The sequence below is a fragment of the Crinia signifera genome, chromosome 2 (genome assembly GCF_055691185.1).
Source record: "Crinia signifera chromosome 2, ASM5569118v1, whole genome shotgun sequence".
In the NCBI taxonomy this organism is placed as follows: Eukaryota; Metazoa; Chordata; class Amphibia; order Anura; family Myobatrachidae; genus Crinia; species Crinia signifera.
The window spans coordinates 76,816,414-76,888,502 of NC_139218.1; the positions used below are offsets into that span (position 1 = coordinate 76,816,414).

Below are 72,089 nucleotides of genomic sequence, written 5' to 3' on the forward strand. Positions count from 1 at the left end.
CTGAAGTGGAAACAGGCAGGGTTCCTGTCCCCCCACAGACGGAAACTGGGACGCATGTGCTCGTGGGACGCTCGCGTGTCCCAGTCAGATGTAGCGCCGCTCGCCAGTGGGGGTGGTCTGGCGAGCCCCTGCGCTACATGTGTATCTAGACACAATTAACCCTTTAATTCAGAATCACAGGGTACAGGGGCTTCTGAGATGACCAGTGATTTACTAGTACACTTACATTATATAATAAGCATTTTTATGTCACATTCTTACATTTGCAGTTATTGCGCAATCAATTGTATTAAATATTGATTGTTGGCCTGCATGGGTGTAACAAGCAATGGTCAGGAAACGCAAATCATTTTATGTAATTACTGTCTAATATCAAATGACAAATGGCTAGAAAAACATAGCATTTGCAGATCACTTGGCTCAAAAACAACAGATTAATAATTAAGCCCTTTTTCCAAGCAAAGTTTTTAAGACTGCTTCTCTGTGACTGAGAGTTCTTTTTTCTGAGGGATTTTCACTCTACGAGGATGCTGGGAAAAACCTTATTTCTTATTTTACCTCTGCTCTGCATTGCATACTCAGACTTCTGCAAACCAGGTAATATGCATAATATTCATGTGATTTAATGCAAAATTGGAAGGTGGATGAGAATTGTTAATCCCATTTAAGATGCTATAAGGTGCTGTTTTTGCTAATAAGTTTACAGAATATAAAATAATATAGCGATATCAGTATGAACTTACAGTATGTAGCAGAATTAATACCGTACATACTACTATACTGTGTACTTCGATACTTTTTTATTTGTAATGTATACACAGGGCTTAAAGTGGTCATGCAGAGGTGGGGGAACTCATTTCTCTATGCCACCTATTTACCCCCACTCCCCTGCCCCCATTAGGCAGAGACAGGGCCAGTGGTAGGGGTTTTGGCATCCCCCTGAAAACTACAGTAGAATGCTATTCTGTGAGAATTACTGTGCAGGGCCAATGTGGAGGTTAAAATGTTCCACCTCACCATTAGAGGTGGTGGAACTCAGTTCCACCCCGTTCCCCCTCACTTTAACCCCTGTGTATAAAGTACATGCTGTAAAGATGTACACTAATTTGCATTTAAATATATATATATATATATATATATATATATATATATATATATATATATAGTGTTTGTGAACTCCTAGGCGTTAGCCCCACCTTTATGCTTACTTAACTCACCAATGGGAGTGTTCATCTTTTTATTTTGTTTTTACAATATTCTTATCTTTGCATATTTATTCACTTCAGTGTGAAGCACAGCATTTTAAAAGCTGTCTATAATTTTTTATTCTCTAATAAGAAGTGTTTTGTAAAAGGTAAACAGCATCCTTAAAATGATTACTTAATAACATGGTACAAACAAGACAAACAGCCAGGCTAACGGACAATCTGATTGGTTGCTATGGATTACAGTTCATAAGAGCTATTTGTACCATGATAATAATCCATTAAATCTGTTCTGCTCTGGCTGGACTGACATCAAAAGTAAGTGCCAGTTGTGTTTGTTGTGGCAGAAGGGGGTGGTAAATTGCAAATCTTCACTTTTATTTGTGTTTTATTTTTCCAAATCCAGTATACTTATGTAATAACTAAAAAAAAATGGCTGCAAAATGAAGTTCAGATTCAATACATTATTACTGATATTCAAAAACAATGTTTCATTTACAGGTGCACCAGGAGCCTTCAAAGTTAGACTGAGTATAAAAAAAGCTCTTGGGGACAAGGCAGTAAGTAAATGCTTGATATCTAAAATGACAACTAATGGCACATGTATTAAGTTGCAGTAAGTACTGTAAGTGCAGTAGCACGGCCAATGTCAGACTCTACTAAAGTAGCGGTAAAACAATTTGCAGGATTTTAAGATCAGCTATTTCCATGCAGTAGCAAATGTTGAGTTGTTCCGTCACTCGGTGGGCGCATTAAAAACTTAACTCTTTGAGTGGCAACATCTCTGTGAGAGATGTGCAAAATATACACTAATTTCCAGCGTCGCTCAAACTTGTTATATAATTTCAAGTAAAAAATATATTTCCTATATAAGGTAAACATTACAGGTCATTATGATGACTAAAAATGTTTGCTTGCCAATTTTCATACCTATTTTGAAAAAATCGCTTGGCACTCAAAGGGTTAAGTTTTTAATGCGCTCTCCGAGTGACGCAGCAACTCAACATTTGCTTCTGCAAGGAAATAGCTGTATGAGAAGAGAGTGGTTGACAGTGTCAAAGGCAGGGGGATAGAGTCTTTTGCATTCCAGTGAGACTCTATTCCCCAGTGCCAAATTGCCCAACTTGCGCTTCTGGCACATAGGGGATGCAAAACTGTTTTTCAGACCAATTCATGTTTAAAATAAACTGCCACAATTAAAGACAATAAACAGTATTTAAAATATTTTACCTAAATAACAGAGGTAATACATTGTTTATTGAACTTACTGTAGCATTCAGTAAAGAGTTGTACATTAGAAGACACAGAGGTGCACAATTCTATTAAGGGCAAACAAAAGGGATTTACCCTGATTTTTTGGCCCAAGTTTTTTTTCTTGGTCACGTTTCTTATTCAGGTCAAGTCACAACTTTTCCACATTTGAATATCTCAATTTCAACTTTTTCACTCTGCCCTAGAGCACAACTGGGACAGTAATATACCTACCCCACCTCCTTTACTGTTACAAGGCCTGGAGGTGTGTGTGAAGTGGAAACCACCATGTGATAGTGCTGCAGGGGAAGCCGTGTCTGATTGCAAGAGCCAAGACTCTGTAATAGCCAGCAGGTTGAAGTTGCCAGAGATGAAGAGGTCGTGGACTGATGTTAGTTTATTGCAAACAGAGCGTGCATTTAGTCACTTGGAGGGTGATGGGATACATTTATGAGGTTGGATAGATTTCTATATTGTTTTGACTCAGCTGAATGTGAGTGTGAGTGTGGCAGGTGATTAGAGCCTGGATTTGTGGATATATCACCAGCTAATAAAAGCAGCAGAGATAAATAAATGTTAGTGGAGGTTTGTGAATATTTGGTGTAGTGGCAAGTTTTGGATGTTAAAGTGTATGTAGAGAAGTAAGTAAAAAGCTCATGAGTGTTAAGAAGAGGGGAGTGAATAATGGAAGCAGAGATGTGCACAGAGGGGATAGTTGTAGGGGTAGTGTAGGATAAGTCGATTTTGAAAAGAATTCCATGACATGATATGAAAAAGAGTAGTTTGGCGAGCATGCTGTCAGTTATAAGGCTAAAGTTAATATCGGAAGGCAAAAGTATTCTAAGTTCTTTACCTTTCCTTAATGTTGTCTACAGCAAGATGGCCTCCGGGTATTATGTGCAATGAAAGGTTTGTACTAACAGCAGAACAAATACCAACAATTGCAGCAAATTTGGGAATGGTGATGGATCAGATCTAGTGCTGAGGATCCAGTGTGTACAACCCAGGGAGATGCACAGTCCCATTTGTCGCCATCGCCGGCTAAGATCGTTAGCACATGCAGGCAAAATCTAGTTAGATCGCTTAGAAGGGGCATACAAAACACTGGTTGGCACAGATCGCTCAGCATCAGGGCCGTCAACAGAAATCTTGGGGCCCTGTACACTGATTTCTGGGGCCCCTGCGACACGGCTTGGCAGCTGTTGTTTGTAATTTAGCCACGGCTTCCATTCTGTAGTCCCGTGTGCGGCGGCGTGCAGTGGGAGGTATGTTTGGGTGGGGTCCCTGCATCTGGTCTACTTCTTCAGCTGCTTGTAGTAGCAGGACTACAGACCGGAAACCGCCGCTGAAGTACAAACAACTGCCGAGCTGTGCCACAGCCAGGTTCCCGTAGGGACAGTTAGGTTTTCCACCACTCCAGAGGAGTGTAAACCAATTTAACTTTTTTACAGGTGCACACTATTACTGATCACATAATACCCATAGTGCTCCTTATATTATTTTAAGCTAGTTTAACCCATTGGAGTTGATAAAAAAACAATTGAGAGCACGGTACACTAATTTATAAGTATATGACAATAATGATCAGTCACTGTCACTGCAGAGCTGAGCTCCTATGCCGGACCTTACCTAAACTTTCATGGTTCCAGGGCCCTGCTTTCAGTTGGACACCTGACTTCTCCCATTCTCCGTCCATCTTGTAGGCTGCTGCTATTTACGAGCAGGCAGCCGAGATCGCGGAACACTCGTCCCGGGTGCTGAGCATGGACAGAATCATGCCGAAACTGGAGAGTCCACAGCGGCAGTGCAGAGGCCAGCAGGTGCACTGCTCAGCACAGACAAGAGACAGCTGACTCTGTCTCCGAGCGTTGAGCGGCTGCGGGCCGGGCGCACACACAGACAGCACAGAATGAGACTTAGCCACACACGGGCGGACGGAACAGGTCCCATTGTAATAACAAAGTGTATCACTGATGCTAATACAGGCATACTGGCAGGAAAGCCCTGGGGCCCTTCAGATCGCCGGGGCCCGTCACACTTGTCCCCCTTGACCCCCCCAGTCAACGGGCCTGCTTAGCATACATGTGTGTATGGGCGATCTAGACACCAGGAAGTTCAAGGGAAATTGCTCAGACTAGATTGCTTAGCACACATCGATAAGCACACATCTCAACGTGTGTATGCCCCTTTAGACATTCATTGGAACATCCAGCTCTGGGGTTCTCCGATCAGCTTAGTCAGCGACAAGTCGTACATATGAGTGAGTATTTCCAAGGTAGTAGAAAGGCATGCATGTGAGGAAACCACACTGTGTGAATTACTGAGAACTCTGTGTAGTCGTTACTATTTCAAGTTGTCTGTTCTGTAATCATTATATGCATTAACTTTTTGACCTCTTGGAAGTTATAGAAGAAGTGATGAAGCCTAGCCTAGTGCCACGTAGAGGTGAGATCTATCAGTGCATTCTGCTGGCTGGACATATGAGCAGTCATCTATGAAGCAGAAATGGGGAAGGGGGGTGGGGGGGTTCATTTCAAAACTATTTTACTTTACAATGAATATGTCAAACATTTACTGTGATGAGAAACTGGGGACTAAAAATATGTGTGAGGAAGTGATATAATAACTGAACCACAGACCAAAAGTGAGCACTCTGCTTTGTAACATAATATAGAACAGGGTGGCTTGTACTTTGCTTGGTTGATAGAGTTCAATAGATTGGTAGAGAGAGCAGAGGGACAGTGACAGGGAGAGAGGAGGGACAGCGATGGGGAGTGAGAGCAGAGGGACAGTGATGAGGAGAGATAGAGACAGCAAGGGATAGAGACAGTCAGACATAATTGTGCAATACTATAAAAATGAAGACATAAATAAGATATCTAGCCCTTCTTTAAGCTCTTATGTGCCCCCTGAATGGGCTGGTACTGCAGGGATGAAAATTAGTTTGCCACAGGGATGAAAACGGCAGGGATTTGGGGATGCAATTCTACAATATCAAGGCAGCAGTAGCATGGATGGGACACCAGCGCTCAATGTCCACTGATTGCAGGTCCTGCTGAGCACTGGAGTCCCGTCTGTGCTGCTGCCCTGACAGGCTTCCTCACCTTCCCAGCCCCATTCCTCTCACCTGTCAGTCTCCCCAGAGCTGGCTCCTCTTGGCGCTTCGCCGCCATATCATCTTTCTTGCAATACACCCCCTCCCCCCACTCCTCCAGTGCTCACTGCTCACCTTTCTGCCGCCGCCACCGATCAGTCTCCATGCTGCACAAGGAGAGCGGGCTTGACTCCCTATCCTTGACAGACCCCTCCACGGTATGCTCCTGTTTTTCACGGTTACGCTGCCTGCTACTCTGGTGTGACTGGTTGCAGTGGGAGCAGCGGGCCCTTGGGACAGTTCGGGCCCCATAGCAGCCGCACCCCCTGCACCCTCAGTAGTTATGCCACTGTTAATCACCATCAGTTAAATTTAGTGTCAGACTTTTGTGCCAATATTTACCTGTGACAATTGCCGGTATGTAATGATGCCCAAGCTTAGCGGCCATGCTGGGTGCCAGCTGAAAATTTTGAAATGGGAAATCCCTTACAAGGCAAACCATGCCATGTAAATAATTGCCCCTTACAAAAAAACATCCGAGTTCAGCCAGCATCCCTCATGTTTCTAGAATTATCTTGTTACACTTATACAAATGGAGTATACTTTATAAAAAATGCTCGGGAACAGAAGCATTTCAAATAACGGATCATTCTGTATTTCTAAATATTTGTATATTGTGCAGCATGTATGGTGTAATGGTTAGCATTACTGCCTCACAGCACTGAGGTCATGTGCTCGATTTCCACTGCACCACTCCAGGAACTTATGTGGCTCTGAGAGCACTGGTTGATTGGGTCCTTGGAGTGCAAGGACCCAAAATATAGGTTAATATAAAACATATATAAAATATTAATGGAGGCCACCCTCCTAAATAAATATGTAAAACACACAATGTATATATATATATATATATATATATATATTATATATATATAAGCCTCTAGTAGTAGATTGATCAAGTCCTCGTTACTTATATTTAAGCCGTAATGTGTATTGAACTGTGGTGCTCTTTACCTGTACTCTATTTTTGTTATTTATTCAACGTAATGCTAAGTTTTGTCTCCCTGTACTGTTGCATTGTACGGCCACTTGTGGTGCCCTATAAATAAAATGATAATAAGGTACTGCTTTCCTAGCACGGCGCCCACGATCTAGATTGTATGTGTGGGGCTGATATCTCAAGCATCTCATGCATCTTATGTGTTTGTGCGGCATAAGATGCATGAAATGATGCGATCGACGAGATTAGCATCTCATGCATCTTATGTGTTTGTGCGGCATAGGATGCATGAGATGATGCAATCGACGCGATCAACGAGATTTTTACATTGGAATCAATGTAAAAAGCCCCCAAAACCCCAATTTTAATTGCTAACCCCCCCCTCATGGGTTAAATGACCCCCCCATTGTTAACGCCACCCCACTATTGACGCCAACCCGAAGCGTGGCGAGAGCAGCGAGCCGGCGAGGGGCGGCGGTACGGGTCCTCCGACCTTTTCATGCCCCCACTATCCACGTCGGCGTGGAGTTGATTCTATATAGTGTGGCGAGCGCAGCGAGCCACCGAGCCCGAAGCGTGGCGAGCGCAGCGCGCCCCGCAAGGGGACGCGGAATACATGTAAAGAAGTCCGCGTCCCCTCGCGGGACTCGCTGTGCTCGCCACGCTTCAGGTTCGGTGGCTCGCTGCGCTCGCCACACTATATAAAATCAACTCCACGCCGACGTGGATAGTGGGGGCATGAAAAGGTCGGAGGACGCGTACATAAGATCCATGAGATTAAAAAATCTGGTCCATCGCGTTGATTGTATGCCTTAAGTACCTTAAACTTAAGGCATACAATCAATGAGACGGGCGCCGTGCTAGGAAAGCAGTACCGATAATAATGATAATACTGTATACTGTATTAATCATGCTTAATTTAACAGCTGCATCTGCAATTGAAGGCTTCCACTCCTGCTGCATAATAATGCACTGCATCCACACATTGCAGTCGACTGGCCGCGGCTCTGGTGGAGGAGGTGCAGTAGCTGAAACCTTCACTGATTGTGCAGCCCACCGTTTCGCTGGAGGAGGTGTTCCCTTTCATCCTCTCCTGTACATACTGTACCAAGGCAGGGAGCTATCTGCCAGCAGCACCTCCTCCTCAATCATCCAGAGGTCGGAGGTGCGCTTAACACATAGGCGTGGGGCTACGTCGGTAAGGCGATGTAGGGAGTGAGCAGCCGGGACTCACTGTCTGCATGCTCTTCCTGGCTGTCACTCTACGTGTGACGGTGCCGCCCAGCACAAGACACAGCAGGGGGCCATTTGCAAGGTGCCGCCGGAGCCCTACAAGCTACCGGCTTCCGTAGCATGAGCTCCACCGGCACCACCCTCGCTACGCCTCTGTACTGGGGCAGTTACTGATGTGAATGGACAAATATTTTCTGTAAAGTGCTGCAGAATATGTGTGTGCTACTGTATATAAAGAACTGGTAATAAATAAATAAATAAAATATATATTTCAATGAGGTATCTTGAGGACAGGACCCATGTGTGAACACAAAATGCATTTATGTTGTATAAACACATCAAACACATGAAATTCACATAAATATATTTGATTTGTGCATGGAACAAGGTTTGTCAGTCACTGAATTTGAATGCTAAGCAATCATTTTCTTGCACATATACAGATGCAGCCTGGCTGGCGATGCCAAGTACAGATGTCCTTAGAATGACATACACAACTATGAAAATGGACAGGACAGATGTTAGCAGATTACACATGTCAGTAACAGCAGTCCAGGTGTGGGGAAAACTGGGGGGACCGCAATGATTTGCAGGACATTAGCAGAATGGTTACCGCTGAAGATGATACTGTGCACATGGGGCCTGACTGAACATCCGTCGTCCCACAGCGAATTCACTGCGGGGACCAATGGTGCAACACTGCGCATGCTTACCGCGAATATACGCACTGTGCGAATGCCTAAGACAACTATCACAGCTGCCGAGGCATTTGTACAGAGGGGAGCGGACAGGGGGCTGGTGCACGGGGCCATCCAGAGTTTACTGGGCATGCTCACAAAATGGTGGATGCACCTGGAAAAATGCTGGGCATCCCCCTGTGAAAGCAGGCGGGTTGAAGCCTGCACAGGGCAGACGGCGGACGTCACATGATGTCAGTGCCCACACCATTCTCGGACATTTCCGAGCCGAATAAAAGTCAGTTTAGACTGACTTATTTGCGAATGGAGAAAAAAAATCATTTGAGGGTCGGTGGCTATAGAATGATTTTCCCCCCATACGCTCGCATGCGAATGAATGTATCAGTGTACACATCCATTTGTTTAGTTCCGAAGGGATTCGCAGGGCAGCGGGGGGGGGAGGGGCGGACTAAGCAGCGTACAACCTCTGCTTAGTGAGCGGTACTGAATCAGGCCCATACTTTGAGGTAAGGACAGATCAGCCAACAAATCATTAGTAATTTAATGCCACTTTGGATTTACCCATCCCAATAACTACCAAAACTAAAGCAAATGAAAAAATGAGCAATAATAAAAATTAACAGTAATGCTTTACCCACTGAATATAAAATAGGCACCTGTGTGGATAAAAATGAATGTGATAAATTCTGCACCAAGACACTAAATCCTACATTGTAGTCAGTTTTACTCAATATTCGGTACTTGTGTAGTATCACGGCTCCCATCGCATCTCAGACCATAAGGCATGTGATGGTATGCGATGCGATATCGCGCGATGTTCCCCAATGTCATACAATTTTAAATTGTATGGCATTGTATATGGCATACAATGCCATACAATGCGATGGGATGCAATTAAACTTTTTTAAGCACCCTAACGGGTGCTTACAATGTTAAATGCACCCCCACGCCACCCCCCAGAATAAACGTGGCGAGCGCAGCGAGCCCGCGAGGGGCGGCGGTACGCGTCCTCCGATCTTTTCATACCCCCACTATCCACGTCGGCGTGGAGTTGATTTTATAAAGTGTGGCGAGCGCAGCGAGCCACCGATCCCAAAGCGTGGCGAGCGCAGCGAGCCCCGCGAAGGGACGCGCATAACTTCACAGGTATACACGTCCCCTCGCAGGCCTTGCTGCGCTCGCCACGCTTCGGGCTCGGTGGCTCACTGCGCTCGCCACACTTTATACAATAAACTCCACGCCGACATGGATAGTGGGGGTATGAAAAGGTCGAAGGACGCGTAATCGCCGCCCCTTGCCACACTTTGGGTTCACGTTTATACTGGGGGGGTGGCGTGGGGGTGCATTTAATATTGTAAGCACCCATTAGGGTGCTTATACAATTTATTATCGCATAGGGGGCTAAAATCGCATCAGGTATGGCATGCAATGAAAAACTCGCGATCACATATCGGGGGCGCTGTGATAATACACAAGTACCCAATATTCTTACTTCCAAATACAGAATGTTGTTGGTTTTCTATACATGATATCTTCTTCTCTTCAGATGAAACTGACCCAATATTCTATTGTAACATAAATAATATCTACAGCAACACTTTTAGGACAAAATCTTAATACTTTTTAATGTTGTTCACATCGATATAAAAGCAGCGTATCACCAAACACACCTGGATTGCTCTCCTACCAGAAGTAACACATACATGAGCTATGAGCTGAAGAGCAAGTTAGCAAGGGTTAGCCCGGGGCTCCACCTGGCCACTGTGCCGATAACAAATATTCTGAAAGGTTCCAGTGCCTGGAGGCAAGTTGGTTTTTGGCACCCTACCCTTAAAAAATAAAGGGTCCCAGCAATGGGTGAGGGTCAGACTCGTGAACATTCAGGATAATCATTCATGGGTGCATCCTATCTCACAGTCCAGCAGCAGATGCAGGTACTCCGTCGCTTGCTGCAGCACAGGCTGAGTGGTATCAGGGAAGAGTCATTAGAAGGGCTCCTGGGATAGAGCCAATTATGCGGGAGCGCCTCGGAGTTGGAAAAGCAGTGGTCATATTTGGATACCACTGTGAACCACAGAGGTGCTTCTATACATGCAGGTGCCCTTTCAGGGCTTGGAGACAAGAGGCTGGTGCCTCCATTGCCTCTGGGAGTTACACCCCTGCCAGGCTCCCTCTGCATGTAGATGTGTTTCCATAAAAGCATATTTTTCAGTCACTTGCTAGGGCATGGCACAGTATGCGCACTTGTATTTTTGTCACTATGACTTACTTTTTTGTTTTGTACTGTAAGGGAAGAGAGTAATGGTCAGTAAATTGGGGTGGTGCTGTTGATGCTGCTGTGGCAGTCAGGAGGCTCCCTCATGAAGGGGACAAGGAGATAATGGGGGGGGGGGGGGCATAATATTGTGCCTAGAGGCAGCCTAAATTCTCCCCTGCCTGCACCTCCTGTTGTTCTGTAGTACCCTTACATCCCTCACTGCCCTGTGAAGCGCACATATATTCCTATATAAACATTGCAGGTCATTATGATGAATACAAATGTTTGCTTGGCCATTTTCACATCTATTTTTGCCAAATTCACTTGCTACTCAAAGGGTTAACGCTTAGTCCATCTCTCCCACAGTCCCAGCTTTCACGGGTTGGAAATTGTCCCTCAATGTTTTTGTCAATTGTAATATCCCTATGTATGACCTACAGCACAATAAAATTATTATTTTTGGGCATGTTAAATGCAAATGTCATCATCTATACTCATTATGTGGCCTTTAGAAGTTAACACGTAATAAGTATTTAAAATGCACTTTTTGATATTTGTATATTTTTAACTATAAATAATGTGTGCAAAACATTAAAATCATTATCTTTTTTAGCCACTGTATATATATTTTGATATAATTAGAAATACGGACACTCATTATATACCAGTCACAGTTAGAAGTATAGGGCTACCAGTGAAATTGTTTTATATGGGTGGAAGATACTAGTGAGAAACAAACATCACAAACCACCCACCGGGAAGCAACAAAAGGGGCAGAGCACAGCACTAACCCCTAAATTAAATTCACATAGGTAACAAGGCACTCATATCAAATAATGAGTTTGTCTTGAATTTTGAGCCTGGACTTCTAAAACTGGGCTAAATATGCATACAAACAAGCATACAAATCCCATCCGAGCATCAATCTCTCTGGGCAGGTATACAATACATGTACATTTCAACAGTAAAAAAAAACAGATGCAAAAACATAATGAAATAATGAAAAGAAGTGAGAAACAGCGCTCTCTAGTGTAATAGTTTCATATGACAGTGATAATGATTTGCATTGTGCATACAGTTAGGTTGTGCTTTAGTGCTCATCATAGGTGTGCGCACATTGAGTGTTAGGGGTGCACAGGCACCCCCTAATGCTGTGCCCACCCTTATAACACCTCTGCCGCTAGCAATACCAGCAAAAGACTTTTGCTTTTTAGAACTGTATTCCATTAAAAGAAGCGCCTATCAATCAATAATGTGTGTTTGCATTGTTGATTGTGCTAGACCATTGTCGTCATATCACTAAATACTTGCGTCATCCATATATGTTTATGACTTTATTTGCATGTACTGTTAAACAGAGTAATTAGAAGATTAAAACTGAAATAGGCAGATTATGGTGTGGCTGAGATATATTGTAGATATATTGTAGCCCAGTGGCGTAACTCCCGTAGGCAATGGAGTCATTGGCCGCCGGGCGTTAGCCACTAGGGGGGGGGGCACTGAGGAGCCTCCGGGCACCTGGTATGAACTTACGCCACTGCTGTAGCCAGTGCCAATTGATGATGGTAGACATGCCTAATTGGCGGTGTTAGACACACCCAATAGATGCACACCCCTTATATGGTGCACCCCCTAATAAAATGTGCTGCGCACGCCTATGGTGCTCATCAGAGGTGGTCTTTTGAGGAATCTCTCTCTCACAAAGGTGGGTTACCAGAAAATACCCGTCTCTCAGTGGAGTGTGATAATGCGCACATATAAAAGGTATGAACTTCGAAATATATTAAAACAAAATGGAATTGAATAAATAATTCAGTGCTTCATATCTAATTAAATGATAATCCATCAGAGAGGACCCGACAAATGTCTCTCCAGGAGAATCAACAGCTGCCACCTGTCATACTGGAAGTGTCATTTGGATGAACTATCTATACAATTGATTTCCACTAAGGAAGTGACAATTAGTGACTTCCACTAATATATATATATATAATCTTACAGGAACGCACAATTTATAGTGAGCAATATTATTTATCCAACAATGGGGCCATTTCATATCCTTCATTTACCCCCATAGGGGTCAGAAGGTTCATAGTCAGAGTCTAATAGGTTTCTCTTTTAATAGGAGTCGTTCTCTATCACCCCCCTCTTTGCTTGGTAGTGACTGCTGGCCATACCCCACTGTGCATTAAGGGCCTGATCCAGACCTGATCGCTGGACTGCAAATCTTCGGAGCCCAGCGATCATGTAAATGCCTAAACATCAACAGTTTTGTAACTCCAGATGGCGCCAGTGAGTCAATGTGATCTTATAATAACAGTGAATAACACAATGGGCCTTATTTTGGTTCATTCTTTCTGACAAAATCCTTCTTAGATGGGCAAAACCATGTGCACTGCAGGTGGGGCCGGTGTTACTTGTGCAGAGAGAATTAGATTTGGGTGGGGTTTTACTTCAAAGTGAGATCTATATTGCAGTGTAAAAATAAAGCAGTCAGTATTTTCCCTGCACAGAAACAAAATTACTCACCCAAATCTAATTCTCTCTGCACATGTTACATCTGCCCCCCCTGCAGTGCACATGGTTTTGTCCATCTAAGAAGGATTTTGTCAGAAAGAATGAACCAAAATAAGGCCCTATGAGGGAAAATGCAAAAGTATACTTCCTTTTTGCACGGTGATCACATCCCATATGCGGAGTATCCCTGTCGGGTGGTGTACTCCAGTATATGCAAAAGAGGAAAAGGCTTAAAATAGTAAAGCCAATTTTTTTAATATACATATACATACATGGACATAAAGATAAAAATACAAAATACAATAATGAATCCAGCAATACAAAGTCCAGCAGTCAAGGTACACAGGTGCAATTACCAAATAGAGTATCAGAACTGGGTGTTAATCAGTTCATGCGCATGGTATAATAGTCACCAGTCTGGTACCGGGTAGCAGTCCTGGGTGTAGAATACCAAAAGGTAAGGTCCTGGTGCTTCCTTGGGCTGGTCAAAATAGCTGCCACTTCACTCCTGCCAACGCATTTCGACCCTGCAAACAATGAGTGATGCAGGGTCGAAACGCGTTGGCAGAGGCCATATGGCATACCCAAAGCAAAGCAGGCAGTGGTAAAAAAAGAGGTGGAGGAGATGCTATGCCAAGGGGTCATAGAAGAATCAGCCAGCCAGTGAAATAATACCATTGTCTTAGTACCTAAGCCTTCGGGTGCTTTAAGATTCTACAATAACTTCTATAAGTCTATGCCCCAGGTTGATGAACGGGGGGGGGGGAGAATTTAGCCAAGAGTCAGTATCTTACCATTCTTTTTTTTTTTTTTTAATTGAGCAATTTTTATTGCATTTTTCAAAGCAAACAATAAGCCCCAACGAAGACAATATGAGCGGCAACGTGTAAAATCAAACAGTAATTTGGTTGTACATAAGGTATTGAATATATACAGAATAAATAAGACTGTATCGTCTCTCTTTGGCAGTATAAGTGGAACACCATTGTCCGGAGGCGCCATCCGGACATACGTACTAAAACAGGATAAAAAAGAGCACAGCAATATCACTTAGAAATATACTACAACCCCAATAGGAGGCGGTGAATAATGAATTGTCATCTGTCAGTTAACTATATACTTAAACGATTGGTTTGATACCATCATCTTCATCATTATTAATGCACAATTTTTGGTTACAATCATTCATGTGCCTCACACGTAGGGATTTATTTACTAAGAAGGGAGTCCTGTTTCAGATGGGATGTTGCTACTTATTATTAATTTATTTATTAACAGTTTCTTATATAGTGCACACATATTCCGCAGCGCTGTACAGACTATACAGTAGTTGAACATTTACATCAGTTCTGCCCCCCAGTGGAGCTTACAATCTATAAATATCCCATCTGAAATAGAAATCCAATCTTAGTAAATAAACCCCAATTGTGATCATTGTAAGACCTCATCTATTTTGAGAAAATGTGAGCATATGTATGATTTTTAGCTAAGGTAAGGACCTTATAAGATTAAGGGCGAGATGTATAAAATGGAAAATGCGGTAAAACCCCGGTTTTACCGCATTTTTCAATGTATCAAAAATGATACCGCAGTGTAGGGTATCGCCACCTTTGGGTGGCGATACCCTATAGAAGCCTATGGGCTTCTTTTCGCCGCCCGCCGACGCAAACCCGCCGCCTCGCCGACCTGAAGGGTCCTCCTGGACCCCGGAAGGTAAGCCCTGCCTCCCCCTAGTAAAGCAGCAGGACATCCTTCCGGCTGCAGGGGGGGGGTGGGGAGGAGGCGCCGGGGACAGCATGCATAGCTGTCCCCGGCGTAAGGGGAGAGCGTGGCGGCAGGGAGGTGACGGAGACCCCCCGCACACCACAGTACAGGAATCGCGGGGGGCCTCCGTCACCGCACCGCGATGTCAGCCGCATATTTTAGTACATATGCGGCAGCATCGCGGCGGGGGTGCGGCGAAGGGCGGCAATGTATTTTAATACATCCCGCCCAAAATGACAAACTCTCGGACCTTTCTATAATGAAGTGTGACTATTAAACTTTTGTCATGTTAAAATGTTACGCCACTTTTGTTCCACTCAAACACACATGAACATGACATACAATCATACCTCCCAACATTGAACAGTAGGGAAGAGGAAGCTTTGCGCGCTGGAGGCAAAATTTTGGGGGTGGGTTGCCCCTGTTTTTGCCGCTGTGGGCGCATGGCTACTAGCTCTGGGTACTGTATGTTTTTTTTTTTTTATTATTTTTTTTTTTTTTGCTTGCTTGCTAAGTACAGCTTCTTTATTTCAAGCCACACCTATTATCTGTGGTGCTCTGTATAATATCACATTAGGAGCTAACAGATAGTTGTTTATCTTGTAAGAAAGAAATTAAATGATCAACTAGAACATTATTGCCTAAGTGATTGCTCTTTATTGAATATTGGTTTTGCCTTGATGGCGATTGTAAATGTATCCCAGCGCTCAGGCACTGAGATCGATGCAGCTGCTTTCATTAAGATAACTACAGGGATATGGGTATTTAGTGATTCAGGATATTCGCATCAATTCACTCACAGAAAGGCAAACGCTTCAGTAGATTAAAAGCCTTTGTACTGTAAATAAACTGTAGAAATATACCCACAGTATGCCTATAATGCTCACTCATAAATTACAAGGCTACAGAAAAAGCAAAAACTACCTAGAGACTGTAAAGACCCGCACACATCACACATGTGCTGAGCTGGGTTTTGCCTGTTTTTTATAGGAAAAAACCCAGCGGGAAACGGTCATTAGGTTGACACAACTGAGGTCGACACGCATTGGGTTAATCACTGAAGGTCTTAGGTCGACACAGACAAAAGGTCGACATGACTATGGTCCATAGGGCCGATACGGTGCTCATGTCGACTGTGTCAAAATTCGGGACAATTTTTTTTTGAAAAACCCAAGTCGACATTTTGACTGTCGACCTTTCCAATGTTATCCTAATACATGTGTTGACCTTATGACCCTGTCGACCTTAGGCAGGTCAACCTTTTGTCTGTAACGACCCAATGCCCGTCAACCTTTAGTGGTCGACGCAATGTATGTCGACCTTAGTTTGGTAGACATAATGACCCAAACCCGCAATCTAGCAGGATAGACAATGCATGCACTGTCCATCTCTGCGGGCGATAGTGATTGGTGGGACCACGCATCACCATTGCCCAGGGCCATACACACAGAGCGGTCCATGCTTCATTTCTAAGCGATCTAGTCAGCACTGGTTACAAGACACAATAGAGTTTACTTACTAAGATGGGAGTTCTGCTGAAGATGGGATGTTGCTGTGGGCAACTAATCAATGATATCTATTATTTTTTTTAAGGTGCTAAATAAATTAGATGTAGATTCTGATTGGTTGCTATGGGCAACATCCCATCACCAATTTAACTCCCATCTTAGTAAATGTACCCCTTAGTACCCCTTAGGCCAGATTGACGCTTCAAAAAGGGGAGAGTGATAACCAGCCAATCAGCTCCTACCTGTCATTCTTTAAACCCAGCTTGTAACATGACAGATAGGAGCTGATTGGCTGGTTGTTTATCACTCTCCATTTTATCACTTTTTGAAGCTTGATACATCTGTCCCTTAGGCCCTATTGGCAAGAGATATCCATGACATCTTGGGCCTGATAGAGAGGTATACCATATTTATCATATCCACATTAAAACAGTGAATTGTGATAATAGGGTACTTACTGTAGCTGTGTTTAACAGGTACAGGGTATAAGTGCCCACAGTCAGAAAGGTTTCTGCCAATGTCGTTTTGCCAGTTTGTAATAATAACCTTTTGCAGAATTGGGAAGTAAAATGACGGACATAATTATGATGCTATTCCTCCTGGTTAATTATTGTTTTATAATGACATTACAAGGGCCCATACTTACTCCTGTGTCCTCTGTTACAGTACACATGGAACACAGATGAAGAATTTCTCTTTAAGGCGGTGATGGCCTTTGTCATGCGAGCTCATGTAAATAATACAATTGAGTAAGTTCCAAATACAGTGTTTTATATGCATCCATGAGGCCGACTACATTTAAGACATTGGACAGGTGTTACTTGTGCAGAGAGAATTAGATTTGGGTGGGATTTTACTTCAAAGTGAGATCTATATTCCAGTGTAAAAATAAAGCAGCCAGTATTTACTCTGCACAGAAACAAAATTACTCACCTAAATCTCTGCACAAGTTACATCTACCCCACCTGCAGTGCACGTGGTTTTGTCCATTTGAGAAGGAATTTGCCTTTGCAAGTGAACCAGAATAAGATGTACTAAGACTGGGGGGAGATAAAGTGGAGAAAGAGAAAGAACCAGCCAAATAGCTGCCAGGTTGTAAAAGGATTGCTATCGACCTGATTGGTTGGTAATTTGGGCCGATTCAGACCTAATCGCAAGGCTGTGAATTTGCACGGTGAACAATTATCGATAGACTGCGCATGCACGTGCATGAACCTGGCCAGCTATTAAGTCCAGCTACTTTTTATGTTCATAAGCCATTAGCAAGGTGATTGACAGGAAGTGTCTGCGGGTGGTAACCGGCCATTTCATAGGAGTGCCAAGAAAAACACCAGGCGCGCCAGGGCCAGCGCCACCACTAGGCCGCTCTACCTACCTCCCCTTCCCCCCGTGCCGCAGTATTGTCTGCGTTGCGGGCAGCGGGGGGATTGCCTGGGGCATAGAAAGGCTTTGCACCAGCCTCACCAGAATATAATGCTGGGAGTGTCAGGGAAGCCGCAGGCATGCCCAAGAGTTTTTGGGGAGGGTGTGTGACTCTCCCTCAGCTCAAGGACAGATATTGTTTTCATCGCAGCCGCTGAGTAAAGGTGGGCATACATCGAGACGATTTGGTCCGATTTCGGCCGATTGCGATCAATCGGCCTGTTAAATCGGACCAAATAATTTCTTCATGACATGGCGTCGGGTCCGATGCGCGGTCCCGTGCGTATCGGACCCGGCCCCAGGGGTCGGACCAGCGGGACATAAGATCCGTCGCAATCAGTGGGGCGGGCGCAGTGCTGGGGCGGGCGGCGGTGAGTGACCTGATCAGTGTGCACTGTCCAGCGCCGTAGCGAGAGGGCGGGCAGCAGCCGCGGCAATTACAACTTAAACTAGCATGTCAAATGACTGCCCGGCTAATGATTGGCTGAGATAGAGCACTCTCAGCCAATCAGTGGCCTCCCTCTGCGGAGAGTCATTTGACACATTATTTTGAAGATGTAATAGCCGCCGCTGCCCGCCCGCTACAGCGCTGGACACAGTGAGTCTGATTAACGCTGCTATGCTGCCCCACTCCTTCCTCCCCAGCCGGCCACTCCTTTGAGAGCCGCCGCTGCCCGACCCCACTGCTCCTCGCCGCCCTGCAGCTCCCTGTTGTTATTTTTTTTTTTTTACATGTGATAAATCGCATGCGATTTATCACATGTAAAATATGGCACCTCAAGTCCTAATCATATGTGAGCCTTCATGGGAGCTGCTGGGCAGCTCGGAGGAGAATTGGGTCCGACTCTATGGCCCTTATTCTGATCTGTGCGGCCGGAGCCGCATACGTTGCTCCGGCCGCACAAACCAATCCCCGCCTACAAGACGGATCGCCACGGCCGTCCGTACGCGGACGGCTGGCGATCCGCATGAAAATGGTGGGGCGTACGCCTCCACCATGGTGGGAGCTGCCCCCTGCATTCGATGGTCGACGACCATCGAAGGCAGGGCCGCACGCTCCACCCGCTCACGCAAGCTTAGACCACACGGACAATTGTCCGTGTGAAAGCTTGTATGGGGGTGGAGAGCTGACATCCGGCGATGTCAGCTTTCCGCCCCCATCACTGGCGTCATAGCCTCATTAACATGCATACGCCCCGCGTTTGCATGGGAACGCCCATGAAACGCGGGGCGTATGCATAGGGAAATGAGGCTATTAAGCCCCTCACGCCCCTATACGCCCCCTTTGCGGCGTATAAAATTTGTGTGCGGCGATTTCGCCTGCACATGCGCAGAGTGACCTCTGCGCATGTGCAGAGTGAAAACATCGGCGGTACGGCCGCACGCGGGCCGTACCGCCGAGATCAGAATAAGGGCCTATGTATGGGGGCCTTTAGTCTCTGGCTACTCTGAGCCTGTGATGACTGGTGCCCATTGGAAAAATCATTCGATGTTGAGCCACTAACGAAGGATTTTGGTCATTTTCGCTCAGCTGCAAAGTCTTTGCTAGGCGTAGACATCTACTCGCACACATTCATTCAAGGCGGGATTTCACTAAAGCAGGGCAGCGTCTACCGGGTCTGAATTACCCTTTTCATCTTTCTCCACTTTTCTATCCAAAAGACTTTGTACATCTGTCTCATTGAGCAAAACAGTCATATTGTTTATTGCTTATCCAAGAATGTGCAAAATGTGTTACCCAGCATGCTACACACCACACCGCACAAGGTCCCCACAACGTGACTGTGTAAACAGATTCCGGTCCCCACAATGTGATAAATACCAGAACACACAAACTATATATATATATATATATATATATATATATATATATATATATATATATATATATATATATATATATACACAGTTGTGGGATGGAAGCGTCACTCCAGGTCTTTAGTGCAAAACAATTCATCAGGACATGTATGTCCTGATGACGAGCTGAGGCTCGAAACGCCGTAGACACAAATAAAGAATTGTTTTGCACTAAAGACCTGGAGTGACGCTTCCATCCCACAACTGTATACATAGGGTTAACTTAACCCAGGAGCTGGCACCCAGGCAAGAAAAGGACCCAGTAAGTCGGCAGAGTGACGGCCTTCTCCACAAATGAATATATATATACACACATATATACATTGTAGGTGTGTGTGCATACCTCTCAACATGACCCATTCCAGGATGCACACAATGTTCTACTCCTGGACATTCCTCTCTATTTATGATTGCCATCACCTATTTATAAACAGGTTAATTGATAAGAAAGATGTTTCACTACAGGTGATGGTAATCCTAAATGAAGTGGAAAGTCCAGGAATGGAACATTGCGTCCCTCTTGGAGAGGAGCATTTTATGGTGAATGCTATACCGCAGCAGGAGCGTAAGATACTTAGTTCCTGCAACTGCTGGGATCAGGAGGTACTGTTTAATATTTGTTGGGCAAGCCTCCTGATCCGGTAGAATCCCATACACACTGAGCTATTGCAGCACTGAATTTACATGTGTAGCAGGAGGATGAGCGCAGGATAAGCAAGGGCAATACTGCTCTGCTGGTCCGGAGCGTGAATGATCAGCACAGTGACTGAATATGTGTGTGCCCAGCAGAAGTACATCTGCTCCTTTTTGACCTGACTTCAAAATAGGCGGGCATCTAATCGCACAGTACAAAAAGTGTGTACTGCACATACTTTTAGTACTGGCCGCGGATTGCATCGCACGCAAAATGCATGCGTTGCGATTCGATCCAGCCCATAACTCATCGCAACGCACGCTGCTATCGCGGTGTGTATGGGCCCCTTAATTCTATCCACAATTGTTCAATTGTAATTGTTTGTAATTTGTTAAGTTGATTCAAATGTTTTTGTTTTTCTAGCAGTGAACCTAGTTAAAGTACAATTTAAAATGTTAGCTATAATAATAACAATGTATCATAATATTCATAGTATTGAATCCAACCTACACTACCCACTAATAATACAAATAATGGCACCATACAGTATTTCACAATTGTACATCTGAGCCCAGCAGTTATAAAGCTTTATATACAGTATTGCTAGTTAATGCATTTACCCTTGTTGTACTTTTTCTTCTTTGCACAAAGGATTTCCAATATTTTGCTCTGCAACGTGACGCAGAGAGTCTCATTCTGGTTTGTGGTTACATCTCCTTCAAATAGCTCGGAACCTGTTGTAAGCTCAGAGGTGGAGAATGCAATAAGGTACATGCTGAATGCATTGCAGGTGAATGCTCTATGCCAGCTTTGTGATGTATTTGAGCTATAGAAATATTTTACTAAATATATTTACAAATCTTTAATGGGGGTGCATCTATACATCATCCAGTCAACGGAGTCATATACAGGTTGAGTATCCCTTATCCGAAATGCTTGGGACCACGAGCATTTTGGATAAAGGATTTTTTCCCATTTGGAAATACTTTTCCCCCCATAATTACCTGGTCCCCTGGTGGTGCCCCAATGGTGCCACGATGTCCATGGTGTCCCCCGGCATCCACGGCGGCTTTCAGGATCCTCTTCAGCAGCATCTCTGGCCCCAGGGGTGCATTACACGAGTGCGCGGTCGCGCCGGCGACATCACTCAGGCAATGCACCCCTGGTACCGGAGATGCCACTTAAGAGGATCCCGGAGGCAGCCATGGACATCGGGGGATGAGGTAAGTATGAAAACAGGGGTGTGTGTGTGGGGGGGGGGGGGGGGGGGGGGTGGGACCCGAAATATTCTGAAAAACCATGGTTTTTGGAATATTTCAGGTTTTGGAATACACGGATAAGGGAGACCCGACTTGTATAAACAATAATAAGAATTAAAAATTCTGAAATATTTATTTGTCAGAATACAATTTATCGGTTATTTATTAATTTAAAAACCGGTTATAAAAAATAAAGAATGGTGCCAAATAAAGGACAAGAATCAGTACAGGCCTACATTGTACTAAACAACTAACAACATGCATTGCAGGCAGATACTGTACACAACACAAAATTAGTAAACGGTTTCAATACAATCTCCTAACATGACTACTCGCGCAGCAGGGTGATGATAAGTAGTGAATTCCCCATTAGGCACATAAGGCATGAGCCTAGGGGTGGCATCTGAACACATGTTTTATTAGTCATTCAGAAATGCACCTACAAAATATTTCCACTGGACTGTACCATATGCAATCCTTTGGGGGGTATGGACAAGTAGCACAAGTGCAGACTGCCTCTGAAAGCTGTCCTAATGACATATAATAAAAAATAAAATAAATGTCATAGCTCGTGGTCTACGTTATTATAATATTATATTAACCCCTTCCCGACATTTGACGTACATTTACGTCATGGTCGGGAAGCACTTCCCGACACATGGCGTAAATGTACGTCATGGATTTAAACTGTCACCGCGTCTATAGACGCGGTGACAGTTTCAACATGTCTGCTGTCCCTGACAGCAGACATGTCCGTGCATGCCCAGGGGGGGCTGCGATGCCGCCCCCCCGTCGGCGATCGCTGTGATTGGCTGTTCAGTGTGAACAGCCAATTACAGCGTTTTCCTGTGTCACCGGCGAATAACGTTCGCCGGTGACACGGGATCGGAGGTGATTGGTGCTGTAAAGTACAGCACCAATCACCGTGGGGTGTAAGGGTGACACTGGTGTCACCCCACCTCACCCCGCCCGCCCCCAAAGGCCGTGATTGGTCCGTCGGAGCGACGGACCAATCACAGCCATGGAGGGGGGTTTAAACTAACGGTGACTGCACTGCAGACGCCATTCCGGTCTGGAATAGCGTGCAGTGCGGTCACCGTGCCCACCTGCCGCCATATACTGACCAGAACCTTGCTCCATACTTACCTGATCACTGCTTCATCACTGCTTGATCACTGCTTGATCTGTGCTTGTAGTGTGCTGGATGCTTCCTGGATCCTGTTGCTACTTGTGCCTTCCTGTGCTGTGAAATTGTGCTGCTGCAGTGTAATAGCTAGATAGAGAGATAGATAGAGAGAGATAGAGAGATAGAGAGAGATAGAGAGAGATAGAGAGAGAGATAGTGTCAGAGAGTGCTATATTTTGTGCTGCTGCAGTGTGATATAGTTATAGATAGAGAGAGAGAGATAGAGAGATAGAGAGAGATAGAGAGAGAGAGATAGATAGAGAGGCCTAGTGACAGAGTGCTATATTTTGTGCTGCTGCAGTGTGATAGTTATAGAGAGATAGAGAGAGATAGAGAGATAGAGAGAGATAGTGACAGATTGTGCTATATATTTTTTATATAACTGACTGCTGCCCCCTCCTTTTGTGCTGATCAGTATAAATTAACTGATCAGCAACTTTTTGGGGGCGCAGGTTTTTTTTTATATATAGATATACCTGTCAGTGCTGCTGCTGTAGTGTCATAGAGTGATAGATAGTGATAGATAGTGATAGATAGTGAGAGATAGAGAGAGATAGTGACAGAGAGTGATAGAGAGTGTATATTTTGTGTCTGCTACCCCCCCTTTTTGGGGGTGCAGGTTTTTTAGTGTCCTAGAGTGATAGATAGTGATAGATAGTGAGAGATAGTGAGAGATAGTGAGAGATAGTGAGAGATAGTGACAGAGAGTGACAGAGAGTGATAGAGAGTGACAGAGAGTGCTAAATTTTGTGTCTGCTGCCCCCGCCTTTTGTGCTGATCACTATATCTGAGGTGATCAGCAACTTTTTTGGGGGTGCAGAGGTTTTTTTTTTTATATATATACCTGTCAGTTGCACTGTCAGTTGCACCAAAGGTTGTGCACCTGCTGCACCTCACTGGTAATCAGTGTCGCATCACTGATCACCTTTTTTTTTTTTTGTGAGTGCTGTGGGGTCTTTTTTTAATTTTTTTTTTACACACACTGTGATTTTGTGGGTGTCCTGTGGCCACTGTGCGCTGATCAGTGACGTACATCACTGATCAGCTTTTTCGGCACAGGGTTGATCTATTTTTTTTTTTTTTTTTGATCAAATTCCTGTTGCCTTTGAGCGCTGTTCAGTGACAGACGTTACTGACCAACATCTGTGCTCAATTTTTGGCGCAGGACCTTTTTTTTTTTTTTTTTTAACCCCTTCAATTTTTTATTTTTAACCCCTTCATTTTTTTTTTTTTTTATTGGTATAAAGTATTTTTTTTTTTTTTCTGCACTACATACACACTACATACCCCCCGGGTTGAAATAAAGTTTGTACCCCCCCTACACTATACACGTGTTGAAACATTTCACTACCAGTAACACAAAAATAAAAATGGCATCCCAAATGTCCTCCCAAATGTCATCCCAGTCATCCAGAAGAATGTATTCAGCGGAGGAGGCATATGCCCTGCTTGCTTCTGACTCTGACACAGCCAGTGATGCAAGCGGGGAATTTGAAGGATTCGCCTTAAGCTCCTCTTCCTCCTCCTCTGATGAGGGACCCCCTCAAAGACGCCCCCGTAGAGCAGCTGAGACCCCCCCCCCCAACAATTGATCTCGTATGGACCCCACCACCAGACAATTTTGAGCCCCAGGTTCCTGAGTTTTTGGCCATGCCAGGAATCCAATTTGATTCCACAGGTCTCAGAGAAATTGACTTTTTCAAATTATTTTTCTCTGATGATTTTATAAATTTAATGGTGGACCAAACTAATTTATATGCCCAGCAGTTTATTGCTCAAAACCCCACGTCATCATTTGCTAGGTGGACCCCTGTAGATGCAGTAGAGATGATGACGTTTTGGGGTCTGGTGTTTCATATGGGCATAGTAAAAAAGCCAGAAATTAGGCAATATTGGAGTACAGATGTTCTGTACAGTACTCCATTTTACCGTATGGCCATGACCCGGACTCGATTTGAGACAATTCTTAAATTTATACATTACACCGATAATGCACAGTGCCCACCCAGAGATGATCCCACCTTTGACCGGCTATTCAAAGTCAGGCCGGTCATTGATCATTTCAGTGCCAAATTTGAAGAGGTGTACATCCCTGAAAAATTTATTTGTATCGACGAGTCCCTTATACATTTTAAAGGAAGGGTTAAATTCCGCCAGTACCTTCCCAGTAAGAGGGCAAGGTATGGCATAAAAATGTATAAACTGTGTGAAAGCACCTCAGGGTACACCCACAGGTTTAGGGTTTATGAAGGGAAGGATTCAAGAATTGAACCGCCAGAATGCCCCCCCTCCCTCGTAGGTGTTAGTGGGAAAATTGTCTGGGATTTAGTGCACCCCTTCCTGGATAAAGGTTATCACCTCTATGTGGATAACTTTTACACTAGCATCCCCCTGTTTAAGGCCCTTGGTTCAAGAGGTACAGCAGCTTGCGGTACTGTGCGCAAGAACCAAAGAGGCCTCCCAAAAACGCACATTGCCCAAGTAATGAGAAGGGGTGAAAGCAGGGGAATATGCAACGAAAATATGTTGTTGGTCAAATATAAGGACAAGAGGGATGTCCTTATACTGACAACAATTCACGGAGACAGTACCACCTCCGTCCCTGTACGAGGTACCAGTACCCACACCTCAAAACCTAATTGTATCCTGGATTACAATAGGTACATGGGCGGAGTGGATCTTTCAGATCAGGTACTGAAGCCGTACAGTGCCCTGCGGAAAACAAAAATCTGGTACAAGAAGGTGGCCGTGTATATCATCCAGATGGCACTGTATAACGCTTACGTGCTATTCCGTTCTACCGGCCAGAGGGGGACATTTATGCACTTTCAAGAGGAAGTCATAAAGGGCCTAATATTTGGGAACCAGCAGGCAGAGGGCCCCAGTACTTCTAGTACTGGCCCCCGTATTGTACCAGGGCAGCATTTTCCTGATGAAATCCCCTCCACTGGAAAAAAGGGCAGGACACAAAAAAGGTGCAAAGTTTGCTATAAAAAGGGAATAAGAAAGCAAACTATTTTCCAGTGTGACACTTGCCCCGACAAACCCGGCCTATGTATAAAGGAGTGTTTTAAAATATACCACACATCTATGGAATATTAGGTTCATAATTTCACCGTGCTTCGGGGGTCTTGCTAATGCCACATAGCACCCACCATTCATTCCACCAGAATCTGAGCCGCAAAATCCAAAAATCACTCCTTCCCTTCTGAGTCCTGCCATGCACCCAACTGGTATTTTTTGGTCACATGTGAGGCATTGCCGTACTTGGGAGATATTGGGGCACAGATTTTGGGGTGCTTTTTCTCCTTCATTCCTTGTGAAAATGAAAAATTTTGAGCCAGAACTGCATTTTTGTGTAAAAAAATGTAATTTTTCATGTTCACTGCCCAGTTTTATCAAAATTGGTGAAACCCCTGGGGGTTTGAAATGTACACTATACCCCTAGATGAATTCCCTGAGGGGTGTAGTTTGCAAAATGGGGTCACTTGTGGGGGTGTTCCACTGTATTGGTGCTTTGGGGGTCTTGCTAATACGACATAGCACCCACCATCATTCCACCAGAATTTGTGCTGCAAACTGCAAATATCACTCCTTCCCTTCTGAGTCCTGCCACTTTTTGGTCACACATGAGGCATTGCCGTACTCGGGAGAAATTGGGGCACAGATTTTGGGGTGCTTTGTCTCCTTCATTCCTTCTGAAAATGAAAAATTTTGAGCCAGAACTGCATTTTTGTGTAAAAAAATGTAATTTTTCATTTTCACTGCCCACTTGTATCAAAATTGGTGAAACCCCTGGGGGTTTGAAATGTACACTATACCCCTAGATGAATTCCCTGAGGGGTGTACTTCGCAAAATGGGGTGACTTGTGGGGGGGTTCCACTGTATTGGTGCAACATAGCACCCACCATTCATTCCACCAAAATCTGTGCTGCAAAATCCAAAAATCACTCCTTCCCTTCTGAGTCCTGCCATGCACCCAACTGGTATTTTTTGTTCACATGTGAGGCATTGCCGTACTCGGGAGAAATTGGGGCACAGATTTTGGGGTGCTTTTTCTCCTTCATACCTTCTGAAAATGAAAAATTTTGAGCCAGAACTGCATTTTTGTGTAAAAAAATGTAATTTTTCATGTTCACTGCCCACTTGTATCAAAATTGGTGAAACCCCTGGGGGTTTGAAATGTACACTATACCCCTAGATGAATTCCCTGAGGGGTGTAGTTTGCAAAATGGGGTCAGTTGTGGGGGGGTTCCACTGTATTGGTGCTTTGGGGGTCTTGCTAATGCGACATAGCACCCACCAAAATTCCACCAGAATCTGAGCTGCAAAATCCAAAAATCACTCCTTCCCTTCTGAGTCCTGCCATGCACCCAACTGGTATTTTTTGGTCACATGTGAGGCATTGCCGTACTCGGGAGAAATTGGGGCACAGATTTTGGGGTGCTTTTTCTCCTTCATACCTTCTGAAAATGAAAAATTTTGAGCCAGAACTGCATTTTTGTGTAAAAAAAATGTAATTTTTCATGTTCACTGCCCACTTGTATCAAAATTGGTGAAACCCCTGGGGGTTTGAAATGTACACTATACCCCTAGATGAATTCCCTGAGGGGTGTAGTTTGCAAAATGGGGTCACTTGTGGGGGGGTTCCACTGTATTGGTGCTTTGGGGGTCTTGCTAATGCGACATAGCACCCACCAAAATTCCACCAGAATCTGAGCTGCAAAATTCAAAAATCACTCCTTCCCTTCTGAGTCCTGCCATGCACCCAACTGGTATTTTTTGGTCACATGTGAGGCATTGCCGTACTCGGGAGAAATTGGGGCACAGATTTTGGGGTGCTTTTTCTCCTTCATACCTTCTGAAAATGAAAAATTTTGAGCCAGAACTGCATTTTTGTGTAAAAAAATGTAATTTTTCATGTTCACTGCCCACTTGGATCAAAATTGGTGAAACCCCTGGGGGTTTGAAATGTACACTATACCCCTAGATGAATTCCCTGAGGGGTGTAGTTTGCAAAATGGGGTCACTTGTGGGGGGGTTCCACTGTATTGGTGCTTGGGGGGTCTTGCTAATGCGACATAGCACCCACCAAAATTCCACCAGAATCTGAGCTGCAAAATCCAAAAATCACTCCTTCCCTTTTGAGTCCTGCCATGCACCCAACTGGTATTTTTTGGTCACATGTGAGGCATTGCCGTACTCGGGAGAAATTGGGGCACAGATTTTGGGGTGCTTTTTCTCCTTCATACCTTCTGAAAATGAAAAATTTTGAGCCAGAACTGCATTTTTGTGTAAAAAAATGTAATTTTTCATGTTCACTGCCCACTTGTATCAAAATTGGTGAAACCCCTGGGGGTTTGAAATGTACACTATACCCCTAGATGAATTCCCTGAGGGGTGTAGTTTGCAAAATGGGGTGACTTGTGGGGGGGTTCCATTGTATTGGTGCAACATAGCACCCACCATTCATTCCACCAAAATCTGTGCTGCAAAATCCAAAAATCACTCCTTCCCTTCTGAGTCCTGCCATGCACCCAACTGGTATTTTTTGTTCACATGTGAGGCATTGCCGTACTCGGGAGAAATTGGGGCACAGATTTTGGGGTGCTTTTTCTCCTTCATACCTTCTGAAAATGAAAAATTTTGAGCCAGAACTGCATTTTTGTGTAAAAAAATGTAATTTTTCATGTTCACTGCCCACTTGTATCAAAATTGGTGAAACCCCTGGGGGTTTGAAATGTACACTATACCCCTAGATGAATTCCCTGAGGGGTGTAGTTTGCAAAATGGGGTCACTTGTGGGGGGGTTCCACTGTATTGGTGCTTTGGGGGTCTTGCTAATGCGACATAGCACCCACCAAAATTCCACCAGAATCTGAGCTGCAAAATCCAAAAATCACTCCTTCCCTTCTGAGTCCTGCCATGCACCCAACTGGTATTTTTTGGTCACATGTGAGGCATTGCCGTACTCGGGAGAAATTGGGGCACAGATTTTGGGGTGCTTTTTCTCCTTCATACCTTCTGAAAATGAAAAATTTTGAGCCAGAATTGCATTTTTGTGTAAAAAAATGTAATTTTTCATGTTCACTGCCCACTTGTATCAAAATTGGTGAAACCCCTGGGGGTTTGAAATGTACACTATACCCCTAGATGAATTCCCTGAGGGGTGTAGTTTGCAAAATGGGGTGACTTGTGGGGGGGTTCCACTGTATTGGTGCAACATAGCACCCACCATTCATTCCACCAAAATCTGTGCTGCAAAATCCAAAAATCACTCCTTCCCTTCTGAGTCCTGCCATGCACCCAACTGGTATTTTTTGTTCACATGTGAGGCATTGCCGTACTCGGGAGAAATTGGGGCACAGATTTTGGGGTGCTTTTTCTCCTTCATACCTTCTGAAAATGAAAAATTTTGAGCCAGAACTGCATTTTTGTGTAAAAAAATGTAATTTTTCATTTTCACTGCCCACTTGTATCAAAATTGGTGAAACCCCTGGGGGTTTGAAATGTACACTATACCCCTAGATGAATTCCCTGAGGGGTGTAGTTTGCAAAATGGGGTCACTTGTGGGGGGGTTCCACTGTATTGGTGCTTGGGGGGTCTTGCTAATGCGACATAGCACCCACCAAAATTCCACCAGAATCTGAGCTGCAAAATCCAAAAATCACTCCTTCCCTTCTGAGTCCTGCCATGCACCCAACTGGTATTTTTTGGTCACATGTGAGGCATTGCGGTACTCGGGAGAAATTGTGGCACAGATTTTGGGGTGCTTTGTCTCCTTCATTCCTTGTGAAAATGAAAAATTTTGAGCCAGAACTGCATTTTTGTGTAAAAAATGTAATTTTTCATTTTCACTGCCCAGTTGTACCACAATTGGTGAAACCCCTGGGGGTTTGAAATGTACACTATACCCCTAGATGAATTCCCTGAGGGGTGTAGTTTGCAAAATGGGGTAACTTGTGGGGGGGTTCCTAAATTTTAGCATCTTATGGTGCCTAGAAACCTACATGGTGCCTAAAAAATAATCTCATAAAAAGGAGGCTCCAAAATCAAGTAGGTGCTCCTTCTATTATGAAGCCTGTGGTTTGGTCAACGTGCACACTAGGGCCACATATAGGATATTTTTGAAAACAAAAGAATTGGGGGAATCAATTTTTAGTCACATTTCTCTAGTAAAATGTACTGTGTTCCTTAGAAAAATGTATTAAAATTGCAAATCTGCAAAAAAAATGAAATTTTGAAATTTCACCTACACTTTGTTTTAATTCCTGTGAAACACCTAAAGGGTTAACAAACTTCCAAAATGCTGTTTTGAATACTGTGAGGGGTGCAGTTTTTGAAATGGCATCATTTATGGGGGTGTCTCACATACAAGTCCCTCAAAGTCACATCAGAACTGAACTGGTCCCTAAAAAAATCAGTGTTTGAAATTTTCTTGAAAATTTGAGAATTTGCTATTCATATTGTAAGCCTCCTAGTGTCCCAAAAAATTAAAAGGAAGTTGAAATAATGATGGAAACATAAAGTAGACATATGGTCTATGTTAGTTATTAACTATTTTGAGTGGTATGATTATTTGTCTCACAAGCAGAAAATTTAACATTTTGCAAATCGCTAAATTTTCCATTTTTTCACGACATTTTGGTATTTTTCACAAAAAAACACAGACTGTATCGACCCAAATTTACCACTAATTTGAAGTACAATGTGTCACGAAAAAACAATCTCAAAATCACTGGGATAAGTAAAAGCAAAAAAAAGTTATCCCCACTTAAGTGAGACATGTCAGATTTGAAAAAAATGGCTCTGTCAGGAACGCAAAAACTAGCTCTGTCAGGAAGGGGTTAAACTGACAACAGTGGCGTAACTATAGCTCCGCAGCCCCCGCGGTGGCGGGGGGGCGCAGAGAAATTGGGGGCGCCGATGGGGGGGCTGCGGGCTATAGTTACCCGTGGTCTGCGTCTCGCCCGGCTCTCTGCTGGGACCTGCCTGACGTCACGGTCCCGGCCGGCTCCTGCTGCAATGAAAACTGACAATTAGAAAATGGCTGCCCCCATACTGCAGACAGTTTTCTGGGGCAGCCATTTTCTAAGAGTCAGTTTTCATTGTAGCAGCAGGAGCGGGCCAGGACCGTGACGTCAGGCAGGTCCCGGCAGAGAGCAGGACAGGTACGGGTAAGAAGGGGGGGGGGGGGCAGGTTAGGTGTGTGTGTGGGGGGGGGCAGGTTAGGTGTGTGTGGGGGGGCGCCGAAAAACGTGCGGCGGGGGGGCGCGAAATAGTTAGTTACGCCCCTGACTGACAATAAATAAATCAGTGCTTATTACCAAACAATAAAAATAAAAAAGGGGGGGAGGTGCCTTGGTGGGAGCTGACCCCTTAATCAGCCTTTGGTGAAGTTGCTGTCCAGCCAACCAACCAATCAGTCATCAAAGGTGAGCGCATCTTGACACTATAGTAATTAAACAAATGAAAATACCTTATTCCTGGAATAATAGAAACAGAAGATAGTATGAGGAGATTGAGGGAGCGCTTAATGTACGCAAGCAGCTTGCCAAGAGATTAACCAGATGTGAAGTTCCCAGACCCTTCACCATATAAACATAATGCAACAAGTACATCACTTAGCTACCGCTGATGTCACAGGGGAGACTTTTTCACAATATTCTGCTTTCAATGCAGCGAGTACCCCCAAAAAGATCAAATAAATTTTGCAGAAAATAGGGAAGTACAGTTTAATAGATAAATACCATAAATTGGGGAAGAATCATAAAACATATCCATACAGCCATGATAAAATGGCAGCGAATTACCAGATGTAGTGTGAACTGATATATAAAACAGTTCAATAGTGTCACTATTGGACCTTGGAAAAGACTCCTTTGGCGGGTAGAAACGAGTCGGTCGGTAAAAGTGCCGTGTGGACGGATAGGCAACATATTCCAGAAAACGCCATCCAGAGCCAGATATTGTTACTCCCCCAGCTCCCCCCTCCTTGTGGGTGCAGCGGGGAGCTGGCAGGAGCGGGCAGGGGGGTCCGTGCGGCGCGGGGGTACCTGCGGTCATAGAGGTCCCTGCGGCGCTGAGTATTAAGTTGGCGGGGTCTCTGCAGTGACCTGGAAATAACTAGTGCTATCCGCTTGGCGGCAGCACCGGAAGCGTTTCTGATTTTGAAAGCACTGGCCGCACGCTGATTGGCTGAATCTCAGCTAATCAGCGTGCAGCCATTGTTTTCAAACCCAGCAGCGCTTCCCCGCCGCTGCCCTGCAGATAGCGCTAGTTATTTCCAGGTCACTGCATAGACCCCGCCAACTTAATACTCAACGCCGCAGGGACCTCTATGATCGCAGGTACCCCACGCCGCACAGACCCCCCTGGGGGGGGGTGTCTTGTCTCTTAACTGGGGTGGGAGGGGGGTCTTGTTTCTTAACTGGGGTGGGAGGGGGCTTCAAAAATTTACTGGTGAGGAGGGGGGCAAACTTTTTTTTTGTTTCGCCACTGATTAAGAGGGAAGTCCAGGAGCAGAGTGTTTTGTACCTATTGGATTCGGTCATGTTGGAGGGTATGGATTAATTGTTCTTTAGAAAAATAATTAAACTGAATTTAATTGCTATGAGAAATCAGATTACTTAATTTACAAATTTACTTTTTTCACAGACTTAAAAGAAACCGGATTAACAGCGCTTTTCTGCTTAGTGATAGCACTCTGGAGTTTGTAGACATTCCCCCTACGTTCGCTCCCGAAGCAGAAGCCTCAAGGCCATCATGGCTTATTGTATTTGGGGTGGTTCTTGGATTTCTTGGAGTCGTGACTATTTTCTTTGTTGTGTCAGCAATCAAGAATAAAAGGTAATCTATCTATAGTCCTCCCACTTTTTTCTATACTAAAATGTAAACATAATCAATGTATAAATCACTCCTGTTCACAGCAATCTAAGATGCATCTACGCATTATGTAGTTGACTGCAGTAGTTGCCAATTTGCTACACAATACAGATACTGTATCCGGAGAGGTGCTTAAATAATGCCAGATACACAATATCCCGTTTCCGATAATTGGTTGATCAGCCTTATAATTGCATAGTGTTTATTCAGGAGCATTAACTGATAAATGTTTGAAATGCTCCTGCAATGGTGATTGTTGGGGTATGGTGTGCCCATGCTGTCTTGCTACCAACTTCCTGATTCTGTTACAGATCTGAAGTACACAATGAGCTCGAAATTGCTCAGTGTCTATGACTACATACCAATCTGATAATTGATTAGTCGGATCAAGCATTTATCATATTGGGACACACTATCTGAAAGTGTGTACCCAGCTTTAGAATCCACAAACTGTTGGTGCACTATGAGCATACTGTATATACGTATAAGTATTTTTGTCTTATGTATATAGACTATGTACTCACAGATATCCCTTAAAAAAAGATACCTTTGACTATGACAATGGTAGAGATAAACTAAAGGCCTTTACAGCTTTTGTGAAAGTTTTATGCAAACGCATGTAGGCATATCTGCTACGTCCCACAAGCTTCCAAGAGAAGCAGACCGGATGGGGAGAAAATGCCCTGCTTTAGCGGGTTGTGCTAAATTATGAAAATAGCGCCATTTAACCCCACTCGGTGGCTGCAGCAGGGGCGGGCAGAATTAGTGGGGGCTTTCTGTACCAGGTCACACCCACTTTTAGAACGTGTACACCTGTTGTCCGCACCAATTCTTTTTTATTTTTACAATGTCTAGAGGAGGTGGTATGCATTTTAACTGTTCTTGCTGGGTGCCAAATTGCTTAGAAATGGCCCTGTTTGTTTTACCAAAATGCCATGTTCGTTGGGTGGCTGGATGGGGTGCCAAAAAAAGTTTTTGGCAGGAGGGTGCTAAATTTATTCTTAGGCCATACGCCACTGGCCATGAGACAACACCAAGTTAAGAAATAACATGCACCACAAGCAGATTGACAAAGCAACTTTAATGGGTGCTATAAAAATGTAATAAAATGAGTGATTAATGAATGATTCATGGTATAAAACCTTCTATCACATGACCAGTAAACCCCAACAAATGTGATGTTTTTCCTTTTAATTGTTCCACTTACCAATGCCACTGATTGCACAGCACAGGGGATGATGATGATTTCTAAGATAAAAATTAATGATGTGCAAGAGCGTGAAACAGTCATTCTTACATGTTATGCATTAAGCAGCCCATACACGCTGCTATGAGTGCTAACCCGATGTGTGCTTTGAGGTGCGCGCTCCTGCGGCACCTCATCGCACAGTACAAAAAGTATGTGCTTGCACATACTTTTTGTACTTAGGTTTCATCACATTGCATCGCATTGCATGCACAACGGATGCACATGCAATGCAATGCAATGTGATCCGTGCTAGTACAGCACGGAAAGCACATCCACAAAGCAGCGTGTATGGGCAGCTTTAGGACTGACAGCTTAACCCTTTGAGTGCCTCTGACTCTGTAAAAGATGTGCAAACTATCAGCTAAAAATCCCATCGTCGTTTACATTTGTTATATAAATTCAAATAATAAATGTGTAAAAAAAAAGACTATACTTCCTACTGTGTATATATATATATATATATATATATATATATATATATATATATATATATATATATATATATATATATATATATATATGGTAAAAAATAGGGGTCATTATAATGAATAAAAAAAATGTTTGCTTGGCAATTTTCCCACCTATTTTGACAAATTCACTTGGCACTCAAAGGGTTAAGAGCCGTACCGCTTGGATTGTACAATAGCCGTCGGCCGAGATAGGAGTGGTACCTACTTATAAAACAGTACACTCTAGGATTATATTGAAAGGAGTAGGTTCATGGTGCAAAGCTCATGTTCAATGACACACATCAATAAATTAGATATTACTGCACAGTATATTTCACTATTCTAATCAGAGTTATGGTGCAAACTGATAAAGGGACAGAAATGTACAGTACTAACACATCATAGATAAGGTCCTCTTTTTTCCCACATAAAAAAATTCCCATTTTTCCTGATTAAAACAAATGATCATCAGTCACATACTATGCAATGTGTGGCTGGATACTTTGGAGATGACCACATTGACTAACAGCAAGTACTGTATGCAACTTAAACATGTTAACAAATAAACCCATTGCTTTCACTTGTTACATTTTCAAAAGAGATAACGGGACATTTACTTAGTTTGCCGCCAATGTAGTAATACATTAATGATGTAATTCTTGGCTTCCGGGACCCATTTTTCACAGATCACATTCCAGGTATTGGTAAATTGTGCAGCATCGGATCCCCCATAGAAACTTAGGTACTTGTTTTCTAGCACGGCCACAATCTTAAGTAATCGTGTCCCTTACTTAAGGGACACGATTACCCCCGATGGACCCGATTTCTTTTGAAATCAGGTCCATTTTGCCGGGTAGGAGACAATATCGGGGGCATCGCGTCGGTCGGGACCATTAACATTGGTCCCGACGCGACCGACGCGATGCCCCCGATATTTCCATAGACTTCAATGTTAAAAAATATTTTAACATTGAAATCTTGTCGGGAAAGGTAAAATATCGGGGGCATCGCGTCGGTCGGGACCATTAACATTGGTCCCGACGCGATGCGACGCGATGCACCCGATTTTTGCATAGGCTTCAATGTTAAAATATTTTTTAACATTGAAATGCTGTAAAAATGTGAAAAAATGTGAAATGGGCCAATATGACCCATTTCACATTATAGATGTCCCCGTCGTCACCCCACGATAGACGCCAACCCAAAGCGTGGCGAGCGCAGCGAGCCCGCGAGGGGCGGCGGTACGCGTCCTCCGACCTTTTCATGCCCTACTATCCACGTCGGCGTGGAGTGAGAATAGAATAGTGTGGCGAGCGCAGCGAGCCACCGAGCCCGAAGCGTGGCGAGCGCAGCGAGCCCCGCGAGGGGACGCGGATACCTTCACAGTTATACGCGTCCCCTTGCGGGCTTCACAGGTGTCCGTGGCGACGCGGACACCTGTGAAGCCCGCGAAGGGACGCGTTTACCTGTGAAGGTATCCGCGTCCCCTCGCGAGGCTCGCTGCGCTCGCCACGCTTCGGGCTCGGTGGCTCGCTGCGCTCGCCACACTATTCTATTCTCACTCCACGCCGACGTGGATAGTAGGGCATGAAAAGGTCGGAGGACGCGTACCGCCGACCCTCGCGGGCTCGCTGCGCTCGCCACGCTTCGGGTTGGCGTCTATCGTGGGCTGGGGTTAACGCGCTTAAATTTGGGGGGTTGGGAATTTTTGTCATTGAATCCAATGTAAAATTGGGTCCCAGGGACCCAATTTACATTGGATTCAATGAAAAAAATCGGGTCAAAAATCGGTCGGTCGCGTCGATCGCATCGCATGCGACCAAATCGCATGCGATGCGATCGACCCGATTTTTCCGACACGACCACCCCGATCTGAATCGGTGTGGCCGTGCTAGGAAACAAGTACCGAAACTTATGGGGGATGCTGCTGCATGCTGGAATAGCGAGATCGCAGCAGGTATTGCTTCATACATACCAGGTGTTTTGGGGAAATAGCCATAAATATGTAATAATAAATAGGCCCCTCAGTCTGTTTTAGATTATGACATTTGATTTGACTATATTCCAATACAGAAGTGGTTATACAGATGTAGCCCCGCTCATTGGAGCTCCGTTATGTCGCATCGGCGCTCCATAAAAAGCATTAGGTGACGCAATGTTGTAATTCCATGCAATTAGTGCGACTTGCTGTGCCAAATAGGGACTAGCCCCGATACTACAGCACCGATGTGTGTGGCTCTCCAGATTGCCCCCGCTGGCGAGATGGCACTCCATCTGACTGGGACACGTGAGCGTCCCACACACACGCGCGTCCCAGTCACTGTGCGGCGGGGGACGTGAACCCTGCCCGTCTCCGCATCAGGGACCGTTGACGAGGCAGCGAGTGCCGCCTCGCCAACGCCAGCCCCTGTAAGAATGAAGGGCGCTCCATCTGTTTATCTGTATTTATCCTCTTTCTTTGCGGATGCAGCATCTTTTTCCTCACATTCCAGTGCGAATCCTCACATTAGCGATCAGGTCTGAATCCGGACCACTAACAGGTACTATGTTTCACCTGCCGGAGGCTGGTGATAAATCAGGTTTGCCGACTTTTCAGAGCTCCTCTCTGGGAGAAGCCCGGAGAGGAGACTTTCAGCAGGAGTTCAGGTTGGGGCTTAAGCGTGCCATCATTAAGCCCCACCCCATGAAGGAAAATTATCTGATTTGCCAATCTCCGCAGAGGGGGAGGGGCTAAATGACGCGATTATGCCACTTTAGCCCTTCCCCTTCCCCGGAGATCGGCAGATACGGTTATTTAAACGCCGCGGTCAGGAGGGGGAGCGGGGGTCCCCCAGAATCCAGGAGGGTTGCCCACCTTTCCGGGGGGCCAGGAGGGTGACCCAATTTTCGGGACCCTCCCGGCCCTTCTGGGAGGGTAGGCAACCCTGTGATAAATGCTACAGAGTTTGTCTCCAGATACGATAACATATTTTTTCTCTCCAGATACTGTATCATGCTCAGTATTAGTGCAGCGTAATTGGCCCCAATTGAAGAAACGCACTGATTCTGGATTTAAAATGAACAACTAATAGCTGTGGGCTATCGTATAATCACTTGCATATCACACAAATAGGAACCAATTCCAAGTTCTCAAAATACAATAATATGTAATTAGAGTTAATGATTTCCGAGAATAGAACTGACTGCTCACTGTGTCATAAACTACGGAGATAGGCAATATTCATGATCTTTCAGTTTCTTATCTGGCTATTTCATAAATAATGTTATGGGCAGCACATGTTAAACAAACCTCATTTGATCAAGGTTCAAGGAAATATACAGATTATGTTGGAGGGACATCAAGTTTTACCTACAATTTCTTGAGAAATAAATGAAGACTATTACATGTTGCTCCAGAGTAGGCCAGTGACGATAGCTGGGTCAGTGTGGTAATGCAGGCCTCATTTTGCTGTTTATATAGCTGTACCTCTAATGGTTAGCATTACTGCCTCACAGCACTGAGGTTATGGGTTCGATTCCCACCATGGCCCTAACTGTGCAGAGTTTGTATATTCTCCCCATACTTGCGTGGGTTTCCTCTGGGTACTCCGGTTTCCTCCCACAATCCAAAACTATACTGGTAGGTTAATTGACACCCAATAACTTAACCTTAAAATGACCGTGTGTACATATACATGTGGTAGGGAATATAGATTGTAAGCTCCACACGGGCAGGGACTGAATGTTCAAATATTATCTTTAAAGTGCTGCATAATATGTGTGCGCTATATAAGAAACTGTTAATAAATAAATAAATAAGTAAATAATACTCCGGGTTAAATAAAGTTTCAAAAGGGTAACTTTCATGTGACCATTATTAGTCATGGTAACTAGATGACACCAATGTAACTCATGCACATACAGGGGTGACATGCAAACTGCACATAGATAAGGAGCAATACAATGCAGCTCCTAGACGGGCACAGTGCGAAATTGGAATGGCATAAAGCATACATCTATATGGCAAACTTTTCCTCACACCCAGAGATGATATGTGAGGTTATATAGGGAGTCGACAATGTTTAGGTTGACAGTCACAAGGTCGACCGCTAATGGTCGACAGTGAATAGTTCGACACCTAAAAATGGGCGACACTGAGAGAAGGTCGACACAAACTTAAGGTCAACATGGACATGGCTGACACTCCAAAAGTTGATGCAAGTGTTTTATGTTTTTTTGGTGTCTATGTCGATTCAAGCACAGTGCCTTGCTGCGCTCGCCATTCTTTGGACATGGTACCTCGCTATGCTCACCATGCTTTGGGCACAGTGCCTCACTGTGCTTGCCATGCTTTGGGCGCAGTGCCTCACTGTGCTTGCCATGCTTTCGGCACGGTGCCTCGCTATGCTTGCCATGCTTTGGGCACAGTGCCTCGCTGTGCTCGCCATGCTTTGGGCACGGTGCCTCGCTATGCTTGCCATGCTTTGGGCACAGTGCCTCGCTGTGCTCGCCATGCTTTGGGCACGGTGCCTCACTGTGCTCGCCATGCTTTGGGCACGGTGCCTCACTGTGCTCGCCATGCTTTGGGCACGGTGCCTCACTGTGCTCGCCATGCTTTGGGCACGGTGCCTCGCCGTGCTCAGCATACTGTTATAGTCTCACTCTGTGGGCGATTCAGACTCGCTCGTGTCGGTGGAGTTCGCTACCCATCCGATGTTTGGGGTTTGCACATGCACAAATATGCGCATATGCAAACCCCCGGATTGAATGCCTTCGGTGAGTTTCACATTTGCCAAGGCATTCTCTCCAGGATGGGTGGGCAGAGCGCAGGCGCACCTATAGAAACACTGGGCATACCCATGTCAATGCCTGCTTGGGGGAGGTGGGTGACGTCGCTTGACATCAGCACCCGTCCCAAATTCAGTCATCTCAAGGCCAGTGTAGGCTAACGTTTATTTATGAAGGGAAGAAAAATAATTTGATGGTGAGCATCCATGTGGCCGAATGTGAGCGGAGGTGTAGGCGAACGCATCCACTCGCATGCTAGTGAGGGGCGCGCAATGTTATACTGTTCGCTAGGAAGCGCATATACGCTGCCTAGTGAACAGGTCGAATCAGGCCCTCTATGCCCACTTGGATAATATGAACGAAGTCGTTCTAAACCAAACAATATATTAAGAACAACATCACCTGGTGTGTATGGGGCTTCAGCCCTCTAATCTGCGGAAACGCTCTCTATTGCCACTTTTTCATTTATATTGGTAAGTAGAAGTAAAAATAGCAAAATAATCATTCTGACTGTAACTACTGTTATCTTTATCACAGAAAGAGACAAAAAGCAGAAGCAGAAATACACGATGAAGACGGAACGGCTTCCTTAGATACAATTGACGCTCTTTCAGAAAGCACATTATTCTGAAGAAGAAGACGGTGAGGTCTTTGAATGATATTTCTACATTTCTGAATGACTGTGGAGGATCGCTCTGCTCATACATTGGAGACGTTATCCCATGGGATCCGATTTACCATATTTGCTAACTTTTTAAAAATAAAGCATACAGTAAGATACAGTATTTGCTTCCTCACAACCGAAGACTGGACATCTTGGGTCAATAAATCTGTTGCCTTCCCAAACTCCGAGAATTTACAAAGGAGTACTGCAATACGGCATCTTATCGCACAGTCCAGATGTGGTGGTGACATTCTAGCTAGAAATTCCTACACTGAAGCATAACGCAAATGTGTATAATAAAGTAGAAAAAACTGCAATGATATATAAAATGTTTCCATTATTATTATTTTTAACTAACATCTAGGAAACCCACAATTTAAGAAGACTGTAATGAATCTGTTAATTAAATATATTAAAATCTAAAATACAACTGGAGATTATTCATAACAGAGCAAGGCTGTGCACGCACGCTCCGTATTCAACTGACCACCTGAACACGCTGTTTCCACCTTGCTGGGTTTTCGCAGTGACGGGGAAACGGCACTTGCGGCCATTAAAACAACGAGGCTTGCGGCTAAATGCAGCGGGCTTCTTGCATTAGCCATGAGATCGCTGTTTGAGGGAATTCCCCTGGAATGTAGAATATTGAGAGTGGCCGCCGCGGGGGTTAGACGGCGAGGGTTGCTTGTTTTTCGGCCATCCCTGCCATTTAACCCCCTCGCCTGCCGCATTGAATACGGCCCATAGAATGCATACTATTTACACTGCTGAGACATAAGGGGGCATATGCACTAAGATGGAATGTTGCCCCTAGCAACCAATCAGATTCTATTTCTTATTTATTTTGCACCTTCCAGAAGATAATATAACCTGATTGGTTGGCCATAGCAACATCCCATCTTCAGTACATTTATCCCAAGGGGTGTAATGTAATAGGGTGAGAGAATTGGAAAGTGAGAGAATTGGTAAGAAATCTCCAGGTTTTTTAAAGCGGCAATCATTTACACTGCAAAACCAGTTTGATTTTGAAGTGTAAATGATTGCCGCTTTAAAAAAACCTGGAGATTTCTTACCAAATCTCTCACTTTCTGAACCTCTCACCACATTTCGCCCAAGGAGGTGTCTGATTTAAAGATATGAGCAATTAAAAAGGAGCCATTTGAACTTTAGTGAAGCAGATTTAGGGTATTATTTATGAAGCAAGCAGCTGCTTCCAGGTGGATTAGGGGTGAACATTTAAACCATCAATTGCAGTCATTACAAAGCCAGGTGTGCTGTTCACCTCCAGCCTAGCGGGAAACAAACAAAAAAAAAATGCAATAATTATTTTGCAATGAGCAGCCAGGAATGTTGATAAGAGGTTTGTCATAGCTATTTCATTGTGAAATGAGTGTTATTGCTGTAGCTGTTATTGCCATTATTGCTATTTATAGGCAGAGAACTTCCCAAGTAACTGAATTGTGGGACTAGAAGACTTTCATGGCTGCAGAACACTTTCTTCAGGAAGTTTTATACCAATTTAAACTGACCCATGGGAGTGTATTATCTAATGTGCATGTTTTTAGAACGGGAGATGTTGCCTGTAGCAACCAATCCGATTCTGTCTAGCAATCAATCCGATTCTGGCTATTATTTTCCAGAAGGTGCTAGACCTAGCAACATATGTAGTTGAAAAAAAAACAGCACATTAGTAAATATATCACTGTTTAATTGTGGAGGACTGTGACCATGGCATAGGGGGAGGGATACATAAAGATACTTCTCTGACTTGGAAAACACACAGAAATGACAGACAGAAGGTGGCATTGACAAACCTCCACAAGCTTTGAAAAATTGTCATTAATACTCCAAGTGAAAGATTTGAAATGTGAAAATCAATACAGGTTGAGTTTATCCAAATATTCGTTATCCAAATTATTCCGAAAACCATAGTTTTCCAAATGTACTTTTTTTTGCTAAAATAACAACTGGGGACATGATATGTAACTGGCACTACTGAGGACATGATATGTAACTGGCACTACTGAGGACATGATATGTAACTGGCACTACTGGGGACATGATATGTAACTGGCACTACTAGGGACATGATATGTAACTGGCACTACTGAGGACATGATATGTAACTGGCACTACTGGGGACATGATATGTAACTGGCACTACTAGGGACATGATATGTAACTGGCACTACTGGGGACATGATATGTAACTGGCACTACTGGGGACATGATATGTAACTGGCACTACTAGGGACATGATATGTAACTGGCACTAAATATGTGCAAGAAAATGCTTGGCATTCAAATTCAGTGTCTGAGATAGTAGACAAAATGTGTTTCATGTTTTAAAACCTTGTTTCATGAACAAATAAAATATATTTGTGTGTATTTCATGTGTTTGTACAACATAAATGCTAGATACCTCATTTAAATATAAAAATATTCCAAAATACAGAATAATCCGTTATCCAAAAAGCTTCAGGTCCCGAGCATTTTGGGTAAGGGATACTAAACCTGTATATTGAATACAGGAGACATCCAATATTTCACGCTTAAAATATTCATAAATTCAATATATTGCTTCACATGGCAGTATCCCACCCCCATAGACTCTTAGGGGGAAATTTACTAAAGGAAATTTGTAAAAAATAGGTGTATTTGTATCCAGAAATACACTTATTTTTGACATTTACTATCCCGAAAATACGGCAATTCGTATTCGTATTCATAGCACATCAATATGACTACGAATTGCCATATTTTTGGGATAGTAAATGTCAAAAATAAGTGTATTTCTGGATGCAAATACACCTATTTTTTTACAAATTTCCTTTAGTAAATTTCCCCCTTAATCTTAGAATACCACCATGGCCCAAACTGTGCAGAGTTTGTATATTCTCCCCGTACTTGCATGGGTTTACTCTGGGTACTCTGGATTCCTCCCACAATCCAAAAATATGCTGGTAGGTTAATTGGTTACCATCAAATTAACCCTCAAATGTCTGTTCATGCATGGACATGTGCTAGGGAATATTGATTGTAAGCTCCACTGGGGCAGGGACTGATGTGAATGTTCAAATATTCTCTTCAAAGCTTTATACGTGTGCGCTATATAAGAAACTGTTAATAAATAAATAAATAACAAATAATCTTTATATTGTTATAGACTGGATGATGAGGTTACCTGGACACTGTGTGTAAGCCCATACGTTTGGCCAAAATTCTGCAACAAAACTCTCATCTAATTGCAAAATTGATTACAATTCTGATTAGTAATGTTGGAGAGGTCACATTACACTCTTCTGTGTTTGCCACTAAAAGTCTCAGCATTGTAGTACTTTTCATTACATTTAGTTGGGGTGTGCAGTGCAGCCCTTATTACCCCCCCCCCCCCCTTCCCCTTTATACTGACTTGAAAAACAAACAGTAATGACAGGTGGCATTGACAAACATCAGTAAGCTTTGAATTTAATTGAATTTCCATGAATGCTCCATTTCAAAGATGTGTAGTGTGAAAAAAAGACAGAGGTATTGCCAATATCTCATGCACAAAAACATTGAGAAATTCAATTTATTATTTGCAGAGGTTGGAACATGTAATATCAACATCCCCAACTGGACAGAGCTTGGATCCTGATAGCTTTTCTATGATTTATTATAAAGATTTCATTAAAAAATGCGTGAAAGCCTATTAACTCCATGTCTGATAAAACCCACTTCAAACACTCTTTGGAAGCCCATATAATGGTGTTAATGGTGATTAAAATATAACCAGAGTGACAATAAGTGAAAAGCGTTGGTTACGTAATAAGTCCGCAACCAACGTACCCTTTATACCTAACTACGTGCGAACAAAGCGTAGCGCAGCGTAGCGTACCTTTAATTGGATTATGTATACCAAGAACCAATACCTTAATCAGAGATTCCTTCGCAGTACTTTGTCTCTAATCTGCGAATATACCTTATCGGACTGTGTCCGCAATATACCTTATCGCTATTATGCGAATAAACAGACAACGACCACTGTATAAAAATATGGAGATAAGAGCTCCGTAAAAAGGTTGTATTTGAGTCCCTAATGGACAAAAGGGGGTTACAGAAATAAGAATAAACAGGTATAACAAGTAATACAATATACTAACAATGAATACTAACAGACTCTGCTAAGGGGAAAGAAAACAGATACAAGACACAATCAGCCAATCAATACAATAAGGATAAATACCGTTAATGCAACCGTTACCGTTCTCATCAAATATGCGAAGTGTAGTCCGGTCAGAGCTCACTATCGTTCAGGGATGAACTATAGTCCGGTGGTCAGGTCAGGGAAAGGTAGATGTGCCGAAGAGACTTTGCTGCTCTGGGTCGCCTATCTTATAGGGTCAGAAAGGGGAGGTCAAAGGCCGTTCTCATTGGTCAGGGGTCGAATGTCAGGTCAGCTGTGATTGGGGGGTAAGCTGATACACCTGGTTTGGCTAGGTCCAGGGGAGTGAACTTTAAGAGTCCTTTGTTCGGTGGTTTCGGCGTCAGCAGTGATAAGAACTGGTTTCATCTGGATTTCTTTGTTACATTCTTTTAACAGAAACTGTCCCTGGATTATGGATTATGTCCATAACTATTGAGTCGTGTATATTGCGAAATATTCGCAATGACCGGAATACTACGCATAAGAAACGGAACGGAACGGTACTAAACATGATACAGGCAGATGTATGCAGGGCTAACTAGGCTATGTGTGGCGTTCTAAACCTTTAACTATATTTTACTTGGTGTCAGTATGTATTTATGAATTTATGTGTGATAGTATGGCTACTCTTCTGGTCCACTTTGCCACGCATACTCGGGTATGGAAACTTTATTTGCGCAACTCTGCGAACCAAAATGGCGGCCATACTATCCTAAAATGGCGTGTGTGTAACTCGACTTCCATAGTCCACCCTTTAACAGTAATTATAAAACTGTTACAATACAAAACATTTCACACGACAATACAGAAATTCATAATCCTAACAGAGAAATTGGGATACATGAATTAAACATATAAGGGGAGTAAACCATCTGCTCTCGGCCGATCCAGGATCATGGATAAACGATGGGCCGCATTTATCGAACAACCTACTCAGGGTCACGAAGGATAATGTACAATTTTGGGATAAAAATAAAAACAGGGGTGGTTACAACATATACACGTTCACAAATATGGTTTCTTTAAAGGGAGGTGGTTTCGATTTTAGGGTCATATACCAAATCCTGGTCTTCCTCTGTATCTCTCGTTCTTACACTCATGATTTCGGTACGTTTTGTCTTTCCCCGGGTCACCACCTTTAAACATTTGAACAATAGCACAAAGACTATGATGGCACCACCGATACAGAGGAGGAGTTTTCCTATGTTAGCTATGATCCCCTGCGCCCATGCTCCTAAACCAGAGAACCAGTGCATTGGATTCAACCAGGAGGTCCATTCACTAACTTTGTTACCTATTTCTGCCAGGCTGATATTATGTTCCCTTCTAAATTCCCATTTAAGCTGAAGAATCTCATCCATCCGGTGATCGACGATTTCTTCTGGGTCTTCAGTATTGTTGGTGATATATGTACAACATTTCACCCCAAACTGTGTGGAAAGGGTGACACAATATCCTCCTGTCATAGCTGTCAGATAGTTCAACACCATTCGATGTTGGACTAGCTCTCTTTTATACGCTTGCAACTCCTTCCCAGTGTATCTAAAGGTGTCATCATAAATCTCAGTGATGTTATCTACCAAGCTGGCTAATGCTTGTATATATTTAAAATTTATGACTCCTCTGGCGGTATGGGTGATATCTAAAGCAATGAGGAGTTGGATACCGAACGACTCGTGTATCATTTCGGAAGCTAGGGGTTCTTTCCTGATGGTTAAATCCCTTTTATGGATTTGGTCATAATGGGTATGAGTGTAAGGAGGAGAAATACCTCTGTGTATGTTCATCATCTCATCATGTGTGAGGGTCATCACTTCCGGTAATACTCTGCCTAGATAACAAATACCAACGTAGTTCATGGAGAGCCATTTGTACGCCCTCCTACCACAAATATAATAAACATCGTCAGGGAGAAAATAAGGGACAGAGTATTTCATGATCTTGTCACACATTATCCATAAGAACATCCCCGTCCCCTGTTCCCTGACTTGTTCCTCACAGATTTCTGGCTGTAGGGTTACATTACAGTAGCCGGCTGATACTCTGCCGGCCATCATTTTACTTCTCTTCACCGTGTAGACATATTTATAGTGTCTCCCACTGGTTCGGATTTTTAACAACAATTCTTTATCAATAGGCTCTCCATCTGGACGCTGGGAGTAAGTTATTGTCTGGTTATGCCATGTCACTTCCCAAGTACCAATCGCTCTGGAACTCGAGAAGTTCATACATACCAGGGATTTATCCACTTGGTATGGGTGTAATCTAAGACTAGGGGACCTGGTATACAGGTATCTCTTATCCAATGGCCTCCCCTTATTTAATACGCTTATCTCTGAAATATTAAGCGGGTATGGGACTAGGCCTACACTACTCCTTTTATGTAACACTTGTGAACACACCCAGCATTCTGTTTGGTTTAAGACCTTACCCACTAGTGAGTGGTAATCACTCAAAGGATGTCGGCCTGTAGTTGCCTTACTTGTCGACTGACATCGCTGGATGCATTCTTCTTCCATTTTAGGTTGACAATATCTACAGACACAGTACTCACCAGACAATAACTCATCACATAGCCCTTGAACTACGTTTCCCTCATACCTTTTACCTTCTCCTGTCATGGGCAAAGTGTCAAGCTGGTTTAGGGATTCTACCTCACCCATATCTGGGTCCATTATTACACTGTCAGAACTCCGCTCCGATCGCTCTAGAATGTGGCAGCCACCGAGTATCTTTGGGTGAATAAAAGAACACAGAAAGAAAACAAAGACATATATGCATAACTGTGAACCTTTTGCTTGGAGTCCTTCCATCATCTCTACCAGGGGACTTTTATTTTGCTCTGCTCTTAGACCTTTGTTCGCTCAGGTTGCTCGACCTTGGCTGCTTCTCAGTGTTCCCGAAACAATGCTTCTAGCGACACTTCTTCTCTCTCGCTCTCTGCACACTGGGACTCTGGGTTACTGGCTTTCTTGCAGTGGGACGAATGTATCCAAGTCTCTCTCTCTGCGACTTTAATTGATGTAGTGCTGGTCAACAAAACTTGGTACGGTCCTTCCCAACGGTCTATCAAACAACCTGAGCGTAAAAAATTTCGGATCATAACAAAGTCTCCTGGTTTAAGATTATGACAATTCTCGGTAGGCATATCAGGGTTCAGTAACTTCAGCTGCTTTTGTTGCTCCCTTAGCTGTTTGTTTAGCTTTAGGATATACTGTACAGTTAGCTCATTGTTACATTTGAGATCATCCTGTGGGTCTATCATGATGTGTGGCTGCCGACCAAACAATATCTCGAAGGGGGACAAGTTGAGCGGAGTCCTGGGAGTGGTCCTAATGCTATACAGCACAATAGGCAATGCCTCTGGCCATAACAACCCTGTTTCAGCCATAACTTTACCCAATTTGTTCTTAATAGTCCCATTCATTCTCTCAACTTTGGCGCTCGCCTGGGGACGATATGGAGTATGAAGTTTACTATTAATCCCCAGGAGTTTACACATGATTTGGAAGACCTCTCCTGTGAAATGAGTGCCTCTGTCACTCTCAATGACCTTTGGGATACCATACCTACAGACAAACTCCTGACATATTTTCTTTGCTGTAAAGGTAGCAGTGTTGGAGGCAGCGGGGAAAGCCTCCACCCAGCTGGAAAACATGTCAACACAAACTAATACATATTTCAAATTCCTACAGGGTGGTAACTGTATGAAGTCGATTTGTATTACCTGGAAAGGGCCTTCTGTAGGAGGGATGTGGGAAGGCTCTGTTGGGATGGCTTTTCCAACGTTCTTCCTCAAACAGGTGAGGCATGACATTGCCACTCTACCTGCTTGAGAAGCGAACCCTGGTGCACACCAGTAGGCTTTTACCAGCTTGCACATACCTTCCTTCCCAAGATGTGTCAGCCCATGGGCCGCCTCGGCTAGACTAGGAAGGTATGCTCTGGGGGCCACTGGTTTCCCGTGTCCATCTCTCCAAAGTCCGGTGGACTCTTGGCCACATCCCTTCGACTTCCATACTGCTCTTTCCTGTGGGGAACACAAATTCTGCATGTCTATCAGTTTGGCTGTGGATACCATGTTCAGTGTACAAAGGTTGGTGGGATGGGTGAAAATATTTACAGGGCATGCGGCCCTTTTCGCTGCCTCATCAGCGCGGCTGTTACCAAGTGACACCGGGTCCTTCTCTGATGTGTGAGCTTTGCACTTGATAACAGCCACTCTGTCTGGAAGCTGGATAGCTCCCAGAAGTCTCCTAATATATGTCGCATGCGCCACTGGTGTGCCAGCCGCCGTCATGAAATTTCGGAGGCGCCATAGGGCTCCAAAATCATGGACTACTCCGAAAGCATATCTGGAGTCGGTATATATGTTGACTGATTTTCCTTGGGCCAGTTCACATGCTCTGGTCAGTGCCACCAGTTCCGCTACTTGTGCTGAGTGAGGTGGTCCCAAGGGTTCAGCTTCCACAATACCTTCTCCATCTACTACTGCGTAGCCTGTGCACAGCTCTCCCGTGTCCGTCTGTCTATGACAGCTACCATCTGTGAATAAGGTTATGTCTACCTCACTTAATGGGCTGTCGCTTATGTCAGGACGTGCTGTGAAGGTCTGATTCAGGTAGGTCATGCAATCATGTTTATCCTCACCCTCACTAAACTCTGCTTTACCATATTCAGCAACATTCCCATCACCCTCCACCCTTTGTGCCTTGGAGGGCACATGAGGAAGGAATGTGGCTGGGTTTAGTGTGTTGCATCTTTTGATGGTAATATTTACTGGGGCCATCAGCGCCAGTTCCCACTTAGTGAACCGTGCTGAGGACACATGACGTGTTTGGGCAGAATTTAGGAGGGCAGAGACAGCATGGGGAGCATGAACAGTTAAATCGTGTCCCAACACTACGTCCTCACTCTTACTTACTAGTTGTGCTATTGCAGCCACACTTCGTAAGCAAGTTGGGAGTGAGCGTGCTACTGTGTCCAGCTGGCCACTGTAGTACGCTATTGGTCGGTTGGCATCACCATGCTTTTGTACAAGTACTCCTGCCGCACACCCACCTGATTCAGTTCCGTACAGTTCAAAGGGTTTCCCATAATCTGGCATTCCCAGTGCTGGGGCCTTTGTTAGGCTCACCTTTAGTTCCTCAAAAGCCAGCTCAGATTCCTCAGTATGAGAGACCCGATCCGGCTTAGTTGAGGAAACCATCTCTTGTAGTGGTAATGCCAGAATAGAGAAACCTGGGATCCAATTGCGACAGTATCCACACATGCCTAGGAACGTACGGATCTGATGCTGGGTCTGTGGCAGTACCATGTTCTGAATCGCTTGGATTCTGTCGTCGGTGAGGTGTCTCAGCCCTTGGGTAAGGCAGTGTCCCAGATACTTAACCCTGGTCTGGCATAATTGCAGCTTATCCTTTGATACTTTATGTCCTGTCTCTGAGAGATGCATCAGTAGCTGTCTAGTGTCATCCACTGATGACTCCAGTGACTCAGAACACAACAATAAGTCATCAACATATTGTATCAGTATCGAACCACTCATGGGTTGAAAAGATTGTAAACAATCATGCAAGGCCTGGGAGAAGATGCTGGGGCTGTCTATGAATCCCTGGGGGAGTCGTGTCCAGGTATACTGTACTCCTCTGTATGTAAAGGCGAACAGATACTGGCTGTCGGGGTGCAAAGGGACGGAGAAGAACGCTGAACACAAATCAATGACTGTGAAATGAGTACAGTGAGGTGGGATTTGCATTAGGATGACAGCTGGGTTTGGCACTACGGGGAATTGGCTCTCAACTACTTTGTTTACCCCTCTTAAATCCTGCACTAGTCTGTAGCCCCTCCCCCCGCTCTTTTTCACAGGAAAGATGGGACTATTGGCCGTGCTGGAAGTTCTAACTAGGATTTCCTGTTGGAGCAATCGTTGGATCACTGGGAATATTCCTAGCTCAACTTCAGGTTTTAAAGGGTATTGCGGTATTTTTGGGGCTATTCTGCCTTCTTTTAAGCGGATTTCTACTGGAGCTACATTTGCCATTAGCCCAGCGTCCTGTCCATCTTTAGTCCAAAGGGAACTCGGTATTTGTGCTGTAATTTCAGCTACCCTAGATGGATTTGATTCTACCACAGTGGAATACAACATTAGCCTCTGAGGACTGTCCAGCATATCTTGCACTTCTTGTGTAAGATTTTTAGGAGTATCTAGGAATACCCCATCGGGAGTGCAATAGATGACACATCCCATTTTACATAGTAAATCTCTACCCAGGAGGTTAGTCGGAGCCGCTGCAGCCAACAGAAAAGAGTGTTTGGTATGCAGAGGCCCGATTGTAACCTCCGCTGGTTTCGTCAGTGGGTAATGTTGTATTTTTCCTGTTACCCCAATTGCCGCTACTGATTGGTTAGTGAAACCCAAGTGAAGAGGAGTGTTGAGAGCAGATCTGGCCGCCCCTGTATCAACCAAGAAGGTTTGCCTTACTCCAGCTATATCAACCTTCACCTGAGGTTCCTCTCTAAGGTGTTGAGTTAATCTAACTGGCTGTAGGATACAGGTATGACCTGTTTCCTATTGTCTGACCTGGGTTGCCCTTAGCACAGTGTCAGCCATCAGATGGGGAGGAGGCATGTTGCGTGACCTGTCTGTCTCCTCCCATTGTCTAGGGGCTGGGTATCTCCGTGTCTCACCTTTGTGAGATTCCCATTCTCGCTTATGTGTTTGGTAACTCCTGGGGTTTCCTGCCCTACAATGAGCTGAGTAATGACCTTCCCTATTGCAATTGTAACAGATAATTGGTTTTCTACCTGTGTCCCTGGTGTTTCGTGGTTGTTGGTATGCAGCTTTGTTTGGGGCATTAGTAAGGGCTTGGATGCTAACCATCATCAGTTTGTCAGTTTGCAGTTCCCTGTGCTTCTTAATGTTGCGGTCGTGGTCCACAGCAGATTCCCGTAGGGCATCCACTGTCATTCCACGCCAATTTGGAAAAGAGGTTTGGACTCTGGCTCTCAGGTTTTCCCTAAGCCCTTCCACCAGCACAGAGACAATCATCTCCCTCAGGTGGGGGTCGTCCTTAGGCTCGGAGACACCAGTGTACTTTGATACCTCCAGTAAGGCCTTTGTAAAATAATCAGCAGCAGTTTCGCCATCTTTCTGTTTGATGGTGAAAATCTTGCTATATTCTACTGCCGCAGGAAAATATACTCCCAACTGTAAGTTAATCAGGCGTATATTCTCCTGGTTGATCTCATCATTTATCTCCTTGTCCACTTTCAATCCACTATCCTGAATGAATTTCGGGATGTCAATGTGAGTGGGGAGACAGGCCCTCAACATGATTCTCCAATCCTTGTTGGTGGGCTCATCAGAGTTTCCTAGATCCCTTACAAATTTCCGGCACAATGCCAGATCTTTTCTTGGGTCAGGGAAATCTGTAATGATGGACCGCAGCTCTAACCGTGTCCATGGGTTTAGCATGGTCATCTTTCTGGTAGGTATCACACCCTCTCTGTCTGCCTTACCATAGGGAACCTCCAGTGTGCGTACAGGGTATGTTTGTACCACATTCGCATTACTGGGACCTGCTTGGGAGTCATTTGTGTCTGTGCTGTGTGGTGCATCATTACCTGAGTCCAATACTATGCTGTTGGCATCAGCCGTCTCCTCCTCCTGTGCTGGGGCCTCAACAGCGGGTTGAGCTTTTCCCTCAATCATATTAATTGCATGAGAGACGGCCAGTGCCAACAGCTGCTCGTTTTCCTCTCGGGTTTCCTTGTAAGGGGATAAGACAGGGTACAGGTTAGCAACGGATACATTATTACTTATACTTTTCTTATGAGTCATTATCCCCTTCGGCACATATGGGGGTGGGGGAGCTGATTCTATTGTGGCAGCGGTTGCATTTATATTGTGGCTGATTGCGTCAGGTATTGCCAGACCTCTGCTTCCCCATTGTTCCTGTCCTTCCTTCTGCCACAATTTAAGAATATTGATATGCTTCACTCTCTCCTTACGACTGGAGAGTAGGCATATTTCATCTTTTACTGCTGATAAGATTTCCGGATCGAAGCTACCAACACTGGGAAATTCTAACTTGCTGCCTTGTGTCATTTTTCTCCATTTATTTTGGTAAACAACTGCGAGTTCACCGTGCTTCCTGCACATAATAAAAGCAGCCGATCCTTTTGGCCGGCTTGCTTCCTCCCTAACATGCACGTTATCACAGCGTGACCCGTTATTACCCATAGTTACAGGAATAAACGTTCACAGCTTAATAGATATCGGTGGGTTATTACTTATCTGAGAGCTCCCCAAACACTCACTTCTACAGCTTCCTAGAACATCCCACAGTCAAGCAGGTGCGAAGGATACGAGGTACGATACTCAATCACCAAGTCTTTCAACTAGCAGCGAACTTCTAGCCAACTTGCTTGATGCGGCACAATTTTTCCAGGGTATAACAAACTTGTTTTCCTATACCCCCAAAAATTGGATTTCTAAAGTAGCTAATCAGAAACAAGCGTGTTCCGATGTATCTTCTTGTACCCTCCTAGCGGAATCAATTCCACTGAAGGGGCAGTTCCTATGGGCACGTCGTCACGTGAACCCTAACCTTGTCCTACCTGGACTGTCCTACACTGGACTACACTGCGCTTGAGTCGTGTCGTCACACACCCGTTCGCCTCAGTTATGTTTCACACTGGGCGCTGGTTACACCTTGGTCTTATGCATATATTTGAAATATTTCTGTACAGAAAATCTTCCCAGGCTGATAGCTTTTCACTAGATACTTATGCAGGTATAAATCCCTTATAATACGCTATAGGAATCTATTAAAATAATGCTTGAGTTGCTTGCTTATGAAAAAAGAAAAAAAATGAACAAAAGAAAAAAGCTTATTTTCTCTTTATTAAATCACCGCCCCATCCACAGTATATTGCTATACTGTTTAAATAAAGCTAGTGGTTCAATACTGTTCACCTTTGAGTTCCTATGTGTGCTGCATGTGCAGTACCAATGAACAGCCACGTGTGTACATGCGCTGTTCACAGGCCGCCGGTGAATCGGCCACCCACGTGTTCTATAGTGTATTTGCAAGGTTGCACTCGGGTTTCGCTATACGCAGTAATTGCGCTTAAATGTGGAATAAGTCCCTTAACTCCGTCCGAAAGTTACGTATCAAGATGCGAAATAAATCCCGCACTTAATCCGTAAATCACGTACAAAGATGCGAAAATTTCCCGATATGGGCACGTGCGCGCGCACCTTGCGTAATACACAATAGACGCTTTACGTTACTGCAAAAAGGCCCAGGGCTTGTCGCCACGTGGCGGAGTCTCTGGTTTTGCAGTAACTAACAATAAAAGTTATAGTTTTGCACAGAGGGGATCCTCTATGTACTATAATAAACACAGACTCCACGTGTGCGAACCTTATCGCTCGTGGTACATATACTATAATAAACAAGCAACCCAAGACACTATACCCCGTTAAACTACTTGTGGCAGGCAGAAGTACAGTTTACTAAACACTTAGGTATGATATGCTTTAAAACACGTGGCTTTCACTTATTGTACTCCGGGTTCAGCGCTAGCACTTCCCGAACCCCGCACCGCCGCGGACTCGGCCTATCCAGCAATGGAAACAAATAAATACTTCCACCCTTTTGCTGGTATAGGTCGGGTCGCACGCCTGGTACTGAGTTCTGGAATGTGGAGCGGACGGACGATGCCCCCAATTGTTAATGGTGATTAAAATATAACCAGAGTGACAATAAGTGAAAAGCGTTGGTTACGTAATAAGTCCGCAACCAACGTACCCTTTATACCTAACTACGTGCGAACAAAGCGTAGCGCAGCGTAGCGTACCTTTAATTGGATTATGTATACCAAGAACCAATACCTTAATCAGAGATTCCTTCGCAGTACTTTGTCTCTAATCTGCGAATATACCTTATCGGACTGTGTCCGCAATATACCTTATCGCTATTATGCGAATAAACAGACAACGACCACTCTATAAAAATATGGAGATAAGAGCTCCGTAAAAAGGTTGTATTTGAGTCCCTAATGGACAAAAGGGGGTTACAGAAATAAGAATAAACAGGTATAACAAGTAATACAATATACTAACAATGAATACTAACAGACTCTGCTAAGGGGAAAGAAAACAGATACAAGACACAATCAGCCAATCAATACAATAAGGATAAATACCGTTAATGCAACCGTTACCGTTCTCATCAAATATGCGAAGTGTAGTCCGGTCAGAGCTCACTATCGTTCAGGGATGAACTATAGTCCGGTGGTCAGGTCAGGGAAAGGTAGATGTGCCGAAGAGACTTTGCTGCTCTTGGTCGCCTATCTTATAGGGTCAGAAAGGGGAGGTCAAAGGCCGTTCTCATTGGTCAGGGGTCGAATGTCAGGTCAGCTGTGATTGGGGGGTAAGCTGATACACCTGGTTTGGCTAGGTCCAGGGGAGTGAACTTTAAGAGTCCTTTGTTCGGTGGTTTCGGCGTCAGCAGTGATAAGAACTGGTTTCATCTGGATTTCTTTGTTACATTCTTTTAACAGAAACTGTCCCTGGATTATGGATTATGTCCATAACTATTGAGTCGTGTATATTGCGAAATATTCGCAATGACCGGAATACTACGCATAAGAAACGGAACGGAACGGTACTAAACATGATACAGGCAGATGTATGCAGGGCTAACTAGGCTATGTGTGGCGTTCTAAACCTTTAACTATATTTTACTTGGTGTCAGTATGTATTTATGAATTTATGTGTGATAGTATGGCTACTCTTCTGGTCCACTTTGCCACGCATACTCGGGTATGGAAACTTTATTTGCGCAACTCTGCGAACCAAAATGGCGGCCATACTATCCTAAAATGGCGTGTGTGTAACTCGACTTCCATAATGGGCCCCCAAAGGAAGAGAAAATTCCTTATATTTTGCACAAGTTAAAGGCTAATTTTCCTGGTAAGTATTGATGTAACGCATTTGCTAAACATATTCCTAATGGCTTTAAACTCTCTCTCAGCAAATTCATGGAGATTAGGTTGACTTTGTTCTTGGCCATGAAACGTTACCTTTAGGTCAAAGGCTTACGCAATCATCTCCAGTTGCAGAGAAGGCTTTTATGTGGACTGGGGTTTTATGTTGTGTCTCTTAACGTATACCTCTGCAAGAGTCAGTATTAATGGGTCCCTGCTGCACCAGACCTTTTAAATCCAAAAATGCACTAGGCCTTTTAAATCCAAATGTGCATGCACTGGCAAGAGCCTTCAGATTGAACCCCCAACATTTCTGAGAACTACAGATGGGTCAGGTCCCATCCTTGCAGGGGATGGCGCTGGCGTCGCCAGCCGCCATCCCCCGCCAGCGCCATGGCGATCGTGAGAAAGGGACGCGCGCGCACGAGAGGGCGCGCGCGTCCCCTTCCGACGGCGCTTCCATCAGTTCCCCGGGTCCCCGCCGGCTTGCCGGCGGTAACCCGGGGTCCCCGCCGCCTGCCCGCACCCCCCACTAACCCCCCCTAACCCTGTCTGTCTCCCTGAGGCGGAGACGGACAGGGTTTCCGTCGCGCTAGCGACGGAGACTGAGACGCGCGTGCGCGTGAGACGCACGCGCGTCTCAGTCTCCTCGCTGGCGAGGCTGCTGGCGGGTCGCCAGCGCGTACGTTCTGGCGACCCGCCAGCAAGGATGTAGGACATCACATACTGTAATTGATAACTGATCCAATTTCCTCACTCCCAAATTTGAGTCAACTTTAAGAAGTTTGGTAGATTATTGAGTTAACAGTGAAAAAATTCACTGCATCTTCTTCTTTTGTTTCCATTCGGAAGAATGTTTTTGCTTTTTATTTATCACACTACTCACCTTAAGGGACAAATGTATTAAGCCTTAGCAGTTAGTAAAGTGGAGAAAGATAATGAGAGATAAAGTAGCAACCAAATGGTTTTTAACTGTAATTTCTCAAACACAGCTTGCCACATGGTAGTTAGGAGCTGATTGGCTGGTACCCGTGATCACTCTTCCCTTCATCATTTGCTAAGACTTAATACAGGTTGAGTATCCCGTATCCAAAATGCTCGGGACCAGGAGAATTTTGGATAACGGATTATTCTGTATTTTGGAATATTTTAATATTTCAATTATGTATTTTGAAGTATATTGCATTTATGCTGTATAAACACATCAAACACATGAAATGCACACAAATATATTTTATTTGTTCAAAAAACAAGGTTTTAAAACATGAAACAAAATTTGTGTTCTATCTCAGATATTGAATTTGAATGCCAAGCAATCATTTTCTTGTACATATATAGTGCCAGTTACATATCATGTCCTCAGTAGTGCTGTTACAAATGTCCCCAGTGAGTTTTTTGCAAAAAAAAAATTTTTTCCCACTTTCTGGAATGTATGGTTTTCGGAATAATTCGATAAGGGATATTCGGATACGGGATACTCAACCTGTACATATATTTTCTCTACTATCTTAGTTCCAGTGTTAAAGGCCATATGCACATATTATAGTATCTGATAATGAACATAATAATAATAACATCTATCTTGTATAGGAAGAATGATAGTAGTAATAATTACCTCTTTACCCCATATTCGTATCCTACTTGCTTTGCTAATACACATCACTTCTCCTTGGTTTCAAGCAATCCAGAATCTCATAAGTTTTTGTGGGGTGTGTTTCAGCCAAGATTTAGGCATCATATCCTATATTGTCAAAAATATACCTCGAAGTCTACAAGTCCCATCCACATTACTAATAACGTTTCTACGTTCAGCCCTTTTCCATGCCTGTCCCTTCTTGTTTACTTTTATCATAAGGTTTACTTTTTCTTCTATTTCTTTTATTCCTGTTTAGTTCCTTTTTTTATTTTCCATTGGAATGCTAAATGTACAATATTCGGGTTTTCTTTCTACAGTTTGTGAGGTTAATTCTATTTCTGCTCCCTTATTTCTCTCATTTTTGTAAATACTGCTTGTATTCTATAAAAATTCTATATATTGTAAAAAAAAATAAATAGGAAAAACATGCAGAAAAGATGACTTCTTTTGAAAACCAACATTGCTAAATAAACCCCTATAAGATTACCAGTTTCTCCTGTGTTGTTGTCCCTGATTTTGACCTTCCAGTCAGAGTGATGGTGCCAGACAAGAACCAACTTGGAGATACTTTCCTAATTATATGCAGACTGGTGGGGATCGCTTTGTCTATCTGCCTTTGTTTTACTTTTATGCTGGGCATACGCACTTAGATTAGTACAAACTATTAGGAGGTCTTGGTTTGCTAATGCCCAATGACATCTTATTGTGAGGACATCTATGCCCGGTGACATCTTATTGTGAGGACAGCTATGCCCGATGACATCTTATTGTGAGGACATCTATGACCGGTGACATCTTATTGTGAGGATATCTATGCCCGATGACATCTTATTGTGAGCACATCTATGCCCAATGACATCTTATTGTGAGGACATCTATGCCCAATGACATCTTATTGTGAGGACAGCTATGCCGGATGACATCTTTTTGTGAGGACATCTATGCCCGATGACATCTTATTGTGAGGACATCTATGCCCAATGACATCTTATTGTGAGGACAGCTATGCCGGATGACATCTTTTTGTGAGGACATCTATGCCCGATGACATCTTATTGTGAGGACATCTATGCCCAATGACATCTTATTGTGAGGACATCTATGCCCGGTGACATCTTATTGTGAGGACATCTATGCCCGGTGACATCTTATTGTGAGGACATCTATGCCCAATGACATCTTATTGTGAGGACATCTATGACCAATGACATCTTATTGTGAGGACATCTACTGTATGCCCGATGACATCTTATTGTGAGGACATCTATGCCCGGTGACATCTTATTGTGAGGACATCTATGCCCGGTGACATCTTATTGTGAGGACATCTATGCCCAATGACATCTTATTGTGAGGACATCTATGCCCAATGACATCTTATTGTGAGGACAGCTATGCCCAATGACATCTTATTGTGAGGACATCTATGCCCGGTGACATCTTATTGTGAGGACATCTATGCCTGGTGACATCTTATTGTGAGGACATCTATGCCCAATGACATCTTATTGTGAGGACAGCTATGCCCAATGACATCTTATTGTGAGGACAGCTATGCCCGGTGACATCTTATTGTGAGGACAGATATGCCCGATGACATCTTATTGTGAGGACATCTATGCCCGATGACATCTTATTGTGAGGACATCTATGCCTGGTGATATCTTATTGTGAGGACACCTATGCCCAATGACATCTTATTGTGAGGACATCAATGCCCGGTGACATCTTATTGTGAGGACATCTATGCCCGATGACATCTTATTGTGAGGACATCTATGCCTGGTGATATCTTATTGTGAGGACACCTATGCCCGATGACATCTTATTGTGAGGACATCTATGCCTGGTGATATCTTATTGTGAGGACACCTATGCCCAATGACATCTTATTGTGAGGACATCAATGCCCGGTGACATCTTATTGTGAGGACACCTATGCCCAATGACATCTTATTGTGAGGACATCTATGCCAGGTGACATCTTATAGTGAGGACATCTATGCCCAATGACATCTTATTGTGAGGACATCTATGACCGGTGACATCTTATTGTGAGGACAGCTATGCCCAATGACATCTTATTGTGAGCACATCTATGCCCGGTGACATCTTATTGTGAGGACATCTATGCCCAGTGACATCTTATTGTGAGGACATCTATGCCTGGTGATATCTTATTGTGAGGACACCTATGCCCAATGCCATCTTATTGTGAAGAAATGTAAGGTTGGAATTCAGGTAACTGTTAAATCAAGTTGAAATCCGTAGAGTGGAGCGAGTATTTCTTTATTTTTAAATATTAAGTAATTTGTGTTTACCTGTCATCCTTAGGACATGGTTGTGCTTTTTTTGTCCACATAAACTCAATTGGCTGCCACCAGCACTGGTTTTGCATATCAAATTAACAAAAAAATATATAATTGGTACAGGACCACCACCTGAATGCTCCCCGGCAAGTGCCTTTTATCATCCCTGAGTATTGAGCAAAAACATTCTTACTTGATCTTTTCAACAACATACACATATGATGGGCTAATATTTTATAATGAATTATACTGTATATAAAAAGTTACATTTTATGTGCTTGTGCTTTTCTTTCTGAATCGATCTGTGGACTTTAGAACCCAAGTTACTCCAAATATAAACACTTCAGCAATGCAGCTACTGGGACCACTTTTGGTGGAAGAAGAGGAGAGATCCGGTAGTCAGTTTCCAACTGGACGAGAAGTCCAATTACTGCTTCACCCCCCTCCTGTAATTCAGTGTTAGCAGCATCCCAGTTGTACGGAGGCAATTTGATGATTGGTGCCCTCACTTTAAAAAAAGCGTGTGTATATGTATACACTGTGTGACAATGGCCGGTGGGTCAGGATCAGACTCATGAGATTCAGCCATTTGCAGCATGAGGAATCAGCATTCACCTTTGAGTCCCATCTCACAGTCCAGCAGCAGTGGGTGCGTCGTTGCTTGCTGCAGCGCAGGCTGAGAAGTACCAGATGGGAGCCACCCTGTCCCTATGACAGGTATTAGCAGGGCTCTTGAGAAAGATCCCATTGACTATGCCGTATCAACAGGTGTCCAGCTGAGCACTGTTGGAAGAGCAACAGTCACACTTCGATCCCGCGGTAAACCCCCAGGTACTGCTGTACATGCAGATGCCCATTCAGGTACCTAGGGGCAGGCGACTTCATTTCCTCTGGTTAGCAGCAACCAAATAGAGATCTGCAATAGTGAATACTGATCAGAGCGAGGTACACTGGAAAGAAATATGTCCGAGGGTTTCATATCCATTGTAGTTTCTTATTCTAGGGTATATGTCTAACCACCCCCCAAAAGTATAAAAGTGTTTTTTGGTTATATACATCAGTAGAGAGATGGTAGAGGGCAGGAGAGCTGTTTCCTGTATAGGAAATATAGGGCAGGAGAGCTGTTTCCTGTATAGGAACTATAGGGCAGGAGAGCTGTTTCCTGTATGGGAACTGATCAGTAATAACAGTGCAGTTCCTCCCCTAAATCCCAACAGCTACCCTACAAGACCAATTTTAACACAATGACTACTCCCCATAGTAACTGTTTTATATTGTATTATACTGTATCTAATGATTACACCCTTTGCAAAACAGGAAAATGGACAGACTTGACTGATGTAAAACATGGCAGCTTACATTGACAGGTCATGTTGGCATAATGGATTCTGATAAAACATAGATCACATGAAGGTTTGAAGAAAAACTAGGGAATACTTGTGAAAGCTGTACCTTGTGTATTATGTAGCTACATACAGATAGTGGTATTATGTAGGTATTCAACAAATTGCACACTATTGTTTACTATCTAAATCATTACAGTTTAAATAACTTACATATTGCTTGAGATTCTGCCAAAGCAAACAACAGGGAGCAGTTTAACCTCTAGCTCACATATAGTAAGTGTTTAATGTGAACTCTGTATCCTTATCATCAGGGCAGATGTTGCTTCAATTACTGTATGCCATCTGTGGTTATATATTATGCTGTACTGATCCCTGACCCTCTTCATGCCTGATGTGAGACTATTGCTACTACTACCTTATAAATCAGTATCACTGGTAACTATATAGCAGACTACACTTTTGTTGGTAAGCTGCTCAATCAGAGGTGTGTCATTCAGGTGCCAAAAGGGAGGGGTAAATCTGGTTAGGAAAAAAAACAGTTTGTATCCCAATTGCACACTGAATGAGAAAATAACTACATATTAATCAGATAATACAGAGATCTTGGTTGCATATATCTGCAGATATAGGGCTAAGCCCCCAGGCCGTACGTCAAGGCCTCTCTGTCACTGGGGGTCCCTAATACTGGGTATGGGTCTGGGGTGTGGGCCCCCAACATGCCGACACAGGCTGAGTACTCCAGGGCAGCACACAAATGAAAATTAGTAAGGGTTAATAAGAAGCACATAAGTGCTATGTAGGGAAGTGAAGGTGGGATTAAAATACAAAATATATACAATGTGATAGGAAAAATAAGAGTTAATAAAGTGTTAGGGTGTGCTAACATGGAGCAGACCAGCCCTACCAACACAGGGGGCACCACATTCCCAAACCCATCCCATAAGCAATAACATTTATGTCTGGGCTTAATAGCCCAGTGTAAGGCCACATGATAATGGCTTATAACGTCTGAGAGCCAGCTTACCTGGAGATACCCCTGGCTTCTCCAATGGCACTCAGGTGTCAGCAATCCCTCCTAATGCTGACCCATCTATGCCTCTCAACTGCACAACACTTTTGTTGGTAAGCTGCTCAATCAGAGGTGTGTCATTCAGGTGCCAAAAGGGAGGGGTAAATCTGGTTAGGAAAAAAAACAGTTTGTATCCCAATTGCACACTGAATGAGAAAATAACTACATATTAATCAGATAATACAGAGATCTCTCTATTATCTGATTAATATGTAGTTATTTTCTCATTCAGTGTGCAATTGGGATACAAACTGTTTTTTTTTCCTATATAGCAGACTAACTAAACCTAGATATTCAATCTTACTTTAAAATCACTTGGGTACTTGTGTAGTTTCACGTCGCCAGCATGGCACCGTGCGTCTGAGTCCTCTTGCGGGGCTCGCTTTGCTCGCACGCGCTGCGGGCTCGGTGGCTCGCTACGCTCGCCACGCTATCTAAAATCAACTCCATGCCAACATGGATAGTGGGGGTATGAATTATCCATGTTGGCATGGAGTTAAGTTAGTTTATTTTACATAGTTGTGGCGAGCGGAGAAGCCGGACGTAGCACGGCGCCATGCTGGCGCCGTGAAACTACACAAGTACCATCACTTGCATATTAATGTGATGATATCTTAAAATAATGAATGTTTGTCCTACAATCTAAACCTTTGCTGTCTAGGTGCTTCAATGATAGTCTAGCTTCAAGTGGGTGACGTGTACAGTATAAAGAAAACAGTGAAAATATTGGTTCCGGTTAATACATCCACAGTATCTAGATCAGGCATGTCCAAACAAGTCATAACAGCTGGAGGGCCACAGTTTGGACATGCCTGGTCTAGATAGACAGTCAAAAGGTCTACCCCAGAAGGTCCACATGCAATAGGTCAACAGGGTCAAAAGGTCGACATGAAAATGATAGACACATGAAAAGGTCAGCATGAGTTTTCATGATTTCTCTTACTTCACCATCCATGTCACCATAGAGGGAGAATATATTAGTGCGCCGCACATAGCGAGGCAACGAGCCTGAAGCATGGTGAGCGAAGCAAGCCATGCCAGTGTACATGTTACACTAATTGGAGGTCCATATCGACAGTTGTCAACATTGACACCCAAAAATTGAGAAAAACTCATATCGACCTTTTCATGTGCCTACCTTTTCATGTTGACCTTTTGACCGTCAACCCATTGCATGTCGACCTTTTAGGGTCAACCTATTAACTGTCTATCTAAACACTGTCTATCTATTAATCCACACCCAAAAATATTATTATACTAGAGATACTTCCAGTGCGGTTAGGGGGCGGCAGGCCTTCGTCACACCCATGGGATCGCCCAGCATTTCATGGGTGTTCCCATGAAATCGCTGGGCGTTCCCATGGAAATTCGCCATGGTGCAGATGTGGGGGTGGGCAGTTGATGCTAGCACTTGCAAAATCATTCGATGGTCGGCGAATCCATTCACATGTGTGCGGAAAAATCGGCGTGTGAGGGGCAGCCATTTGTGCGGAGGCCAGCGGTGTTTAGAGGACCCGCAAAGTCAACAAGAATCACCCCCAATGTGTACCTTTGTGTCTACAGCAATCCGAAGTTTTAGCAAATAGCCTTTGAAACATATTCATTTTATGGTTTTTAGTACATAGAATATTCAGTAGGAGGAGGAAGAGTCAGGGAGAGAAAGGGAATGATGCAGGAAAGAGCACGTAACTGTGCACCAGGGCAAAGCCATGCTGCACTGCATGTGGGGTAGATACAAAATGTGCTGTAAGGTTTTGATTTTTTAGTGGTGTGTCCAAATTCAAATCTTATTTGCAGTGTAAATAGAAAGCTGTACAGCATTTGTGGGACAGTATTTACCCCACATGCAAAAAAAAAAAAAAAAAAAATATTGAATTTGCACACCTTGTATTGCAATGAGATTTGTCCCGGCGCACAGTTCTCGCTCTTTCTTACTTTATTATCAACTTACATTCAGGCCCAAAGTCTTTTGGTAGAGAACTGTTATACGCAGAAGAATCTGAGTGTGGTAAGGGTTCTACGACATAGTCGGTGACTAACAGAAGCATGAACATTCTGGAGCTGTAGAGTAGTTGGCTGGAAATTGTAATAACTGATGATTTTTATGACACCGATATACTTTATTTTTGAGATGCCAAGAAATAACCATTGAACCAGATCTAGTTATATAATTTAATTGAAATTCAATTGGAGAACGTCATTTTAATTGTGAGGAAGGAGAGTGCTGGCGCTTTTGGGTTAGGTGATCAATGTGTTGTAGTTGAAGTCCAAAGTGACTAGGCTTAAAGTCTGTGGCTGGACCAATAACTGTTGGCTGGGTGTTGGGAGCAGTAATCAGTGTAGTTGGTTGCGGGGAACAATGGAAGATGAGATTGTCCACCCTTAGCAGCCTGCACTCGGAGGTGGGGGGGCCATCCTGAACCTGCTTACGATTTGATGAGGAAGGAGAAGTTCTGGCGCTCTGGGGTAATGGTGATTACATTTATAACCAAAATGGAGACCAGTTTCTTGAACAACGGAAAAGATAGGGCTGAAACACAGCCTGCTAAATGATTTCTCAACTATAATTCCAGATTTATTAGGGTTCTGATGGATCTAAACTACCAGTAGCTTGATAGGACAGCAAAAAACAAATGGGGAAAGAGGATAACGCTGGCAAGAGAGCCATTTACAATTCTAAAAGGGGTAGGAAGTAAGGCCATCAACCAATACTATGGCAGTTTCGGATTTACTGTATATAATGCATGGATCCCATTGAGGAACTTATCAGAAGTGACAATGTAATGTGGTCAAATGTTTTTGGAATTATCAAAATATTGACTTTTTGTAGATGAAAAGAACAATGGTCCTCCTAGTATTGTACAGCACTGGCCAGCCTAGTGCTGAAAGCCAGTTGGTGAGAATTCTAGTATACATTTTGAAATATCCTATAACCTCTTACAAGTTTAGGAAAAATTAGAAAGGCTGTACTGTAGGACACCGCACTGATCTGGCCCAAATACAGTTCAAATCTTTCTTTGTTTGTTTGTCAAGAATATTTAACCAACATTTCTAACTGTTTGCTACGGTATATCTCCGATTTGGTGGTGTTTGCAGCAATACCAAGAAGACTCTTTTGCTTGGTCACTCTATGTTATCTAGGTAGATTAGAGGAATGGTCAAGAGCATGGTAACTACAGTTTAATGCCCAAATATGCAAAATCATGCACTTGGGTCTCAGAAATCCAAAGACTAAATACAGTATAAATGGCACTATAATGGAAACTACTGAAGAAGAGAGGGATCTAGGTGTCACTATTTCAGGGGACTTAAAGGCACGTAGGCAATGTAAAAAAGCAATGAAGAAGGCAAGTCAGATGCTTTGTTGCATAGGGAGAGGTATCAGCAGTAGAAAGAAAGAAGTAATAATGCCACTGTATAGGTCATTGGTAAAACATCATCTAGAGTACTGTGTTCAGTTCTGGAGGCCATATCTCCAGAAGGATATAAATACATTAGAGACTATACAAAGAAGGGCAACTAAAATGGTGCATGGCTTACATCACAAAACTTACCAGGAAAGACTAAAATATCTTAATATGTTTAGTTTACAGCAGAAAAGGGAAAGGGGGGACATGATAGAAACTTTCAAATATATCAAGGGTTTTAACAAGGTACAGGTGGGAGACATTCTTCACAGGAAGAGGAGCAGCAGAACAAGAGGACATGCACTGAAACTAGAGGGAGGAAGATTCAGGGGAAATTTGAGGAAAAATTACTTCACAGAAAGAGTAGTAGATAAGTGGAATAGCCTCCCATCAGAGGTGGTAGGATCAAGGATCAAATATGGTTTGAGGTTAAAAAAATTAAAAAAGGGCAGACTAGATGGGCCAAGTGGTTCTTATCTGCCATCCATTTTTTTTATACTTACCCTCTGGTGTCCAGAGAAAATTGGCAGAAAATGGCCGCCTCAACATTATTCTGGAGATTTGTGCATTCATAGTAGGGACTGAGTGCTCTAGTGCTTATACCCTACTGCATTCCACTTTTCCAGGCAGAGAGAAGGGGGCCCCTATGGAAGAGTCATGCACACTATATTATAGCATATAAAAGTACTTTATTCTACAGTATTAAGTAACATTACCAATTTTTTTTCAATATCCCCTGATTCTACATCCAGACAGCTTTGGGTACCCTGTGGCAGTGGCAGAACTAATGAGTGGTTGGGCCCAGGTACAACACTATGCTTCAGTGCATCATATTGTAACACTGAATCTAGAACTTTTTTTAGCACCAACTTTTTTTTTACCAATGTAACACTTTTAGACACTCTTTATATTACTTCTCACATATGTGACACTCTCAACACAATCTGTAGCTGCTGCTTCTTACTAATGTATTGTAACATCTTTTAACACTTAACCCTCTCACTAGTGTTATGCCTTGGGGGTCCCGTTTCTTGGACTTGAACCTTAGATGGGGTCATATGGTTGTGGGAGGTATGTCCATATTTTTGCCCAAAATTATGCTAAGCACCTCAATTTACTGTACTGTATACTACTGTGTACTGTTATATTTATTATAATAATTACTCTGATTAGCAGTGTTTTGTACTTATTCCCCATGCACACTAGAATATATGGCTCTGATGATTTCTCGGCAAGCAATATAGCGCATACACACTGAGCGAGGCAGCTAACAATATCATTTGATGACGTCATCGGGTCCCCTCCGTACATGCAGTTGTTAATCATATTCTTAAGATTGAGCTGCAAGTACAGACGGCGGAGGAAATTGTTAACAACCCCTGAGAAAATGCTTCCTTAACGATATTGAGCATTTCTGTGTGGAAAATATCAGCAAAAATGTTTAGATGATTCAAAAGTGAATAGAAAATATTGTTTTGTTTTGTTATTGATTCCTTGTTACTTTTATTTCTAGGATTGTTACAATTCCTTATTCAGTATTGTTGTTTAAGTAGCCCATAACTTAATACCTGTACCTTTACCATCTAATAAAAACCTTTTAACTAGAAATAATTGAGACAAGACCAAATAACTCACACAGACTCGAAATAACCACACGGACCACTGAAATACGTTTAAAAAGGTCAAGAAGTACTTAGAGCATTTGGGTTCGGTCCAAATTTTATTAGATGGTTGCAATTATTATACCATAGCCCAACTGCACGTATATCAGCAAATGGCTGGACCTCTCTACCATTTGGTCTCGCCAGGGGGACAAGGCAGGGATGTCCATTGTCTCCTGCCTTGTTCGCTTGTGGCGATAGAACCTCTAGCCTGCTTGATAAGGCAACATCCGGTGGAATTGGGCTATGTAGTAAAAAATCAGATAGAGAGAATTGCATTGTATGCGGACGATCTACTAATATTTTTGAAACACTCTAGCACAACTCTCCCAATAATATTAAACCTTATTGAGGATTTTGGAGACTACACAGGCTTTAGAATAAATTGGACTAAGTCAATCATTCTTGCGGTGGGTGACTCGGACAGCGGCTCACAAACATTACCATCCCAACTTAAGAGGGTATCTATTTTTAAATATCTCGGGATACAGATATCTGCAGATCCAAAAGAATTTATAGAACTGAATGTCCATCCCTTGATGGAATGGTTAAAAAGCAAAATAAAAATGTGGAGTAAGCTGCCCCTGATACCCACCGGAAGGGTCAATCTGGTAAAAATGATTGTTCTCCCGAAGGTATTATAAATATTACAGCATTCGCCAATTTACCTCCCTAAACCGCTATTTAGGAAGCTAAATAGCATAATAAGTTCCTTTATATGGAATGGTGCTCGCTCCAAGATTAAATTAAATGATTTGATGAGACCCAGAGCAAAGGGTGGGATGGCGCTTCCCGACTTTAGAAGTTATTACATAGCAGGACAGCTGGCACACCTTAAAGCCTGGGTTAGGGAAGAGGAAGAGAATAGCCATCTAGTTAAAAGACTAGTAGAGACCTCCACCCCTAATATCCCTCCCAAGTTTAGACTAATTCAGGGAAAGAAATATCAAGGAGACTCTCCATTGATAGAACAGGCGGTGTTGATTTGGAAAGAGGCCAATCGGATATTGGACAATAAATTTATTGATAAGGAATTTAGAATTATAGATATACTGACCTCTAAGGACACTAAGCTCTTAGTGAATTAAATGAAGTATGGCATCCTTACTCCATAACGCTTCTCTCTCAGGTATATGGACCCCATGGGTTAAAGCCATTTCAACAGCTAAAAGAAGAATATAATCTTCCAAATACTTATCTCTTCAGATATTTACAACTTAGAAGTATATTGATAACACGAGTAACAATATCAGATGTAGGTTTTGGTGAATCGGAAATTAAAAAAATGATAAACACCCCCAACACTAAGAAATTAATATCTAGGCTATACGGTATTCTAATGGAAAATAAGTTTAAAGATAATTTGGACAAGGTGAGAGAAAAATGGGAAAATGAAATTGGGGAAATAACTGAGGTAGAATAGATAGCCGCTAAAGCGGGGGTTATAAAAGCGACAAATTCCATTCGGGTCCAACAGACCTAGTTATTCATCCTCTATAGGTCATACATGACTCCAGTAAGGATGATGAAGTTTGCGGGGAGGGCCACATCTACCTGTCCGAAATGTTTAAAAGTCTCTGGTACCTTTTTCCATTTAATATGGGAGTGTAACTATGTTTTTCAGTTTTGGGAAAAAATTATGGCGATCATAGAAGCGACAGGTATTCCAAAGGAGATTCTGAATACTAAATGTTGTCTACTAGGAATAGTAGGGGGAAATATCGATAGGAATGGAAAAGCATATATAATAAATCTTGTGTCAATTGCTAAGGTCATTGTGGGAAGGCAATGGATGTCTAATATAGCACCTAATATTGAAGTTTGGAAGGCACGGGTGAATTATGTAATAAAGCAAGAGAAACACATAGCACAAGAACGAAATACTTTAAGTAAATTTAATGCAGTGTGGAATTTTTGGACACAATCACATTACTATGAAATTTAATATAACACAGAACTATTGTTCTAGGACAACGGTTAAAAAAAATCTAGAACACAATACAAGCATAGGAGATAGACTGTTATGATTGTTCTGAAAGCACTGGTAATAGGAAGGTGGGCCCCAATTTTTTTTTTTTTTTTTTTCCTCACAGGTGCCCCCCTGTGTTGGTTAGAGTTGACAAATAATGCTTGGAAAAAGGATGTTTAAGGTCGCCATAACAAACTAAACCGTGTTAGTGAAAATAAATAAAAGTTAGTAAATAGTTTATACCTCAGAAATTAAGAAGTATTAAGTGAGCCTCTGTAGAGAAGAAGAATTTTAAGCAGCTAAAGTAAGATATACGAATATGTAATATATGAACCATCACGCTATCTATGTATGTGATGTGTGTTTGGTATGTATTTGTCTTATATGTAGTTGTTTGTATTGTATCAAATGGAATTTAATAAATATTTAAAGATAAAAAAAAAAGGTCAAGAAGGTTATTTATTGAAAGACCTTGTTATACTAGCTAATTGAATTTCAATTTGGAATAATTTGGATGTGAAAGTCCCTAACTTTTTAAACTAAAGATTGGAGGATGGCAAAAAATAAGTCGCTACCAACACACCAGCCCAGTCAACTTGATAACCGTAAACCATAACTCTAGGAGGGGTTCACCACCGCCTCCTAACGGCACAACCTGCATCGTGAAGGTCTCACCACCCCCTAACCTGGCTGAGCCAAGTGGGCGGTCCCACAGGGGAACGCCCCCTGTCCACCCGCATGGGGAGGACCACCCGCCGTCCTACGAAAAGGGTGGTGCCCCACGATGACCGCTTATGCCCTTTTTGACCGCTGGCTGGTAGCGACTTCCCGCCATTCTGGCTGGAAAGCCACAAAACAAAAATAAAATCAAAAAGACTGCAAAACCCGCCAAGTCACTCAAATGATAACTCCATCCCTTCTGTGACCATATACAGGGTGGGCGGGAGGGCTTCGAGATGGTAAGAACCAGAAGGAAGAGGTCACATGATCCCTGAACCTTTATACCCCAGATCTGGCTACTCCCCTTAACCCTCTGATAGGCTCCCAGCCTGCTCACCAGGTGTTACCTGGCAGAGAAACAACACACCAAGTTTTTTCCTAACCTGACCTTTCTGTGAACCTAAGCTAGGGCTCTTATATGTCCTTGGGCTTATGCACCCCTCAGCCATTTTAAGTAGCCCATAACTTAATACCTGTACCTTTACCATCTAATAAAAACCTTTTAACTAGAAATAATTGAGACAAGACCAAATAACTCACACAGACTCGAAATAACCACACGGACCACTGAAATACGTTTAAAAAGGTCAAGAAAGTTATTTATTGAAAGACCTTGTTATACTAGCTAATTGAATTTAAATTTGGAATAATTTGGATACGAAAGTCCCTAACTTTTTAAACTAAAGATTGTAGGATAGCAAAAAATAAGTCGCTACCAACACACCAGCCATAGGCGCCAATCCTGTGGGTGCTCAAGGGATTGAGCACCCACAGAAATACATGAGCACCCACGGGCAGCCTGAATCACGCTGCTGGGCTGCGTTCCCGGACATTTTGGGTGGGCACACAGAAGAATCTGGCTGCCGTTTGTCCCTGCTGACTCCCTGTCCGTCAGTCCGTTTCCTCCTTCCCCCGGCGATCCGCCCTGGTTCCCTGATATACACGGCGGTGCAGCTGCGGCGGGAGAGCAGGACTTAAAAAAAAAAAAAAACGCCCATACAAATGAATGGGAAACATTCATTGGCTGAGACCTCTCTCAGCCAATCAGCGATTGACTGAGAGAGGTCTCAGCCAATGAATAGCTTCCCATTCATTTGTATGGGCGGGTTGTTTTTTTTTTAAGTCCTGCTCTCCCGCCGCAGCTGCGCCACTGTAGTCAGTGTATATCAGGCAAGTTGGGAACCAGGGCGGATCGCTGGGGTGGGATTCAGATGGACAGGGACAAACGATGCTGCCCACTATGGCTTTTTTTTTTTTAAGTCCTGCCCTGTTCAGTTTTCCCGCTGGCGCAGTAGCACCGCATCGCACCTGGCAGCGTTTTCTCTTCTTCTGCCCGGTTCCCTGTGCCGCCCTCCCCCCCCTGCCGCGCTGATGGTAGCGGCTTCCTCCCCAGCCCAGCACCATGCGAATGTATCATACAGAGGTGTGGGGGTGATGGGGGACTGGGATGGAGAGGTGTAGTGGGGATGGATAGGATGATGGGGGCACAGAGAGGTCCTGTCTCCTACCACACCTGTCCCCGCTCACTCCCCTGTCCCTACCCTGTCTCCTACCACACCTGTCCCCGCACACTCCCCTGTCCCTACCCTGTCTCCTACCACACCTGTCCCCGCACACTCCCCTGTCCCTACCCTGTCTCTTACCACACCTGTCCCCGCACACTCCCCTGTCCCTACCCTGTCTCCTACCACACCTGTCCCCGCACACTCCCCTGTCCCTACCCTGTCTCCTACCACACCTGTCCCCGCACACTCCCCTGTCCCTACCCTGTCTCCTACCACACCTGTCCCTGCACACTCACTTGTCCCTAACCCTGTCCCTTAACACACCTGTCCCCACACACTCACCTGTCCCTACCCTGTCTCCTAACCACACCTGTCCCTGCACACTCACCTGTCCCTACCCTGTCTCCTACCACACCTGTCCCCGCACACTCACCATGTCACCCGCTCCACACGCAATGAAAATAAGTGTGACTCGCATTACCTGTAAGACCACTCCCCTTGTTTTGTGGCCACACCCAAAGGCACGCACAATGTTACCCTTCACCCCACCCACTTATTGTGGTGCCCCTGCTGTCATATTTTTCCGGATTCGCCCCTAGACTTGATTAATGTTAATGCCACTGTCACCGTCACCTCCCTCATGGTAACAAGCATCTCACTTCCCTTGACAATGAGCAAGTAACCCTTGCATTGAGCATGATGCAACCCCTGGCACAGAGCATGCAATGGAACCCCTGGCACAGAGCATGCAACCAGTAGCAACGAGCATGTAGGTAAGCGGCACTTATGTGGCATAATATGTAATAGACATGAAAGCGTGTGGTATTATATGTAATGGATATAAGTGTGTGGTGTAATGGGCATTACTGTGTTCAATATAACGTGTAATGGGCATTACGGTGTTTGGTATAATGTGTAATGGGCATTATGGTGTTTGGCATAACATGTAATGGGCATTATGGCATGTGGTATACTATGTAATGGGTGTGTGACGTGTAATCGCCATTATGGTGAAATATTTTGACGAGCACCTTCGGCGTGCACTGCCCATGTTATCCCTACTTTAGAAAAAAATTGCATCCTGGCATAACAAGTAATGGGCATAATGTGTAATGGGCTTCACGGTGTGTGGCATAACAACTAATGGGCATAATGTGTAATGGGCTTCACGGTGTGTGGCATACATGTAATGGGAATTATGGCATGTGGTATACTATGTAATGGGTTTGACGTGTAATCAGCATTATGGTGAAAATTTTTGGCGCGCACTGCCCATGTTTTCCCTCCTTTACAAAAAACTTCTTCAGTCCTGGCATAACATGTAATGGGCATTACTGTGTGTGATGTACCATGTAACTGGCATTATGGTGTGCAAAATCAAG

The 72,089-nt window shown here is 43.7% G+C and overlaps 1 protein-coding gene across 1 annotated transcript; it reads left to right on the forward strand.

Annotated features, from left to right (window-relative positions):
- Nucleotides 1-527: 527 nt before the first annotated feature.
- CLTRN (collectrin, amino acid transport regulator) lies at nucleotides 528-40,331 on the forward strand. Its single transcript, XM_083170693.1, has 7 exons — nucleotides 528-597; nucleotides 1,707-1,765; nucleotides 4,160-4,276; nucleotides 17,194-17,276; nucleotides 21,092-21,208; nucleotides 32,545-32,736; nucleotides 39,775-40,331. Exons 1-7 carry the CDS (start codon nucleotides 528-530, stop codon nucleotides 39,866-39,868), a joined length of 732 nt encoding a protein of 243 aa, XP_083026819.1. The 3' UTR covers nucleotides 39,869-40,331.
- Nucleotides 40,332-72,089: the final 31,758 nt, after the last annotated feature.

Bases quoted from the DNA above. Each gene is read 5' to 3' on its own strand.
- CLTRN (XM_083170693.1), top strand. From the start codon at position 528: ATGCTGGGAAAAACCTTATTTCTTATTTTACCTCTGCTCTGCATTGCA. The intron at 1,766-4,159 runs GTAAGTAAATGC...TCCATCTTGTAG, and splicing joins AAGCTCTTGGGGACAAGGCA to GCTGCTGCTATTTACGAGCA. The intron at 17,277-21,091 runs GTAAGTTCCAAA...CTTTGCACAAAG, and splicing joins CATGTAAATAATACAATTGA to GATTTCCAATATTTTGCTCT.